The 72,089-nt window shown below is 38.9% G+C and overlaps 1 protein-coding gene across 1 annotated transcript; it reads right to left on the reverse strand.

Annotated features, from left to right (window-relative positions):
* Nucleotides 1-21,655: 21,655 nt before the first annotated feature.
* LOC145156280 (F-box protein CPR1-like) lies at nt 21,656-23,000 on the reverse strand. The gene has a single exon (XM_079075714.1). The coding sequence runs from the start codon at nt 22,998-23,000 to the stop codon at nt 21,849-21,851; it is 1,152 nt and encodes a 383-aa protein (XP_078931840.1). The 3' UTR covers nt 21,656-21,848.
* Nucleotides 23,001-72,089: the final 49,089 nt, after the last annotated feature.

Raw genomic sequence — 72,089 nt, forward strand, 5'->3', positions numbered from 1 at the left:
TCCTTCAATACTTTTAATTAATTACTAAAACTATCTATCTACTTACTGGAGGGGAGTCCAGCGATTAAATTCTTGGTTTTATTGGAATAATAAAACTACTTATCTACTGGTGGCAACCAGCGTTTTCGAACAAAACTTACTCTTATTCAACGAACATGTTAGAAAATATGGGATTTTCTTGGAAAGCATGCATATCTATTTCTAAAGTCAATAACGAATATTTTCGATACCAAACGATATTTACTTATAGTACAAAGAAATAATTTGTACAAATTCAGTGACTAGTTTCCAATACAATAACATGCTTATGAACTCACCAGCTTTATGCTGACCCGTTTTCAAAACCGCTTGTATTCTCAGGACATCGATAGACAGGTACCTCCGCTCATTTTTGGAGAAGACGGAGCATCTTGAAGTCCAGTCTTTATCTTTTGTTTCTTCTAAACATAACGATATGTACAAATTATGTTTCCAAACAGATGTGAATATTCTTAAATCAATGTAATGGTTGTGTTTACTTTGATTACTATGATACGATTGTTGTGATACTACACATGACGTCCTCCGCCCCGGAGCGTTTCCGCCTTCGGTTCCAGGGTGTGACCGATTGGTATCAGAGCTTTTGTTTATAGTGAACTAAGTATACCGAACCTTACATGGTATACAACTATAAACATTAAGGGGCCTAAGACATCTAAACTAAAAGTATACTTTTAAAATATAAGTATTTTTACAAAGAGTATACAAGTATACCCGAGTGCCAAAATCCGTGTCATGAGGAGAACAAAACAAAAGTATTTGGGTGTTGAACACTGCGGTCAAACCTGGGCAGTTATGTAGTCATGTCTAGGGTCAATATAGCCTGATCAACTATATTCATTCGAGACATGACCAACATGTGCTTGGGAGTGATTGTGATGTTGCAACAGGCCTAAAACTTACCAAGTATCCATATTCCAATACATCGAAAGAACGAAACAATCAAACTTAAAATACTATAGGAGTATTTTACTAAAGTCAAATTCATCGCAAAAATTCACTTCCGAGTGTTGCTACTCATTCCTTTTAGCAATAATTTATTTGCATTGGTAGTCTTTCCTTGCTTATTGCTTAGTAGAACACTCTAGCTATCATAGTGAGATATATTTGCTTCATATCTCTTGATTCAATTCAGAGGACTTACCATCCTCGTTTTCCTGTTCATTTTAGAACAAGATGCCTCCTCGAAAAAGACCCATCAGAAGAAATGACGATACTCCACCACCACCACCGCCCCCTCAGTTTGATCCCGTTATGTTCCAAGCGGTTGTTACTGCTGCGGTGGCTACCGCGATGTCACAAATGAACCCTGGCGGATCTGGTGGACAGGGAGGTGGTGCGCATCCCCAAAATCATGAAGGTGGTCAGGGACACCAGAAGGAGTGTTCCTATAAAGACTTCATGAACGCAAAACCCACATCCTTCGACGGCACTGGAGGTGTCATTGCCCTGACTCAATGGATAGAGAAAATTGAGTCCATCTTCGAAATCTGTTCCTGTTCGGAGGACAACAAGGTGAAATTCGTCGCTTGCACTTTCGCCAACAAAGCATTGACCTGGTGGAATGGCCGGGTCAAGTCCCTAACCCTGCCAATAGCAAATGCTATGCGTTGGGAGAGCTTGAAAGAGCTCATGCTTGCTGAGTACTGCCCACGGGGCGAAATCCAGAAACTGGAGCACGAACTCTGGAACCTAAAGATGAAAGGTTCCGACATTGCCGCCTACACATCTAGGTTTGAAGACCTAGCGCTTCTCTGCCCGGGAATGGTCACCCCGGAAAGCAAGAAGGTTGAAAGATACATTTGGGGGCTGACCCAACCGACCAAAGGAAATGTCCTGGCTGCTAGGCCAAACACCTTCGACAGCGCTAAGTGTCTGGCGCAGACCTTCATAGATCATGGAGTCGATCTCGATGAAGTGACGACCACTCCTGAAGCGGCTAAAAGTAGTGGTGAGAAGAGAAAATTCTGGAAACAGAAGAAGGGTCAGTCTTCGCAGGAGCCCTCAAAGAAGCAACATACGGTAGCAGTTCACGCTGCTACTACCCCTGTCGTTGCTCCAGCAACTCAAGCACCTACCAGTATATATACTGGTACCCTTCCTTGGTGCAATAAGTGTAATTATCATCACCGCATCCCTGGTCCATGTCGCGAGATGGTCTGCAACAACTGTGGTAAAAAGGGCCACCTGGCTAAAGGCTGTAGGAACCCAGTCCAACCAACCGATCAGGCCTCTGGAGCAGGTGTTGGTCAAGCCTGCTACGGCTGTGGGGAAGTCGGGCATTTCAAGAGGAACTGCCCCAAGGCAGCAACAACTAGCAACACCGGGAGAGTACTATCCATGGGGCAAGAGGAGGCTGTGGCTGACCCTACCGTTGTGTCGGGTACGTTCCTCCTCGATAACTCTTATGCATGCATTCTTTTCGATTCTGGTGCTGAAAGAAGTTTTGTTAGTCATGCATTCAAGCATTTTCTAAAACATAAACCTCAACCATTAACCGAAACATTTACCGTCGAAATGGCTAACGATGAGAAGGAGAGCGCTAATGAAATAATCCGCGGTTGTACTCTTACCCTGAACGGTCATTCGTTTCTCATCAATCGTATGCTAGTTCCCATAAAAAGCTTTGATGTCATCATCGGCATGGATTGATTGAGCCCCAATCGTGCTGATATCCTTTGTTTCGAAAAAGCCATCCGTCTCAACCTTCCCTCTGGTGAAGCTCTCATAATCTATGGCGATAAACTTAGTTCAAACCTCCGTATCATTTCGTGCATCAAAGCCCAGAAACTCCTACGGAAGGAGTGTTATGCATTCCTAGCCCATGTCATTAATGAGAAGCAGGAAGTTAAAGATCTCGAGAGCATCCCCGAAGTCTGCAACTTTCCCGATGTTTTTCCCGAAGATCTCCCGGGAATCCCTCCCGAACGCCAAGTTGAGTTTCGTATCGACTTAGTCCCCGGAGCTACCCCCGTAGCTAAATCTCCATATCGCCTAGCACCAGCATAAATACAGGAGCTATCTAGTCAGCTCAATAAGCTGCTCAACAAAGGATTCATCAGACCGAGTTCCTCACCCTGGGGAGCCCCTATCTTGTTCGTGAAAAAGAAGGATGGATCCTTTCGAATGTGTATCGATTATCGAGAGTTGAACAAGCTCACTGTCAAAAACCGTTACCCTCTTCCTCGAATCATTGATCTCTTCGACCAACTCCAAGGAGCCAACTATTTCTCAAAAATAGATCTAAGATCAGGGTACCATCAGCTACGAGTCCATGAGGGTGATGTTCCTAAAACAGCATTTCGGACTCGATTTGGTCACTACGAGTTCGTAGTTATGCCCTTCGGTCTAACCAACGCACCGGCAGTGTTCATAGACCTGATGAACCGGGTATGCCGTCCTTTCCTGGACAAGTTCGTCATCGTGTTCATCGACGATATACTTTTCTACTCCAGAAGCGAAGAAGATCACAAACAACACTTGAGATCGGTGCTGGAAACATTAAGGACGAAGAAGCTGTACGCAAAATTCTCCAAGTGCGAATTCTGGATTCGAAAAGTAACCTTCCTAGGTCACGTGGTAAGCGAGGAAGGCATACACGTGGACCCCTCCAAAATCAAAGCGATAGAGAACTGGTCAGCACCGAAGACGCCCACATAAATCCATCAATTCTTGGGTCTCGCTGGCTACTATCGCAGATTCATCCAGAATTTCTCCCGAATTGCCAAACCCTTAACCACTCTGACTCAGAAAGACGTACCCTTTTGTTGGTGTGAAAGGCAAGACACTGCATTCCAAACATTAAAGTAGGCCCTATGCAGCACACCTATCTTGTCTCTGCTCGAAGGGACGGAGGACTTCGTTGTTTACTATCATGCATCTAATCAGGGTCTGGGCTGTGTGCTCATGCAACGGGGAAAAGTCATTGCTTATGCCTCAAGACAGCTGAAAGCACACGAAGTCAACTACACGACGCACGACCTAGAATTGGGAGCAGTGGTCTTCGCATTGAAAATATGGAGACATTACCTCTACGGAACCAAGTGCATTATCTTCACTGACCATAAAAGCCTGCAACATATCTTCGACCAAAAGGAGTTGAACATGAGACAACGGCGATGGGTTGAACTACTCAGCGATTACGAGTGCGAAATCCGCTACCATCCCGGCAAGGCCAATGTGGTGGCAGATGCCCTGAGCCGAAAAGAGTACTCAGGTCACAGAGTGAAGGCACTAACTATGACTATCCATTCCCATTTATCCGCGCAAATCAAGGAGGCTCAGCTGGAAGCCTTAAAACCAGGGAACATATCGGGTGAAGCCTTGAAGGGAATGGAAAAGAACCTAGAAATCAAGGGAGACGGAGTCTATTATTTCGTGGACCGGATCTGGACCCCAAAGTTCGATGGTTACAGAGAGGTTGTAATGAACGAAGCTCACAAGACCAGATACTCCGTTCACCCAGGTTCGGACAAGATGTACCTCGATCTCAAGAAGTTATATTGGTGGCCAAACATGAAAGCGGAGATCGCTACATTCGTGGGCAGGTGTCTGACTTACGCCAAAGTGAAGATCGAATATCAGAAACCCTCAGGTCTGCTCCAACAGCCAGAAATTCCCGAATGGAAGTGGGAGAAGATTACTATGGATTTCATCACCAAATTACCCAAATCTTCGAGTGGGTACGATGCCATCTGGGTGATAGTCGATCGACTGACTAAATCCGCTCACTTCCTGCCTATCAAAGAAACCTTCAAGATGGAGAGACTTACACGATTCTACATCCAAGAGATAGTCTGACTGCACGGTGTACCTGTGTCCATTATCTCCGATCGAGATAGCAGGTTCACTTCGAGATTCTGGCAGTCCCTGCAGAAGGCCCTTGGAACTAAGTTGGACATGAGTACAGCTTATCATCCTCAAACTGATGGGCAGAGTGAGAGAACCATACAAACCTTGGAAGACATGTTGAGAGCATGTGTCATCGATTTCGGTAAGTCATGGGATATTCATTTACCCTTGGTCGAGTTCTCCTACAACAACAACTACCATATCAGCATCAAGGCTGCGCCTTTCGAAGCCCTCTATGGCCGCAAGTGCAGATCCCCTCTATGCTGGGCTGAGGTGGGCGACACGCAGTTAGCTAAGGGACAAGTCCCAGATAGCACTCTCACTGGTCCTAAAATCATTCGCGAAACCATAGAAAAGATTGTCCAAATCCGAGAACGATTGAAAGCCTCACGAGATAGACAAAAGAGCTACGCCGACATACGACGAAAACCCTTGGAATTCCAGGTTGGAGATCGCGTTCTGTTAAAGGTCTCGCCATGGAAAGGCATGATACGCTTTGGAAAGCGTGGAAAGCTAAACCCAAGATACGTAGGACCATTCGAGATCCTCGCTCGGATCGGTCCCGTAGCCTACAAACTCCGATTACCTCAAGAGCTTAGTAACATTCATCCCGTCTTCCACGTCTCAAACCTTAAGAAGTGCTTATCCGACGAGACTCTTACTATCCCTCTCGATGAGATTGAAATCAACGAGAATCTAAACTTTGTGGAAGAACCAATCGAAATCATGGATCGAGAGATCAAACGAACAAAACAAAGTCGCATCCCGATAGTGAAGGTTCGCTGGAATACCAAGCGGGGACCTGAATACACTTAGGAGCGCGAAGATCAGATGAAACAGAAGTATCTGCATCTCTTTTCTAATCCATGATTTTATTCTATATTCGAATTTCAGGACGAAATTCCCTCTAACGGGGGGATGATGTGACAACCCGAAACTTTTATCCGGTGCAATCGATCTTTATAGCAATATTAAACTCAATTTTATCATCTTTTAACGCCGTTTAAGAGTTAGTTTAAGTGTTCTAAGCTTGAGTACAGTTGGTAATGAGATTAGGAATGAGTCAACATGTCGTTTAGAAGCAAAATCTGGCCATACACCCTCATGAGAGCTGTGTACGGCCGCACACATGGGTGTGCGGCCGCACACCCATTCTCCAGCCGCACACACCCTTATATATATATATATATATATATATATATATATATATATATATATATATATATATATATATATATATATATATATAAGGGGACCCCTTCACTCATTCTTTTCCTTTGGCTGCACTCTGCTTTCTCTCACTACTTTCTCTCTCTAAAAACTTCATCCAAGAACACTCTAAAGGGCTCAAAAACATGAACTACTCCATCATTCAGCTTGTTATAGTGGTAAGACACCTGAATCTAAACCTAAAACTCATAGTGTTCTTTGTGTTCTTCATCCTTTGAAGGTGTACGGCCGCACACCTTCATAAGGTGGCCGCACACACACTAAACTCTCCAAAGTCAAGAGTTTTGGCCTTCATTTACTAATAGGACTTGGTATTAGCACAAGAACACCTCGAAAACACTTCAAAATTGACATTTCGGACACAAACGAGGAGTGTACGGCCGCACACTCCTGTGTACGGCCGCACACACCCTCTGTATGGCCGCACACTCCTATGTGGCCGCACACCCTGGTCGCACACACATATTGATGGCCGCAAACTTCCTTTATTCGATCAATTATGGCTCCGACACTTAGTTCCAAGCATTTCCAAGTCCCTAGGGTGGTTTCCCATCGTGTTTTATCAGGAAATGCCTTAATCTAATACGTATAATCATTATTATATGTTAATAGGATCCACTTGCATACGAAACATCGGTTGATACTCAACACTCGTAACCAATTGTGCTTTCGGATCCTATGATAAACTGTGAGTTCATACCCCTACGCTTTTAGAAGTTTTATAACGTTTTCAGGGGAAATACAAGCCAAACATAAAGGTTTTCACAACATAAAAACTAATGCAATTACGATGGTTTTACGTTAAACATTTAGTTACTTTATCCCTTTTGTAGTATGTGGAGCATAAGGGATGTTTTCTAAACATAATTTCATAGTTTTCCGAAACGTTCATAAACTTAACTTATCAATCAAACTATAATAGGTATAGTTTGGAGATTTCATTATCAGTTTTCAGAATCAAACTCCAAGCAAGTCAAACATATAAACTATGATCGATTTAGTTTATCCATACGAATAACGAGAGTATCTTACTAGATAATTATTTTGTATAATTATTATACTCCACATCGTTTATCAATGATTTCGAACTCAAGAACAATTGAATTACTCGTAAACTAGTTAATATAGGATTGTGAGATTAATCTTCGTTTTGCCCTTCGAGGTACCAATAAATCCTTTCCGGAAGTATAAGCAGAGTCTCCTGGAGGGAGAGCGTGAAATTTGTGAATAGATCTATTCGGGACTGACAATCCCACACCTGCACTGTTAGCTATAGTGGGACGGGTACGCCCGGGGTGACAAATTTTGTAATCGTACGACGTCTGAAGAAACGTCAAGAAGGTCTCGGGTCAAATTAGCATGGTTATCCGACTCACAATATGTATAACTAACCGTTGTTTACGCGATATTTCCTTCAATAGTTTTAATAAAACTACTTATCTACCGGTGGCAACTAGCGTTTTCGAACGAAACTTACTCTTATTCAACAAACATGTTAGAAAATATGGGATTTTCTTGGAAAGCATGCATATCTATTTCTAAAGTCAGTAACGAATGTTTTCGATACCAAACGATATTTACTTATAGTACAAAGAAATAATTTGTACAAATTCAGTGACTAGTTTCCAATACAATAACATGCTTATGAACTCACCAGCTTTATGCTGACCCGTTTTCAAAACCGCTTGTATTCTCAGGACATCGATAGACAGGTACCTCCGCTCATTTTTGGAGAAGACGGAGCATCCTGAAGTCCAATCTTTATCTTTTGTTTCTTCTAAACATAACGATATGTACAAATTATGTTTCCAAACAGATGTGAATATTTTTAAATCAATGTAATGGTTGTGTTTACTTTGATTACTATGATACGATTGTTGTAATACTACACATGACGTCCTCCGCCCCGGAGCGTTTCCGCCTTCGGTTCCGGGGTGCAACAAAAACCGACCATTTCAAGCTTCTAGATCGTAAGTACTCTTCCCTATACTTCATACCTAGTTAGGACTCATGCTTAGAGACTTGAAAACATCAAGAACACAAGGACAAAAGGAGTTTACGGCCAAGCCATCTCCCAAGGCCGTAAACCTGTAAGGGTCGAATTGTTGTAATTAGTCGAAAGGTATTTTGGACTCTTCGAATGTTTTGTAATGTATTTTACTAGGGCGCTTTTATTCGAAGCTTAAATGTCTATGCCTTAGTATATTTTTTGTACGCTTTCGGTTCCCTATAAATAGGGTTATTTACTAGAGTTAGATAAGAGTTTTTACAGACTTGTCTATTGTACTCTATAAACATTCGAAAGCGTAATAGAGCTGAAACAAGATCATACTTACATCCGGTGTTCAATCTCGCATTCTTACTTGAATTCATACTCTGTTTAATTCAATACTCGATTCTTTGATTCTTCAATTGGTATCAGAGCAGGAATCACATCTGTGATCTGATTTTCATTCATTCAAAAAGTGTTTGAATCAAATTTTTGGTTCGAAAGTTTCCGCACTTTTTGATCGTGAAAATTTGTCTAGATCTTAGTTTGTGATTTGATTCTGCATTTGAATTGTTGAATCGAGTGTTTTTCTTTCAATTCCGATTTGAATCAACAAGTTTGTTATCAAATTTCCAGTTCTTCTTAAAGAGTTTCAAATTCAGCTTCCGTACAACAATGGCGAGTTTCAATCTCAATTCGATGACCTCGTTTTCTCATCTGTTAGGATCATCAACCAAAATTTCAATGCTAATCCCTAAATATTATGATCAGTGGGCTGATCGTATGCAGGATTATCTGAATGGTCTTGATGAAGAATTATGGTCGTGTATCACTGGAAATGTCAATGTTCCAGTGAATGTTCAACCAATCGGATCTTCTTCCATAAGTTCTGATGTTGATAATCAATCTGGTCGTCTGAAGAAACTGGAGAAGAGGTGTATGAGGGAACTGTGAGGAGCTTTACCTCCAGTTGTGTACAACTATATAAGGAGTTGTACAACTATAAAGGAGATCTGGAACAGTCTGAAAGATAAGTTTCAAGAAAATGAGAAGACGAAAATCAATTCAGTCAAACAGTGTTTGGTTGAGCTGAAAGATTTCAGACAAAAAGAAGGTGAAACAATCGAAGTCTACTATGATCGACTGAATGAGTTAATCTATCGTTGTAATCGCTATGGAATTACTAGGATTTCAATGGAATTCAATCTCATCTTTGTGACGGGTCTTCGAAAAGAATGGAGAAGCGTTAGTATGATGGTGAAGAATCAGCAAAGTTTTGATACATCAACTCGCAATGATTTGTACAATCAGTTGAAAACACACGAAACTGAGGTAAATGAAATTGCTGAAGAGACGAAGCTAAATTTGGGAGGTCCATTGGCACTTGTATCAAAGATATCTGATAAAGAAGCAGAAAATGGTGATTCTGAGGAAGAAGAAGGATTCATCATGAATTCGGATGATGAGGCAATAGCTTTTTACTCGAATAATCGTGTTAAGAAGTTTTTCAAAAAGCCGTTCAATCCAAAAACTAAGCTTGCTGAGGTAAAAGGAAGTGTTGTGAGTAAAACTGATGATGAGGAGAAAAAGAAAGTCGAGAAGAAAGATTCGAAAATGTCTGAAGGAAAGATTGAGAAAAAGCTGGAAGGTGATGCTGGAATAGATTGTCATTATTGCAACAGTGCTAATCATCTTGCGAATGGTTGTATGCTTCGAAAGAAGGATGAGAGGAAGAATAAAGTCAAGGATGAGGCGTATTATGCAGAGAGGCTTGAGGAGGTTCGTGCGAAATCCAAGAATTTGTCATTGGTTACAATGGGTGAACATGAGGATGAAGATGGAACTTATCAAATATGGTCATCCGGATCAGACGATGAAGAAATGAGAAATCCAACACATGGAGCGTTGTATGCGAAAATGGAGGAGGACTCAAATGATGAGGAATTCGAAGTGAAAGGACGTTGCTTCGTATCCAAGACAGCAGACAAATCCCCAATGACAACAAAGGTACGTAAAATTTTCGAATCTTTTAATATTCCTACACATGCTTATGATTCTGAACTAATATCTTTTGATGAGACGATTACTTATTTTGATTCAATTGTTGTGTCTGCTAGCAATGAGGCCAACAAAATGTCCATGGAGTTATTAGAGACCAAAAAGAGATTAGACTTGAAAATAAGCAAAATCGAATGTTTGGAATTACAAATAACAAATATTATGTGTCATAGGGATACTTAACGAGTGAAGTCAAACTTTTGCTAGCACAAAGAAACATTTATTGTAATTCTGCTAAAAGACTGTATGGCAAATTCACTGATTTACATCATTCATGTGACATAAGTAAAGAGCAACATAGAAAATTACTACCTTTTCTAGCATTCGAAAGAGCTAAGGTAGATAATATTTCATATGATTGTGAGCAAATAATAGCTGATTTTGACAAAGTTCCTGATGATAGATATAAATATGGAATTGTCAAAATTGATGAATGTCTTGATGCGAATGAATTAGTTAACATCGTGAATGATACTTTGACTAAATCTGAACAAATTCAAATTTTGAAAAAGACTGAGAATTCAACATCTGATTCTCAATCTAATTTTGCTGATATTGAAGATAATTCTGACAATATTAGTGAAATTAGTGAACTTGAAGATGTTGATTGTTCTCAGTTGTCTATTGTTAATGTTGTATCAACATCTAAAGGGAAAGAAAAAGTTAAGGATTTGATGGTTGAAAATGAAACTGATATACCTTCAACTTCGAAAGTTTGTGATATGAACTTCGTGGATCTCAAAGACAGTCAAATTGATGATAGTGATGATGAAGATGAAGAGAAAATTTCGAAGGAAAAGAAATCTTCAAAGAAAGAAGAAACTCCTCGAATAGTGGTTGATCAAGTGTATGGTGATACACAAAAGTTCGAAAAAGTAATGAATGAAAAAGGTGAACACTATCTTGAAACGAATACAGTGGTTTATCCAAATTTCAAATGTACAGATGATGTCATTTTTCCAAATCAAGTTTTCGTAACTACTGGAAATGTTGAGAATATCAAACCAGAATTAAAGAAGTTAGTTGAGGAGGATAATTCAAAAACAAATGATAAAGGTTTTTTCGCAAATCAAAGCACAGTTGAAAACAACTTAACAAAGAATTCGTATGTGTTACAACGTGAAAAACCACAAAGAAAATGGGTTGAAAAATCAAAAATTGAAAAAGAGAATTCAAAACAAGTTGTAAAGGAAAATGAAAAAGTTGTCAAACTAAACTCTAAGGAATTTAAAGATCAAATTGACAAATTTTCGAAGGAAAACAACATTTCAAAAAGACAAGCAATAAAGAAAATATTTTGGCAAAATGTTGAGTCTCAAAAGATGTCTGAATCACAATCAACCAAAAATGTTTTCAAAGCTAAAAATTCCTCTTTTTCAACAAAACTTCAACGTTCATCACAATCAAATCATTCAAGGTCTGAAGTGAATAAACAACCAAGGTTTTCGAAAGTTTCAGAAACTAACAATTCAAGAGCATTTTCAAATAAATCAAATCAAAATCAAAAATTCTTTCAACGTCAACATTTTAAATCAACAGTTGATACATCATATGCTCAATCTTTTCTAACAAATCCAAAAGTTGATTTTGTTCCTCAAAAGCCAAATTTTCTTAATCATACGAAGAAAGAAACTATGAAAACTTCACGTGAAAAAGGAATGACTTCAAGGAAGAACATTAATCATTGGCTTGAAGGTAAAGGAAAGATGTATCAGTCGAATACCTTTTCAAAGGAGCAAATTCACGAATCATATGAGAAGTATGTGAATACTTCATCAAATAGCAATTCATCTTCTAAGGATTCGAACATTTCAGTCAAAGCTTGGAAACCAGTAATAAAACCAAAGAATGTTCATTCACAAACTCAGAATTCGAAGGGTAATGTCAGTGAACATTCGAAACCATCAAAAATTTATGTTTCGGTTCCTTTAAATGAAGATGTAAACTTAATCGATAGTCTCAAAACCAAAGTTTGTGATTGGGTTAAAAGTTCTTCATTACATTCGAAATTGAAATCTAATTTCAAAGGACCCAAAAAGCCTTGGGTACCTAAATTTTTCCACTGATTGTAGGTACTATGTGACGAGCAATATGATAACAAGTGGTACATTGATAGTGGTTGCTCTCGTCACATGACTGGGAAGAAGGAGAATTTACGTGATTTTCGAAGTCTCAAAAATGCTGGAGTAGTGAAGTTTGGGAACAATCAAAAATGTCAAGTCAAAGGATATGGGAAGATCACGAATGGACAATTCACAGTGAATCGTGTGGCATATGTTGAAGGTCTTGAACATAACTTGATAAGTGTTTCTCAACTTGTTGTGGGCACTGGCAATCAAGTTCTTTTTAATGAAGAAGGCAGTGTTATTTCGAATGACAACACAAAAGAAGTGTTACTGAAATCCAAAAGGAAAGGTGACATGTTCACTTTGGATATCAATCCGATAGTAGGGAAACCTGTTATATGTCTTCTTACAAAAGCAACAGCAGGCTTAAGTTGGCTATGGCATCGAAGACTTTCTCGTCTCAATTTTCGAAACATCAATAAACTTGTGGTACAAGATCTGGTAAGAGGTTTACCTGTACTTAAATTTGACAATGATTCTTTATGTGCAACTTGTGAAGTTGGCAAGAAACATAAACAAGGTCATCCAATTACGATTGATTCGAAAATTGTTGCACCTTTGGAGCTCTTACATATTGATTTGTGTGGTCCTTCAACTGTTTCAACTCTCAACAAGAAAAGGTACATTCTAGTTATTGTTGATGACTTTTCCAGATTTACGTGGGTTTATTTTCTCAGGCTTAAATCCGAAGTTGCACAAATCATGATTGACTTTATCAAAAAGATGGAAACAACATTGAAGAAGATTGTTCGAAAAATTAAGAGTGATCATGGAACTGAATTTAAGAACAATGTCCTTGATTCATTCTTGGTGGACAAAGGGATTTCTCATAACTTTTCATCTCCATATACACCACAATCGAAAACCTAACGTAAAATTTTTTCATGTTTTCGGATGCAGGTGCTTCATTATGAATCTCAAGGATAATCTTACGAAATTTCAAGCTAAAGCAGATGAAGGGATTTTCTTGGGATATTCGCATAATTCAGTCGCATATCGTGTGTTGAACAAATGAACACGAAAAGTTGAAGAAACTTTTAATCTTACATTTGATGATTACTACATTAAACAAACTACCTCACAGTTTGAAAATCATCCAATTCTGAAAAACATACAAGATGAATCTGAATCCTCACAAACCTTAGATATTGATTATGATTTAATTTTTGGAATTTCAGACCATGCTGTTAATGCTGAAATAAATGCAAATGATAATCATATTTCTAAACTAACGAAGATTACTGACGATTCAACATCAACTTCTCAAGAGAATGGCGAAAGTATGCAAAACAATCCACTGGAGGGGGAGCACTTGGATTCGAATACTTTAGATGAGGAAGAGCATTCTTTCGAGGGGGAGAAAGAAAGATTGAATGCTGATGTTGAGGGGGAGCATAATGTTGAGGGGGAGCATTTAGAAAACATTGAGAATAATATTGATTTTGATGATGTTTGTTCGATTGCAGGTTCAGAGAATGATGATATATACGAAGATGCACCTTTGGAATTTGATCCAGCATATCCGCCAATGGAAAAGTGGACAAGAGATCATCCGAAGGATCAAGTAATTGGGAATCCACAAGAGGGAGTTTTAACAAGAGCTCAAATTCGTGCAAATAATGAGGTATTGAATACTCATCAAGAATTTTGCATGTTCAATGTTTTCATTTCTAAAATTGAACCAAAAACAGTTAAGAATGCAATGGAACACTCAGATTGGGTTGTTGCAATGCAATCTGAATTGTCTGAATTTGAACGAAACAAGGTTTGGAGATTAATTCCTAAACCTGAAAATGTTTCGATTGTCGGGTTAAAATGGATTTTCAAAAATAAAACCGACAAAGATGGAAACATTGTTCGAAACAAAGCCAGACTTGTTGTTAAAGGATATTCACAACAAGAAGGAATCGACGATGAAGAAACTTTTGCCCCTGTCGCAAGACTCGAGGCTGTTCGTATATTTCTGGCTTATGCAGCTCACAAAGATTTTGATGTTTATCAAATGGACGTGAAGTGTGCATTTCTAAATGGAGAGCTTGAAGAAACAGTTTACGTGGAACATCCCCCAGGTTTTATTAACGAAGAATATCCAAATCATGTTTATATTCTAGATAAGGCAGTTTATGGTTTGAAACAAGCACCACGAGCATGGTATGCAACTCTTACCTCATTTTTCAAACAATCTAAATTTAAACAAGGATCTGTTGACCCCACATTGTTTCGAAGGAAAGTTGGGAATCATCTAATGCTTGTTCAAATTTATGTTGATGATATTATTTTTGGCTCAACTGACCCTGCTTTATCTAGAGAATTCGAAGATTTGATGAAAAGTAAGTTTGAAATGAGCATGATGGGAAAAATCAATAATTTTCTTGGACTGAATATTCGTCAAAGCAGAGAAGGGATTTTTATTAATAAAGAAAAATATACGAAGAATCTGCTAGAAAAGTTTAGATTGACGAATAGCACAAAGTTACACGTTCCAATGGCAACTGGCATAAAGCTGACACCTTCGTTAGATAAACCTGCAGTTGACCTAACTCTTTATAGAAGCATGATTGGTTCATTACTTTATCTTATAGCAAGTAGACCTGATATCATGTTTTTTGTGTGTAATTGTGCTAGGTATCAGTCAAATCCACGAGAACCACATCTCACTGCTGTGAAGAATATATTTCGTTATCCTAAAGGAACAATTTCGTTAGGATTGTGGTATCCTTCGAACACTGGGTTCTTTATACAAGCATATTCGGATGCAGACTTGGGTGGTTGTAATCTTGATAGGAAAAGCCCAAGTGGTGGATGTCAATTTCTCGATGGCAAATTGGTGAGCTGGCAGTCGAAAAAGCAAACATGTGTCTGAATCTCAACAGCTGAAGCATAATATGTGGCTGCTGATGCTTGCACTTCAGAAATTATATGGATTCAAAGTCAATTGCGTGATTATGTAATCAATATGAAAAAGATTCCATTATATTGTGATTCTCAAAGTGCAATAAGAATTTGTCATAATCCTGTGCAGCATTCGAAGACTAAACATATAGCACTTCGTTATCATTTCATCAAAGATCACGTGGAGGTGGAAATATTGAAGTGCATTTCGTGAAAACAACTGATCAGTTAGCTGATATTTTCACAAAACCTTTAGATGAAAAATCTCTTGTGAAAATTATAGAAGGGCTTGGAATGATCGATGGAAATTCTGTTCCATGCGAAAAAAGGAGAATGATGGTTGACAAGGAATGAATCAGAGGCACTGAATAAAAGACAATGCAAAGTCATTCAGCATTCAGAGGTTACTGTTCATAGTCAATGCTTCGACCCCTTCGAATTCGTAAATTTGTCACTTATTTTAAGGGTTGATTCAGAGGTTACTGTTCATAGTCAACGCTTCGACCCCTTCGAATTCGTACATTTGTTACTTTTCAGGGGATGATAAAATTTTGTGTTTTTCCAACAAGTACAGTATATTTTCATTTTCGAAAAATTAAAAATCCAAAAAGATTTTCTTTTGTTTTGTCATTTCATTTTCGAAAATTCAAAAATCCAAAAAGATTTTCTTTTGTTTTGTCATTTCATTTTCGAAAATTCAAAAATCCAAAAAAAGATTTTCTTTTATTTTGTCATTTCATTTTCGAAAATTCAAAAATCCAAAAAGATTTTCGTTTGTTTTGTCATTTAATTTTTGAAAATTCAAAAATCCAAAAAGATTTCCGTTTGTTCTGTCTTTACTTTCGAAAAATTAAAACAACAAAAATATTTTGATTCTTATTTCATTTTAGTATTTTGTTGCAGAAAATTATGAAGATACAGAGTGGATTATGCTAGCAGTTGTAACAACGTAAATTTTCAAAACAATTTTTCATTTTTAAATCATACTTTCAATCACATGATAATCACAAAACATAATGTATCACTGTGTCAATACAAAACATGTCCCCAGAATCTCAATAACGTAAACTCTATAAGTGTGTACGGATCATGCCGGCGCCTTCCCGCGATCCTCGCTAGTACCTGAAACACATAACACAACAACTGTAAGCATAAATGCTTAGTGAGTTCCCCAAAATACCACATACCACACATACGCCTTTCCAGGCCATAACTCTATAGGATCTTCTGATCCATGTGTCTAAGGGGACTTCCGTCCCGAATCCCGATAGACCTTCCGGTCCTACCCGTATCGACCTTCCGGTCCATAACCCCTTCACCTTCCGGTCCATATCATCGTGACCTTCGGGTCCATATCATCTTGACCTTCCAGTCCTTACCATACATAACATACATAACACATACATATCATGTAACCGCATATAACACATACATCCCATAGCATACAAGACCTTCCGGTCACACATATAACATAACCGCATATAGCACATACGTCATAGCATACAAGACCTTCCGGTCACACATAGGTACCCTTCTAGGTACAGTATAGTGAGAAGACTCACCTCAATGAAGTCGGATAAACTCTCGTGCTCAACGTCCCGACTTAGCCTCCTCCTATTATTCAGATAACATCCCCGATTAATATTCTCTCATGATCTCATCTCTACAGATTGGGTAGAAGGCCATTCTACCCTTCCCTGAACTCTCTTGGATCAGTCTTGACCAGAACCCTAAAGTCAACGAAAGTCAACGGTCAAACTTTGACCCGACTCGTCGACTGCACAAAGGCGACTCGGCGAGTCCATGCGGGTCCTCTGAATCCTTTCAGCCTCTCTTGGCTCGTCGAGTCATCCTTCCACTCGACGGGCTACACCTGTCACGAATCGCGGGGCAACCCCGACTCGAGTCGTCGAGTCCACTTATGGACTCGGCGAGTTGCCTCCATATTCATACTCAAATGACCTTCTAAGGTCAGATCTGCTTCCCTAACTATCAGATCTACCCTTCCAATGCTCAAATGTCACATAAAGGTGCAACCTTTACATGCATGCAACCCACAACAAGTCATAAATGGAGAAATGACTCTAAATATGGCAACCTAGTCTCCAATCCTCCATGAACAAACAAAAAGCAGAATGGGGAAGGTTCTCTGGACCTCTATGGGTCCAGATCTGAGGCCTAACCCAACAAGGGACCATAAACTCAACTCTTGAAGCCTTCAAAGGTCATAGAAAACCCTAAATCATAGATCATAACCCAAAACAGAAAGGAAGTTCGATTTGATACCTCAATAGTGTAGATCTGCACTTGAAAACCCTGGATCCACAGCTCCCTTGTCCTCCTCTTGTTGGAAACCACTTCTCTTTTGCTAAAACACTCAAGAAATGGTGAATTAGCCTTCCTCTAGCACCACAGACGCTCTCTCTCTCTCTCTCTAGGGTTTCTCAGGGGTGAAGTGGCCGCAATGGAGGCTATAAAGGCCTTTAAATAGGGCACAGGCCCCGAGAATTAGGGTTTCACTTAACAGCGCGGACTCGCCGCGTCCACGCATAGGCTCGTTGAGTCCTTCATTAAATCAGACCAGAAATGCGCGATCCCACTCGGCGATTCTGAGCGCATACTCGCCTAGTCTCTCTCTAAAATTCAATATAAATACTTAAAATAAGATATCTGGGAATCCGAATGTTACAATTCTCCCCCACTAGAATCAGGCTTCGCCCTCGAAGTCCTGCTCGGCAAACAACTCTGGATGCTGCTCCCGCATCTCCAACTCCGGCTCCCAGGTCAGCTCGGACACTTTCCGATGTTGCCACTGGACCTGCACCATGGACACTTCCTTGTTCCTCAGAACCTTGATCTTCCGATCCCGGATCGCGATTGGTCTCTCAGCATAATTCAGGCTCGCATCCACCTGAATATCCTCCAGCGGTACCACCGCTGATTCGTCGGCTATACACTTCCTCAACTGAGACACATGAAAGGTATCATGAATCTGCCTCAGCTCCTCAGGTAGCTCCAACCGATAAGCTACCCTGCCCACCCTCGCGGTCACCCTAAATGGCCCGATATATCGGGGCCCCAGCTTGCCCCTCTTCCTGAATCGGATCACTCCTTTCCATGGAGACACTTTCAGGAGTACGAAGTCTCCCACTTGGAACTCAAGCTCGGATCGTCGCCTATCCGCATAACTCTTCTGACAACTCTGAGTCATCAATAACCTCTGTCTAACCTGCTGTATCTGCTCTGTCGTCTGAAGCACTATCTCAGTGCTACCCATCACACGCTGTCCTACCTCTCTCCAGCAAATGGGAGTCCGACACCTCCTACCATACAACAACTCGAAGGGAGGCATACCAATACTCGAATGGTGGCTGTTGTTGTAGGAAAACTCAGCCAACGGGAAGTACGTGTCCCAACTTCCTCCGAAGTCCAACACACATGCTCGAAGCATGTCCTCGAGTGTCTGAATCGTCCGCTCACTCTGTCCGTCCGTCTGGGGGTGGTAGGCGGTACTGAAATGCAACCTCGTACCCAACTCCTCGTGGAACTTCTTCCAGAACCTGGAAGTGAAACGTACATCTCGATCTGACACAATCGAGATCGGTACTCCATGACGCGATACTACCTCCCTCACATACAACTCTGCCAACCTCTCAGCAGAAGAGCTCTCACTGATAGCAAGAAAATACGCGCTCTTCGTCAGCCGGTCGACGATCACCCAAATTGCATCGACACCCCTCGCGGTCCTCGACAATATGGTGATGAAAGCCATGGAAATATGTTCCCACTTCCACTGGGGAACCTCAAGCGGCTGCAACTTGCCATGCGGACGCTGGTGCTCGGCCTTAACCTTGCGACAGGTCAAGCACCTCTCGACAAACCATGCGACATCCCTTTTCATACAGGGCCACCAATAATCTTTCTTCAGGTCCAAATACATCTTAGTGGCCCCGGGATGGATCGAGAACCTCGATCTATGCGCCTCCTCCATCATAATGGTACGTGCCCCGCCTGCATACGGTACCCAAATTCGACCTTGAAAGGTCATCAGCCCTCGACTATCGGTAACGAACTCGGGCACCTGCCCGATCACCCGCTCCCTCTTGCGGTTCTCCAGTATCACGGCCTCTGCCTGGGCCTCCTGGATGGTGTCCAACACCGGAGTCATCACTGTCAATCTCATGCAAGTGCCTCGAATCGGGGCACTCTCCGCCCTACGACTCAGCGCATCAGCTACAACATTAGCTTTCCCCGGGTGGTACAGGATCTCACAATCGTAATCCTTTACCACATCCAACCATCTCCTCTGGCGCATATTCAGGTTGGTCTGATCCATCAGATACTTCAAACTCTTGTGGTCCGTGTATATGGTACACCGAACACCATACAAATAGTGACGCCAGATCTTGAGGGCGAACACCACTGCCCCCAACTCCAGATCGTGGGTGGGATACCTCGTCTCATGAGGCTTCAGCTGCCTCGATGCATACGCTATCACATGCACCCTCTGCATAAGCACTGCACCCAACCCCGATATCGATGCGTCACAATACACCACAAAATCCTCCATCCCTTCCGGGAGGGCTAACACAGGGGCTTCGCATAACTTCTGGCGAAGTGTCTCAAACGAGGTCCAAACCCTAAAATTTAGTGTTTGCACCCTGGCTATGTACAGCGTACGCGCAACGTACTAATGCGAACCCGAGTACAACCTGCGTACAAAGGTGTACGCCCAACATACTTCAGCTGCCTCTGAAATTACGAAATTGCCACCTGGGAATTAACTTGCAAATAAAGCATAACACAAAGGTTAAAACGAATACCTAAATAATATATGTTACAACCAAATACATATGATTTTCAACATTTTATTCTAAAGCATATGATATTAGCAAAGTTTCAGACTGATGTTCATTAACATCAATTACACATAATATTTTGGCCTCAATTTGTGAACATTTTATAACTGTTTGATGGTTTATTTTCACTTTTAATAATTATAAATATATATAAAATATACAATTTTAAGATCAATCCAAATATGTCAAAAAGTAAACATAAGCTATAATATTGACTCATAAATAGGATCAACCTACCACTCGGTCAACCATGTCAATGGTTCAACCATTTTTTTTGGTAAACTCGGTCGGTTGAATCAAGTTCGTCAATAGACAAAAACCTGCTCAATTGTCCCGTTCTTTTCAATCGTCACCTCAACCCGGGTTTTAAAACACTGATTTCAACTTGCTTTGATGACTTGTCACTCACATGACCAATGTTGTTGCTAGCTAGCTTGGACCAATGGAATGAAAACATATTCGAAATTTTTTCATTAAACAACAATTCACTTTTATTTAGTTATTAAACTTTGATCCATTCTACAAATTCATATATAAGTAAAGTAAATATTATCCTAGATTAAATTAGTGCACATCCCTGTTATAATAAAAGACTCCTTATTGCATGTGTCAATCCTGTCCTTTCACATTTCGTCCAAGGTAATTTTACCATGCTTCCATTCCTTTAATATGCCTTCCGTTTTAATAACCTTCATCCCGTCATTCCCCTTTGTGTGTGTAAATTACATTTCTATTCCTCTGAGGCTTTGAGCACTAAATCGCCAAATCGGTCTCCTATTCCATCGAATGCAGAACACTCATGTCGTGTTTCTTTGGCATTGCCTACACTATTGCGGCGGTGTTGCTTCTCGAATGATGAACGACCCTGCCGTCTTCATTCCCACCATATTGTAGTGGTGCTGCTTCTCCATCGCAACACGCTTGCGACTAACAGTTAATATATCATTGATTAGGGTTGCTTTATGCAACCTACTCTATTAAATTATAGTATTTTTTTTTCATTGAAACTTAAGAAAGTGTTGAATTCAAATTTAAAAATCAAATAAACAATATATAAAGGTCTTAACTATTTATTTATTATAAGTTTAATATACATTTATATATACATTATTATTGCAATGTTATTCGTTTGATTTGTATTTGATGTTAATATTATATTATATTTCTTAATTTAATACTATATTTCTTTATCATTATTGACAATTAAAAATTTAGGCAAAAAATTTATATCTTATTAATTTAGTAAAATTTTGTATATCTTTTGATTTTTCATTATCATTTTAAATTATCAAATTTTTTTTTCCTGACCTATGGTTTCTATAGGTTGTAACCTAGTATGGATATATAATCACCCCTACACACTACGGTTTCTATAGGTTGTAACCTATGGTTATAACCTAGTATCGATATATAATCACGCCTACACACTTACTTTTGATTTTGTGGTTAATGCACAAACTATATAGCTAAACCAAAAATTCTCATCCGAGTTGACTATTGAGAGTGTAGGGAATGATGCCATAAACCAAATTTCATACATCTTATAAAGCACCAATGGCAAGAACCAACTACCAAGGTCACAAGCCTCTCATTAGGCCAACGGCCCGAGGTTTACTAAACATATATAATCTGACTAACACCAAGATATTACTGCATAATCTTCATAAAAATGTGAGACTTAACAGCAGTAATGTTACAAACATTGAATAAACAGTTAAAGGGCACCGAATTATATGTGATGCATGCATCTAAGTTTTAAAAAACTTCAACTAATTTGTCCATATTTTCCTTGAAAGTCGTATGTCAGTAGCTAATACAATCAGAGCTTCCGAGTAAAACTAGTGTTTCAGTGTAGGAATTCACGATGAATGAAGATCCACTAATCAGATGATTGCTTAGTTCTGAGTTAGGCTCATAAACAACAAGCTCTTCAGGTGATTCAAAGGTATACTCTTGGAGTTCCATAATAGGTCCGCCCTTCCTGGTAAAACCCACTGCCGTCATCAAGTCACCTGGTGCCTTGATGGTGAAAAGGTTAGTAAACGATCTTTCTACACCACGCTCCACCATCCATACAGTACAACAAACTTGCTCCACATCGGTTGGATCGTATCCGCGTCTATTGTATTCAACCATGACAAGAGACTCCCTTAACTTAGAAACAGAAAACTGTGAGAGAGGGAGGATAGCTATCCTATCGGGGAGGTCTATCACTTCAAAACTCTCATTAGTTAGATCAAATGACATAATCAGATTACGAGTTTTTAGCACACTATCCGCAGTTGCACAATCTACAGCACACCAGTAGATAGACTTACCAATAACTACCTGGGGCCCCATAATATGTATTGATATGCTGGGGAGATTGCCAGAGAGACTTGTAAATTTCCCGGAACTTTGCTTATAAACCTTAACTTCCCAAAAGTTGCCAATTTCGCTTTTCAGTTCACTCCCCCAACCCCAACGCATTTGAGTGATCTGGATGATCTTGGTATCAATAGTAACAGGACAAACTCCAAAACCAAGAACGATTAAATGATTCGTATATATCATATCAGGCAGTGCAATAGCTATTGATTTTCTAATGGAAGGATTCAAAAGAACAGCAATCCTCTTTCTATAGATGGAAGCTGAATCACCTTTGAAACACAACAAGCCATAAGAACTACCGACTATTCGTGGATGTCTAATGGACAGGGGAAGAGACGGAACAAACCTATGTTGGGGGAAAGAGTCATCATCGATAAAAGAAACATATTTATCTTCTTTTGTGTCTGTGTACGATACAAACAGATGTTGGGGTTGAGTATGGCTGACGCTGTGAGCAGCAATAAACTCTGAGCTGTCGATCAAAGACTTCCATGTTCTTGAGACCGATCTAAACTGAATCAATGATTTGATAGGAAGCCTTTTCAGGATTGCCTCTTGGATATGGAAAGGCAGTTCGTCAGACATTTTGATTTTGGGTGTCGTTGGTAGCTGATTTTTAACGGTTTATATAGCGGGAGATTTTAAACTCTACCATACTAAAAGTACCTAAAAGCACATGGACCGGAATAATTGCATTTGTTGACTATGAATTAAGATATACTTAAATACAATGGGTAATTAAATAATTGTGCTTATAAAAAAAATATTATTTGTTCCAATAGCTGTAACTTGGTAATATTATTGGAGGCATTGCATGAATTGGCTCAATAATGCAAAATCAAATAATAACATAAAACTAAATTATTAATTTAATACAATTGTCATTTATGTTTTTAATATTAGATAATTTAAGTTTAAAGTTATTTTATATTTTGTAATTACTAGACGATATAGAGTAATAAAAGAAAGAAAAGTAGATGGGTATTTCGTTTAGCGGTATTAGAAGTTTTATGGATAGATTTTCGGTTATCAAATATTGATAGTTTAAGTCTTATTGGAGACAAAATATGTAGATTTGAGAATAGAGTCGTGGATGTGCGTTCATGTAATCTGTTTAAAAATAAAAAAGTCTTGTAAAAATTAAAAAACTCAAAATTTATATTTGTATTATTAAATTATGTATTTAAGCATTACATAACTAGTTTTAAATTAATATAAAAATTGATGTAAGTAATATTTTATTAATAATTAATTTTTGCTCAGACAAAATTACATAAATGATCTTTGTGGTTTATCAAATGTTACAAACTTAATCCCTGCTAATTTGTTTTGACATAAATGGTCCCTTTGGTTTGCAAAACTTGCATGGATGATACTGTTTACTGATGTCGTCCATTTTCAGCCAAAGGGAGTTAATTCTTGATATTTGGGACCTTCTCCCCTTCCCCTTATCAGCCAAAACCTTTATCCACAAAGCTAAAGGGACCATTTATGCAATTTTGTCTTCAGTTTATAATAAAGTGGTGTACTGTGTGGGCACATGATATGGTCAATAAGATCGTTTCGCATAGTAGAGATTCACCAACTTGTTATCTAGAACTTGACTTATTTTGTGTATCGAGTTGCACAACGAACCAACATAGTGAACTTATCGACTAAAACATAACGGGAATTGACAAACAATGTATCGGTGGTTAAATATGTTCAATCTTATGTATATGTGTAATTTTATATGGGTTACACTAGTATTTGTAATGTGAAATGTTATCTACTAATATAGTATCTACTGAAGACACATCCCACAAAAAATCACTAAAGAAAAACCAAAATCACAAACCATACTAATTTGGAGCCCTTGTTATAAAGAACATATTGGAAAAAATTCAACTCAAAAGCAGTTTGTATGCAGAATTTATGAAGGATCAAAGTTGTTTTTTTATTTTTTCATATTTCTTACTGATTACCCTGCCTTAGAGCTAAATAAGTATCACTTTTTGATATCAAATTTAGGAGTGTGGCTTTCCGTAAATAGCAATTGTTAGAAGAAACACAATGAAAACATATTCATTAGAAACAAACTTCAGATGACGAGTTATGAAAGTTTAAAGTTCGAAAAAATTGGCTATTCACATCCTAAATTTTCATAGGCCAGGAGGATTTTCGCAGGCAAGGTAAAGTTATGCAGATGGTGGCTAGCGAAATATATTGCTAATAAGGTTATTTTTCGAATATTTAACTATTTTGTAGAAAAACCATTTATGGAAAATGGATGATATATATTTGAGCTCAAAACTACCACAACAATCATCTAACTGTTAGAAATATAAATACCTTACTTCAAATATGAGCAATTGAGCAATAATGACAATACAAATACCCTGCATATTTTTACTCTAGAACGAGTGCGTATTTCAAACTATATTTCAGAATACACTTTTTAGTCCAAAATTTCGATGTCAATTTTTGGAGTATAATTACGTCATATCTAACCAACCCTCACCTACATTGGAGTGACATTTACTAGTCCGGAATGTTGCATTCCACAAATAATTATTATTTTTCAAAATCCATAAAATGGTTATAGTTATTAATATTGTCATTTATATTGGTTAGTTTAGTTAATTTCCCCAATAAAAAAGAAAACAAATGTTGCTAAATATCAATATAAATTATTTTACCAAAATATCTCGAAAGTTATTTTTGATAGATTTAACCATTATTCAAGTTTACTTGTGTAGAATCTAAACATTTGTAGACACATAATGTTTTAAAACCTATTTTTTTAGTTAACTCTCTGTCGTAAATGGTCATGGCTTGTTACCATACTTAAACATATGTTAGAATATCGTCAAATTGTTAAAATGATCGTCAAGTATTTGTTAATTGTTGATAAGACAAGTTTGTTATGAGTTAGTTCAAAGAAGAGATCTGTCACACCCCAAAACCAGAACGGCGGAAACGTTCTGGGGTCGAGGACGTCATGTGTAGTATCACAACAATCGTATCATAGCAATCATAGTAAACACAACCAAACATTGAATACATGTATGAAAAAGAAGTTTACATTTGTTTAAGTCTTGTTTAAATACATCATAACTGTAAGTAAATATAAAGAAATGACTTTGTTGCTTCGACTTCTCAGACTCTAGGAGTACCTGTCTACTGATTTCCTGAGAATACAAGCAGTTTTGAAAGAGTATCAGCATAAAGCTGGTGAGGTCATAAGCGATGTTTGTATATTGAAAACCAGTTGTCAATTCTGAAAATGTTTGCATGACTCCAACAAAATCCAATATTTTCTTTAGTAAAAGTGAGAAAATCTTATTAAAATGTTGTATGATTGGACTACCACTAGGTGTATTATAGGATGAACATTGTATGAAAAACCGTTGTATGAATTGTCCTGTTTGAAAAACCCTAGTTACTACCAGTACGTATAGTAGTATTAGTTTTCCTTGAGAAACCATATATTTGTCCGTACTTGTACTAAACAAGTATTGTTCGTATGTTATTATTACGTAAGTAAATCGTTGTTATCTACATTGTGAGTGTCATGACCATACTTTGACTTGATATGGTGCGAATTGGGCACCGATATCTTTTATCACTCTGTCACCCGTAGACCTGCCTGTTCTACTGTAGCTAGCAGCAAGGTGCGGGATAGTCAGTCCCGTATAGATCTATACACAACAGCCACGCTCTTCCTCGGGGAGATTCAGATCACAAGTGCTAGTCCTTCACTCAGTTAAGTTTGTAAGTGTTACCAAGGACGTGTCTCCAACTAGACTAACAAATTTACAAGTAATAATGTTGAAGACCCTTTTTGTAAGTAACTGAAAGGTTTATAAAGTATGAGTTTGTAAACTATGGTATGAATTCCCAAACTACACCTATTATAGTTTGTGTGTACGTATTTGTTTAACCTTGTATGAATTCCCAAACTATACCTATTATAGTTTGTATGTACGTATTTGTATAACCTAGTATGAATTCCCAAACTATACCTATTATAGTTTGTATGTATGTGTAAGGGTCGAATTGTTGTAATTAGTCGAAGTATGTTTTGTACTCTTCGAATATTTTGTAATGTATTTTACTAGGGCGCTTTTATTCGAAGCTTTAGAGTCTATGCCTTAGTATATATTTTTTGTACGCTTTCAGTTCCCTTTAAATAGGGTTATTTACTAGAGTTAGATAAGAACTTTTACAGACTTGTCTCTTGCACTCTGTAAAGAATTCGAAAGCGTAATAGAGCATAACAGATCATATTTACATTCCGTGTTCAAATCTCGCATTCTTACTTGAATTCATACTCTGATTAATTCGTTACTCGATTCTTTGGTTCATCAATTGGTATCAGAGCAGGAATCATACCTCTGATCTGATTTTCACGCTGTTCAAAAAGTTTTTGAATCAATTTTTTGATTCAAAAGTTTCCGCACTTTTTGAAAGTGAAAAATTGTCTAGATCTTAATCTGTGATTCGATTCTGCATTTGAATTGTTGAATCGAGTGTTATTCTCATCAATTCGATTTGATTCATCTAGTTTGTTTTCAAATTCTCAAATCTTTTCAAACTTCTCAAAATCTTCTTCCGTACAAGAATGGCGAGTTTCAGTCTCAACTCGATGACCTCGTTTTCTCATCTGCTAGGTTCATCAACCAAAATTCCAATGCTAATCCCTGAATACTATGATCAGTGGGCTGATAGGATGCAGGATTATCTGAATGGTCTTGATGAAGAATTATGGACATGTATCACTGGAAGTATCAATGTTCCAGTGAATGTTCAACCAATCGGATCTTCTTCCACAAATTCTGGTGTTGATAATCAAGGTGATCGTCTGAAGAAATTGGAGAAAAGGTGTATGAGGGAATTACGAGGTGCTTTACGTCCAGTTGTGTACAATTACATTAGGAGTTGTACAACTGCAAAGGAAATATGGAATAATCTGAAAGATAAATTTCAAGGAAGTGAGAAGACAAAAATCAATTCAGTTAAACAATGTTTGGTTGAGCTGAAAGACTTCAAACAAAAAGAAGGAGAAACAATTGAAGTTTACTATGATCGTCTGAATGAACTAATCTATCGATGCAATCGCTATGGAATTACCAGGACTTTAATGGAATTCAATCTCATCTTTGTAATGGGGCTTCGAAAACAATGGAGAAGTGTCAGTATGATGGTGAAGAATCAGCAAAGTTTTGATACATCAACTTTCAATGATTTGTACAATCAGTTGAAAACACACGAAGTTGAAGTAAATGCAATTGCTGAGGAATCGAAGTTGAATTTGGGAGGTCCATTAGCTCTTGTGTCAAAGATTTCGGAGAAAGAAGCTGAGAATGGTGATTCTGAGGAAGAAGAAGGATTCATCATGAATTCAGATGATGAAGCAATAGCATTTTACTCGAATAATCGTGTCAAGAAATTTTTCAAAAAGCCGTTCAATTCGAAGACTAAGCTTGCTGAGGTAAAAGGAAATTCTATGAGTAAAAATGTTGTTGAGGAGAAAAAGAAAGTTGAGAAGCAAGATTCGAAGATAGCTGAAGGAAAGGGTGAGAAGAAGTTGAAAGGTGATGCAGGAATAGATTGTCATTATTGCAACGGTGCGAATCATCTTGCAAATGACTGTATGCTTCGAAAGAAGGATGAGAGGAAGAACAAAGTCAAGGATGAGGCATACTATGCAGAGAAGCTTGAGGTGGTTTGTGCTAAAGCCAAGAATTTATCATTAGTTGCAAAGGGTGAGCATGAGGATGAAGAAGGAACTTATCAAATCTGGTCATCTGGATCAGATGATGAAGAAATGCGAAATCCAACGCATGGAGCATTGTATGCGAAAATGGAGGAAAACTCAGAGGATGAGGAATTCGAAGTAAGGGGACGATGCTTCGTATCCAAAGCTGCTGACAAATCTCCAATGACTACAAAGGTACGTAAAATTCTCGAATCTTTTAATATTCCTACTCACGCTTATGATTCTGAACTAATATCTTTTGATGAGACGGTTACTTATTTTGATTCAATTGTTGTGTCTGCTAGTAATGAGGCCAACAAATTGTCCATGGAGTTGTTAGAGACCAAAAAGAGATTAGACTCGAAAATAAGCAAAATTGAATGTATGGAATTACAAATAACAAACATTATGTGTGATAGAGATACTTTAACGAGTGAAGTTAAACTTTTACTAGCACAAAGAAACATATACTGTAATTCTGCGAAAAGACTATATGGCAAATTAACTGATTTACATCATTCAAGTGACATAAGTAAAGAGCAACATAGAAAGTTACTACCTTTTCTAACATTCGAAAGAGCTAAGGTAGATAATATTTCGTATGATTGTGAGCAGATAATAGCTGATTTTGACAAAGTTCCTGATGATTGATATAAATATGGAATTGTCAAAATTGATGAATGTCTTGATGCAAAAGAATTAGTTAACATCGTGAATGATACTTTGACTAAATCTGAATAAATTCAAATTTTGAAAAAGACTGAGAATTCAACATCTAATTCTCAATCTAATTTTGCTGATATTGAAGATAATTCTGACAATATTAGTGAAATTAGTGAACTAGAAGATGTTGATTGTTCTTAGTTGTCTGTTGTTAATGTTGCTACAACATCTAAAGGAAAAGAAAAAGTTAAGGATTTGATGGTTGAAAATGAAACTGATATATCCTCAACTTCGAAAGTTTGTGATATGAACTTCGTGGATCTCAAAGACAGACAAACTGATGATAGTGATGATGAAGATGAAGAGAAAATTTCGAAGGAAAAGAAATTTACAAAAGAAGAAGAAACTCCTCGAATAGTGGTTGATTAAGTGTATGGTGATACACAAAAGTTCGAAAAAGTTATGAATGAAAAAGGAGAACACTATCTTGAAACAAATACAGTGGTTTATCCGAATTTCAAATCTACAGATGATGTCATTTTTCCAAATCAAGTTTTCGTAATTACTGGAAATGTTGAGAATATAAAACCAGAATTAAAGAAGTTAGTTGAGGAGGATAATTCAAAAACAACTGAAGAATGTTTTTTCTCAAATCAAAGCACTGTTGAAAACAACTTAACTAAGAATTCGTATGAATTCCAACGTCAAAAACCAAAAAGGCAATGGGTTGAAAAATCAAAAATTGAAAAAGAATTTTCAAAACAAGTTGTAAAGGAAAATGAAAAGGTTGTCAAGTTAAACTCTAAGGAATTTAAAGATCAAATTGACAAATTTTCGAAGGAACACAACATTTCAAAAAGACAAGCAAGAAAGAAAATATTTTGGCAAAATGTTGAGTCTCAAAAGATGTCTGAATCACAATCAACCAAAAGTGTTTTCAAAGCTAAAAATTCCTCTTTTTCAACAAAACCTCAACAATCATCTCATACAAATCATTCAAGCTCTGAAGTGAATAAACACACAAGGTTTTCGAAAGTTCAAGCTACTAATAAATCAAGAGCATTTTCAAATAAATCTAAAACAAATCAACAATTCTTTCAATGTCAACATTTTAAATCAACTATTGATTCATCATACGCTCAATCATTTTTGTCAAGTCCAAAAGTTGATTTTGTTCCTCAAAAGCCAAATTTTCCTAATCATACGAAGAAAGAAACAACGAAAACTTCACGGGAAAAAGGAATGACTTCAAGAAAGAACATTGATCATTGGCTTGAAGGCAAAGGAAAGATGTATCAGTCAAATAAATATTCAAAGGAGCAAATTCACGATGCATATGAAAAATATGTGAATACTTCATCAAATGGTAGTTCATCTTCTAAGGATTCGAACATTTCGGTCAAAGCTTGGAAACTAGTGATAAAAGCAAAGAATGTTCATTCACAAACTCAGAATTCGAAGGGTAATGCCAGTGAACATTTGAAACCATCAAAAACTTATGTTTCGGTTCCTTTAAATGAAGAAGTAAACTTAATTAATAGTCTCAAAACCAAAGTTTGTGATTGGGTTAAAAGTTCTTCATTACATTCGAAATTGAAATCTAATTTCCAAGGACCCAAAAAGCCTTGGGTACCTAAATTTTTCAATTGATTGTAGGTACTATGTGACGAGCAATATGATAACAAATGGTACATCGATAGTGGTTGCTCTCGTCACATGACTGGGAAGAAGGAGAATTTACGAGATTTTCGAAGTCTCAAAAATGCTGGAGTAGTGAAGTTTGGGAACAATAAAAAATGCCAAGTCAAAGGATATGGGAAGATCACAAATGGACAATTCACCGTGAATCGTGTTGCATATGTTGAAGGTCTTCAACATAACTTGATAAGTGTTTCTCAACTTGTTGTGGGTACTGGCAATCAAGTTCATTTTAACGAAGAAGGTAGTGTAATTTCGAATGTCAACACAAAAGAGGTGTTACTGAAATCCAAAAGGAAGGGGACATGTTCACTTTCGAAAGCAATAGCAGACTTAAGTTGGTTATGGCATCGAAGACTTTCTCATCTCAATTTTCGAATCATCAATAAACTTGTGGTACAAGATCTGGTAAGAGGTTTACCTGTACTTAAATTTGACAATGATTCTTTATGTGCAGCTTGTGAAGTTGGCAAGCAACATAAACAAGGTCATCCAATTACGATTGATTCGAAAATAGTTGCACCTCTGGAGCTCTTACATATTGATTTGTGTGGTCCTTCGACTGTTTCAACTCTCAACAAGAAAAGGTACATTTTAGTGATTGTTGATGATTTTTCCAGATTTACGTGGGTTTATTTTCTCAGGCTTAAATCTGAAGTTGCACAAATCATGATTGACTTTATCAAAAAGATGGAAACAACATTGAAGAAGATTGTTCGAAAAATTAAGAGTGATCATGGAATTGAATTTAAGAACAATGTTCTTGATTCATTTTTGGTGGACAAAGGGATTTCGCATAATTTTTCATCTCCAAACACACCACAACAAAACGGTGTTGTTGAACGAAGAAATAGGTCTCTATGCGAAGCGGCAAGGACTATGTTGGCATATGCGAATCTTCCATAATATCTTTGGGCTGAAGCCGTATCAACCGCATGTTTCACTCAAAACAGATCGTTTATTCATCGTCGTTTCAACATTACTCCGTATGAAATTCTCAACAATCGAAAACCTAATGTAAAATTTTTTCATGTTTTCGGATGTAGGTGCTTTATTATGAATCTCAAGGATAATCTTACGAAATTTCAAGCAAAAGCAGATGAAGGGATTTTCTTGGGATATTCGCATAATTCAGTTGCATATCGTGTGTTGAATAAAAGAACACGAAAAGTTGAAGAAACTTTTAATCTTACATTTGATGATTACTACATTAAACAAACAACAACTCAGTTTGCAAATCATCCAATTCTGAAAAACATACAAGATGACTCTGAATCCTCACAAACATTAGATATTGATTATGATTTAATTTTTGGAATTTCAGATCATGCTGTTGATGCTGAATTCAATGCAAGTGATAATCATATCTCTGAACTAACAAAGCTTAATGATACTTCAACATCAAATTCTCAAGAAAATAGCGAACGTATGCAAAACAATCCAGTGGAGAGGGAGCATTTGGATTCGAATACATTAGATAACGAAGAACATTCTTTCGAGGGGGAGAAAGAAAGATTGAATGATAATATTGAGGGGGAGCATAATGTTGAGGGGGAGCATTCAGAAAATATTGAAATTAATAATGATTTTGATGATGCATGTTCGATTGTAGGCTCAGAAAACGATGATATATACGAAGATGCACCTTTGGAATTTGATCCAGCATATCCGCCAATGGAAAAGTGGACAAAAGATCATCCGAAGGTCAAGTAATTGGGAATCTACAAGAGGGAGTCTTAACAAGAGCTCAAATTCGTGCAAAGAATGAGGTATTGAATACTCATCAAGAATTTTGAATGTTCAATGTTTTCATCTCTAAAATTGAACCAAAAACAGTTAAGATTGCAATGGAACACTCAGATTGGGTTGTTGCAATGCAATCTGAATTATCTGAATTCGAACGAAACAAGGTTTGGAGATTAATTCCTAAACCTGAAAATGTTTCGATTGTCAGGTTAAAATGGATTTACAAAAATAAAACCGACAAAGATGGAAATATTGTTCGAAACAAAGCCAGACTTGTTGTCAAAGGATATTCACAACAAGAAGGAATCGACTATGAAGAAACTTTTGCCTCTGTCGCAAGACTCGAGGCGGTTCGTATATTTCTGGCTTATGCAGCTCACAAGGACTTTGATGTTTATCAAATGGATGTGAAGTGTGCATTTCTAAATGGAGAGCTTGAAGAAACAGTATACGTGGAACAACCCCCAGGTTTCATTAACGAAGAATTTCCAAATCATGTTTATATTTTAGATAAGGCAGTTTATGGTTTGAAACAAGCACCACGAGCATGATATGCAACTCTAACCTCATTTTTGAAACAATCTAAATTTAAACAAGGATCTGTTGATCCCACACTATTTCGAAAGAAAGTGGGGAATCATCTCATGCTTGTTCAAATTTATGTTGATGATATTATTTTTGGCTCAACTGACCCTGCTTTGTCTAGAGAATTCGAAGATTTGATGAAAAGTAAGTTCGAAATGAGCATGATGGGAAAAATCAATAATTTTCTTGGTTTGAATATTCGTCAAAACAGAGAAGGAGTTTTTATCAATCAAGAAAAATATACGAAGAATCTGCTGGAAAAGTTTGGATTGACGAATAGCACGAAGTTACGAGTTCCAATGGCAACTGGCATAAAATTAACACCTTCGTTAGATAAACCTGCAGTTGACCTAACTCTTTACAGAAGCATGATTGGTTCATTACTTTATCTTACTACAAGTAGACCTGATATCATGTTTTCTGTGTGTAATTGTGCAAGGTATCAGTCAAATCCACGAGAAGCACATCTCACTGCTGTGAAGAATATATTTCGTTATCTCAAAGGAACAATTTCGTTAGGATTGTGGTATCCTTCGAACACTGGGTTCTTTGTCCAAGCATATTCGGATGCAGACTTGGGTGGTTGTAATCTTGATCGAAAAAGCACAAGTGGTGGATGTCAATTTCTCGATGGCAAATTGGTAAGCTGGCAGTCGAAAAAGCAAACATGCGTATCAATCTCAACAGCTGAAGCAGAATATGTGGCTGCTGTTGCTTGCACTTCACAAATAATATGGATCCAAAGTCAATTGCGTGATTATGCAATAAATATGAAAAAGATTCCATTATATTGTGATTCTCAAAGTGCGATAAGAATTTGTCATAATCCTGTGCAGCATTCGAAGAGTAAACATATAGCTCTTCGTTATCATTTTATCAAGGATCACGTGGCGGATGGGAATATTGAAGTACATTTCGTGAAAACAACTGATCAGTTAGCTGATATTTTTACGAAACCTTTAGATGAAAAATCCTTTGTAAGAATTATAGAGGGACTTGGAATGATCGATGGAAATTCTGTTCCATGCGAAAAAGAAGAATGATGCACGATAAGGAATGAATCAGAGGCGCTTAATAAAAGACAAGGCAAAGTCATTCAACATTCAGCTGTTACTGTTCATAGTTAACGCTTCGACCCCTTCGAATTCGCACATTTGTTACTTATTTTAAGGGTTGATTCAGCTGTTACTATTCATAGTCAACGCTTCGACCTCTTCGAATTCGTACATTTGTTACTTATAAGGGGATGATAAAATTTTGCATCTTTACAACAAGTACTGTTTATTTTCGAAAAACTTAAAAATCCGAAAAGATTTTATTTTAAATTTGTCATTTAATTTTCGAAAATTCAAAAATACAAAAAGATTTTCTTTTATTTTTGTCATTTTATTTTCGAAAATTCAAAAATACAAAATTTTTTTTTTTTATTTTTGTCATTTTATTTTCGAAAATTCAAAAATACAAAAAGATTTTCGTTTGTTTTGTCTTTATTTTCGAAAAATCAAAACAACAAAAATATTTTGATTCTTATTTCTTTTTAGTATGTTGTTGCAGATTATCATGCAGATTCAGAGGCAATTACGATTACAGTACTAGGGTAAGTTACATTTTTCGTATGAATTGATAATTTTTTAATCATTCGCACTAGTTAGGTTGTCCCTAGAAGCATACTGCTGCATGTTGACCAAAGCCTCCATGACTCAATGTGTGTGTACGAAAGCCTTAATGAAATTATTCATACGAAGATTTCTTCCCAATCAGGCTTATATTCACATTAGTCTCTGAGCTACCTTACTCTTCTCAAAATGAGTTAAGAGTTTACTGTTTGGTCCAAACATAACAGGGGTACTTTTCGTGTCTTCAATCAATATTTTTCATCCATAAAGTTCTTACACGATCACACACGAAGACATATGTCCGAGAGGTCTCTGATAAAACCCATTGAGACTTAGATATATCAAAACTCTGTGTTTATGATCTGACATCATGAGACCGTGATGAAAGTGAAACCCAATTTTCATTATCTTTTTTAAGGAATTGACGGGGAACTAAGTTCCAGATTTTCACGAAACTTTTGTTTCTGTACCAAAATTCGAAACTTCAAATCATATTCATTTCGAATGCGTGGTCTTGATCAAACATTCGAAACCAACGATGTTTGTTAACCAAGAAGATCCAGAACACAAATTTTTTTCTTGAATATGATTTCCGTGTGAGTTTCATTCGAATGTGCTAGTTATTTCAAAAATTTTCAACGCCAACTTGTCACTGACTACACTGGTCAAACAAGTAATTTCGGTTACAATTTCTCACCTTATGTTTAGGTTGACATGTAACGAAATTTTTTGAACTACCCACGAAGCATTATAAAAGAAGCCCTTCGATACTTATCAACAAGTATTCGATTGTAATTCACGGGAACCCACACAAGCTGTTGATCATTTCTCTTAATGATTAATGAAGTAATCTTTGCCCGGGATTTCATCTGTTTTTGTGTCAATGGTTTGACATCACAATATCCCATATTTTTATTATATTTGTTTCTTGTCTCTATTCTTTGGAACACAACACTCACGAAATCCTTGAGGTTCTGAGTAATACCAACTCAGGCTGATGATTTCGAACTTCTGGCGTATGACTTCGCTTTTCATCCCAAAAGTGAAAGAGCCTTGCTTCCATTCGAAGGGTTCTGACGGTTACAATACTCTTGGTGACCACAAGACAGGCTGTTTATAAATGACGTATGGTATTCTGTCCGGTTTTCAAGGTGATGTGACAACTACTTTTTGACGCATGGCTACTTTTCAGAAGTATTGGTCCGACTTTCAAGGTGCCACGTCGGATTTCATTAAATACACATCCCGCTTCAAATTCAAACTTCAGGGTTACATATAAAAGGGGATTCAAGAGTTCATTGTCCGTTTACACGATCAAAAAGCAAATTTCCCAAAATTCTCTATTCATCATCTTCTTCAAACCCTAACAATGGCGACATCTGCGCATGTTGATTCTCATACAACTGAAGATGCCTCTTCGTTACCAATAATGAAGATTCAAGCAACAAACTACTACTTGGAGGGTGAAGTTTCTCAGTATCCGGAAGAATTAAAGATGCTCACTGTTGCTTTGAAGAACTCGGTTTTGGCTAAAGCGATGTTCAACTCTTTCTCTGTTCCATTGTCCTGGCTTTCTCAAGCAGGATCGACTGCAACATACAACAAAGCATCTGATACGATTACATTTCATCTGGTGAACGACAAAAAGGTCAGACTAACCAAGAAACTATTTTGCCAAATTCTTGATATTCCGAATTCGCCTCCATATGTTTCATTTACTTTTCCACAAATCGTTCACATGTTCAATGAGATAGGATATCAGCCACCATTGTCCAAGATTAGTGATTTTAAGAAATCTGGACTTCCAGGAATCTGGAATTTCTTATTTGGAATTTTTCTAAGATGTTTGACTGGGCGATCCGCTGGTCTTGATAAAGGAAGGATGGAAGTTTATGCCATGGTTACTGGCATATATTATGATATTCAAGTGGACTATTCTACTCAATTATGGAAGGAATTTCAAAAAGGTGTAGAACATACGAATTCTATTCATGGCATTTCATGTGCAAGATACTGGAGCTTGATCTTGCAACATTTCTACAATAAGAAATAGCAGTTTTTTAACCATACCACTATCCGAAGGATGTCACCGACAGTACTGAAAATTTTCCATCAGTGGCTCGTATTCCAGATGCTATGCTTAAAAGAGTTGATCCGTCGAACTCTGTCTTGGTGGCATATTTACAGACTACCGATACTACAATTGAAACTGGCGTACTATTGGATAAAGAAGATACGAAATCCAAGAAGATGAAGAAGAATGAAACTGAGTCAAAATCTTCGAAATCTCCCAAGAAGAAGCCTGAAACTGTTGAAGTATCTGTTGCTGAGACTCAAGTGGTTGAGTCCATTCTCGAGGAAACACAAGAAAATGATTCGAAAGCCTCAAATCACTCATCAAGGCGTTTTAATTAGGGAAGTGCCAGCACCTGTTTCTCCTGTGTCAAAGAAACGAAGGGCTGAAGATATGGCAAAACGTTTGTCGAAGAAGAAGAAGAAGAAGACTCGCAAACTTGTGATTTCTAATGAGTCAACAGATGATGATAGTGAAAGAATTCCTGAAACTCCAGAGTTTACTCTTATCACCGAAAGTTTCACTCCTGAGAAGACAGTTGTCATACCACCCGAAGTTTCGATTGCCAAATCAGTTACTGAGGAGGTTCGAACTTCAGGCATCCCTGCACACGAATCTGATACGGATGCAAATGTCAATATGGGTGAAGGAGGTTCGAAGAATGACGCTACAGGTCCATCTACTTCTGCTCCTTTTGCAAGTATTGTTTCCTTACCATTATCATCTACTCCTCTTACTTTAACAACAGATTCCCCAACATTTGAACACATTCTTGATCAACCCTTTACTTCTATTTTTTCTTCTCAATCTACTGAGCCACCCAAACCAAATTCACCTGTTGAAGAAACTGTTTGTATGGAGACAGAGACTGATAATGAGGGGTTTGGCGGAATGTTTGAAGATTTGGAGTTTCATGAAGAAGAAGACCAGTTTCCAGATCACATGCTGATGACCATGAAGCATTTTAAGATTTTAAATCAAAACTTGAATTCTGTCATTCAATCCCAAGCAGATCTATGGGTTGGTTCGTCTGTTTCAAGTGTTGAAGTTGATTCATTGCTGAAGGTGTCACACCCCAAAACCGAGAACGGCGGAATACGTTCTGGGGTGGAGGACGTCATGTACAGTATCATAACAAAGCATAATAGTAAAGACAAGCAACAACATCCATTGCATTAAGATAATAATTGTAATACAAACGTGTTCAGTACAAATGTTAGACACCAAAAATATAATCAAAATAAAGTGGAGTCTTATGTGTGCTCCGTCTTCTCAAAAGCTGCATCCGTACCTGTCTACTGATGACCTGAGAATACAAGTTATTTTGAAAACGTTTATCAGCATAAAGCTGGTGAGTTCATAAGTATTTAGTGTCATTTCCTATATAAAAATATTCACATTTATACATTGTAAAAGAAAATTTCGGTGTTTGAAAATAGTATGAGCCCTAGAAAACCCTATGTTTTCCAGAAAAGTAGTCTTTTCCAAGACCCGATGGTTTGTTTGTTCCTTCGAAAATGTACAAGTTTTCCTAATAGTTATTAGTATGAAAATATAGTTTTCAACTTTATTCATGTATAGTAATGAGAAAAATGTTTTACCCCAACAGTATCACTGTCGGCCATATGTAATGAAATGCAGGCTCCAGGTAGTATTAAATGTACAATACTCCTCAGGGAGTCTGTTGCCTTTAATTTTTAAAGTATTAATTAAAGGTTTGAATGTGAACTCGTACGTAACCATGCTGATTGACGATCGAATCCCTTTGACCCTCCGAGTCATATGTAGATGTGACATTTTGTCACCCCTGGGCCTAGACGGCTCGGACTGTAGCTAGCAGTCGGGATGTGGGAGTGTCTGTCCCGTATAGATCTATACACATAATGCCCGCTCTCCCTCCAGGAGACTCTGGTTACGCGGTGATAGCACAAAGATGTGTCGTATCGAGAAATAGTATGTCACATTCTATTTTAGTAAGTTCTCTTGTATAGTATGTAGTGTTCTCTTTGTATAGTATGTAATGTTCTTCTTGTATAGTATATAGTGTTCTCTTGTATAGTACATAGCATATATTGACTCACAACTGAACTGACTCTGATAGTTGTCATGGCAATAGTAGCATTGAGTAGTATCCCTTAACTATACCTATTATAGTTAAATAATATTGTTGGTTGCATGTCTTTGATATCCAAAGGCATTGAACTGATATGAAAACTTTTATATCTGACACAAATATATAAGATATATAACTAAGAATTCAACGAGAGTCGGACTAATAACAAAATACCCTAAGCCCACAATCAAACAAGAACAGGGAATAAGGTGAGCTATTAGTCCTAAGTCCTTCAAGTCTTACTTATATAAATATATTGGTGTAGATACCTATTATAGTTAAATAGTATTGTTGGTTGCATGTCTTTGATATCCAAAGGCATTGAACTGATATGAAAACTTTTATATCTGACACAAATATATAAGATATATAACTAAGAATTCAACGAGAGTCAGACTAATAACAAAATACCCTAAGCCCACAATCAAACAAGAACAGGGAATAAGGTGAGCTATTAGTCCTAAGTCCTTCAAGTCTTACTTATATAAATATATTGGTGTAGATACCTATTATAGTTAAATAGTATTGTTGGTTGCATGTCTTTGATATCCAAAGGCATTGAACTAATATGAAAACTTTTATATCTGACACAAATATATAAGATATATAACTAAGAATTCAACGAGAGTCGGACTAATAACAAAATACCCTAAGCCCACAATCAAACAAGAACAGGAAATAAGGTGAGCTATTAGTCCTACGTCCTTCAAGTCTTACTTATATAAATATATTGGTGTAGATATGGTTTGAGACTAAAAATTTGTTTAAACGAATTTTGGAAAAATTGTTTTATAGTGATTTAACACGAAAATGAATTTAGTACGCATTTGAAAACAGTTTAATTGGCAATATAGTTAAAAATATAGAAAATCCCTTTTTGATGGTAAAAAGCAGTTAATAGTGTAGAAAATCCTTTTGGTTGCAAGTTATACTTCACATGCGATTGTGTACTATAACTTAGTTGGTTCAACTTGTATTCCCCCCCATAAAACAGTTAAAAACATTTAAAAAGGTTCATTTAGGGGTATGAACTCACCTGTAGTGAGTGAAGTGGATAGAAACGCCGGGTAGGATGCTAGGTGTCAAGTGAGGACTTGAACGCACACACGGATCCTATGTAACATGTAGTGATGTATAAAGTATCTAATTAGTTGTGTAATCACTAATTAAGTGAGTAAAGGCACTTTAATGTATGAAAACACTTTGTTTCAAGTGTTAGGAGTGCTAAAGGTTGCATCTAAGGAGTGTATGGCCTCACTATGGAGTTTACACTTCACTTGGCCACACTTAAGTGTGTTTACGGTTGGGAGACCATTTCCTCCATGAGTTTACGGCCGTAAACTCATGGAAATGGTGAGTTTGTGTGTCTAAAGGTCTCATGCATCACAAGGAAGGCTCCTACGATCAATTCGAGGGCTAGGGAAGTGATTAGGGTTCATTTGGGTACTCCCTTGGAGTTTACGGTCCTTGGACCACTCCTTGGGAGTTTACGGTCGTAAACTCTAGGGTTTACGGCCGTAAACCCTTGACCACTTCAACCATTTCACGTTTTAGGGTCCTAAGCTCATCTACACTAATTTCACGTTCATCAAACAAGCTAAGGAAGGGTTTATGAGCATCAAAACACCATTTAAGGTGTTTACAGTTTTTGGGTTTACGGTTTTTGAATGTTCAAGAACCGTAAACTCAAGTTTATGGCCAAAAAGTCACGATCTTGGGTTCCTTAGTCCATGCATGCAAGTTTCTAAGCTCTAGAGAAGGTTTGGAAGTGTTTTTGGGGCTTCTAAACCCCTTTTTGGGAGTTCACGGTTTTTGGGAGGCTCCCCAAACCGTAAACACATGCATGTTGAGGCATTTGGATGATCCAACTCGAAATGGCATGAATACTAAGCTAGAAATTCAAGTTAGGAAGATTACCTTCGATTTTTGAGGCTTGAAAATGGTGTTCTTGAGCCAAACCCGTTTTTAGAGAGAGAAAGTAGAGAGAGAAAGCTCCAAGGTGGGAAAAAGGCTCTAAAGGTGGACACTCCTCCCTTATATATGGCTGCCTAGTGGGAACCCACCATACACTGTCGTTTAAACGGAGCTAAATGTTTTTACCCGGTAAACTAACCGTAACCCGACTTAGTTGTTTTTATCCCGTCAATAAATATATTATAATAATAATTCAAAAATGAATTATTTTAATAAATAAAAGTAAACGGAAAATTTTAATAGAACTAACTTTTATTAACGGAAACGGGTTACAGTGACGGAGTAAATTTCGGGTTGTCACATCATCCCCCCGTTAGAGGGAATTTCGTCCCGAAATTCAGAATTCAAGTAGTTACGTTACTACAACACAACTAAGCAAAGAGATGGGGATAGTTAAGTTTCATTTGATCCTCGCGCTCCCAAGTGAACTCTGGTCCTCGTTTGGCGTTCCAACGAACCTTCACAATCGGGATGCGGCTTTGCTTCGTTCGTTTGACCTCTCGGTCCATGATCTCCACAGGTTCTTCCACGAAGTTGAGGCTCTCATTGATCTCGATTTCATCGAGTGGAATTATGAGAGTCTCATCGGATAGGCACTTTTTCAAGTTCGAGACGTGGAATGTGGGATGCACATTGCTAAGTTCGCGGGGTAGATTGAGTTTGTAAGCTACGGGGCCGATTCTAGCGAGAATCTCGAAAGGCCCTATGTATCTTGGATTCAGCTTTCCGCGCTTTCCGAAGCGTATCAAGCCTTTCCAGGGTGAGACTTTCAAAAGGACTCGGTCTCCCACCTGGAATTCCAAGGGTTTCCTCCGTTTGTCTGCGTAGCTTTTCTGTCGGTCTCTTGAGGCTTTAAGTCGTGCTCGGATTTGTACGATCCTTTCGGTGGTTTCGCGGATGATTTCTGGACCGGTGAGAGTGCTGTCAGGAACTCTTCCCTTAGCCAATTGAGTGTCGCCTACCTCGGCCCAGCACAGAGGGGATCTGCACTTCCGGCCGTATAGGGCTTCGAATGGGGCAGCTTTGATGCTTGTGTGATAATTGTTGTTGTAGGAAAACTCGACTAGGGGTAAGTGGGTATCCCACGCCTTACCAAAGTCAATCACACAGGCTCGTAGCATATCCTCCAAGGTTTGAATAGTTCTCTCACTCTGTCCATCGGTTTGAGGATGGTATGCTGTGCTCATATTCAGCTTAGTTCCAAGAGCCTTCTGTAGTGACTGCCAGAACCTCGAGGTGAACCTGCTATCCCGATCGGAAATAATGGACACAGGTACACCGTGCAGTCGGACTACCTCTTGGATGTAAATTCGTGTAAGTCTCTCCATTTTGAAATTTTCCTTGATAGGAAGGAAGTGGGCGGATTTGGTTAGCCGGTCGACAATTACCCAAATGGTGTCGTACCCACTCGGAGATTTGGGCAATTTGGTAATGAAATCCATAGTAATTCTCTCCCACTTCCATTCAGGTATCTCTGGCTGTTGGAGAAGACCCGAGGGTTTCTGGTATTCGACCTTGACCTTAGCGCAAGTAAGGCACTTATTCACGAAGGTAGCGATTTCCGCTTTCATGTTAGGCCACCCGTACGATTTCTTGAGATCCAGGTACATCTTATCCGAACCTGGGTGAATGGAATATCGAGTGTTGTGCGCTTCTTTCATGACCAAGTCTCAGAAGCCACCGTGTCGCGGTGTCCAGATCCGGTCCATGAGGTAGTAAGCTCCATCATCCTTGACTACCAGATTCTTATCCATTCCTTGCAGGGACTCTCCCGCCACATTTTCCGGTTTCAAAGCTTCAAGCTGTGCTCCCTTAATTTGTGTGGGTAGATGCGAATGGATAGTCATGGTTAGGGACTTGACTCTTCGCCCAGAATATTCCTTCCGACTTAGGGCGTCTGCTACTACATTGGCTTTACCCGGGTGGTAACGAATTTCACATTCATAGTCATTGAGTAGCTCGACCCACCGTCGTTGTCTCATGTTGAGCTCCTTCTGGTTGAAGATGTGCTGGAGGCTTTTGTGGTCGGTATAGATGGTGCTCTTTGTACCATACAGATAGTGTCTCCATATCTTTAGGGCGAACACGACCGCTCCTAGCTCGAGGTCGTGCGTGGTGTAGTTGACTTCGTGTGTCTTCAGCTGTCTTGAGGCGTAGGCGATGACCTTACCTCGTTGCATCAGAACACAGCCGAGCCCCTGATTGGATGCATCGCAATATACTACGAAGTCTTCTGTCCCTTCGGGGAGGGACAGTATCGGAGCGGTGCACAAGGCTCGCTTCAGGGTTCGGAATGCCTTCTCTTGTTTTTCTTCCCAGTTAAAGGCCACGCCTTTCTGGGTCAATTCCGTAAGAGGCTTCGCAATCCGAGAGAAATTCTGAATGAATCTTCGGTAGTAGCCAGCGAGGCCTAGAAATTGGCGAATTTCTGTAGGCGTCTTTGGTGCTGACCAGTTCTCAATAGCTTTAATCTTGGATGGGTCCACGTGGATTCCTTCTTTGCTAACCACGTGTCCTAAGAATTCGACTCTTCGGATCCAAAATTCGCACTTTGAGAACTTTGCGTAAAGCTTCTCCGATCGTAGAGTTTCCAGGACCTGTCGCAGATGATCGCCATGCTCTTCCTCACTTCGCGAGTAGATAAGTATGTCATCGATAAAGACGATGACGAACTGATCCAAGTAAGGACGGCATACTCTATTCATCAAGTCCATGAACACTGCGGGCGCATTGGTCAGTCCGAACGGCATCACTACGAACTCGTAGTGACCGTAACGAGTCTGGAAGGCTGTTTTCGGAACATCTTCCTCGAGCACTTGCAATTGGTGATACCCGGACCTTAGATCAATTTTGGAAAAGTAACTCGCCCCTTGTAGTTGGTCAAATAAATCGTCTATCCGAGGAAGAGGATAACGGTTCTTGATTGTCAGCTTGTTGAGTTCTCTGTAGTCGAAGCACATGCGGAACGATCCGTCTTTTTTTTTTACGAACAAGACTGGTGCTCCCCAGGGTGAGAAGCTTGGTCTTATAAAGCCCTTGCTGAGCAGTTCGTTAAGTTGGCCGGATAGTTCTTGCATCTCAGCAGGCGCTAGACGATAGGGCGATTTAGCTACGGGGGTAGCTCCTGGAATTAAATCGATTCTGAACTCGATTTGACGTTTGGGAGGTAGGCCTGGCAGTTCTTCTGGAAAGATGTCAGGGAAGTCGCACACGACGGGGAAATCTTTGAGTTCTTTCGTTTTCCGGCTCGTGTCGACAACGTGTGCAAGGAATGCGCGATATTCCTTGCGCAAGTATTTCTGAGCTTGAATGCTCGAGATGACGCGAAGGCTCGTACTGGGTTTGCCTCCGTAGATCATCAATGTTTCGTTGTTGGGCAAGTTCAAACGGATGGCTTTGTCGAAACACAGGATGTCGGTACGGTGGAGACTCAACCAGTCCATGCCTATGATGACATCAAAGCTCTTGATCGCTACCGGTATGAGATCGATAGGAAACGAATGATTATCTAGTGTGAGGGTACAACCTATGTAGATTTCGTTAGAACTTTCCGTCTTGCCGTTAGCCATTTCTACGACGAAGGTTTCTTTCAGTGATTGCGGTGATTGTTTGAGTAAGTGTTTAAAGTTTTGATTTACGAAACTTCTTTCTGCCCCACTGTCGAATAGAATACAAGCATAATAGTTATCGAGAAGGAACGTACCCGTGACTACGGTGGGGTCTGCTACAGCCTCATTATGGCCAATATCAAGTAGTCTACCTGCTCCTCCCGCGTTGCCAGTCTTTGGACAATTTCTTTTGAAATGTCCGACTTCGCCACAGCCATAGCAGGCCTGGCTCGCTCCCGAACTGGGAATTTGGGAAATGGGTTTGGGAGGTGCTCTGCAGAACCGGATGGTGTGGCCCTTCCGGTCGCAATTCGCGCAGTGCATTTCACGGCATGGGCCGTTATGATGGAAGGCGCACTTATCGCACTTGGGTAGATTCCCCGCATATGTTTTGGCGGGTACAGGGGCAGTAGGAGTAGTGGCAGCATGGACAGCCACTATTTGCTGGTTACTGGAAGAGGATTTGACTGATTTACCCTTCTTTCGATCTCCCCGCTTTCTCTTGTTGTCGGAGGCGTGAGTTGGAGCAGTAGTGATGGTTGTAGTTGTTGATGGAGCACGGGGAACTTCATGATCGATAAGCATTTGGGCCAACTCCTTGGCACTTTCAAAGGTCGTTGGTCTTGATGATAGAACGTTCCCACGATACGGAGGCACTAGGCCCCCGATGTATCGTTCAGTCTTCTTGGCTTCCGAGGGGATCATGTTAGGGCATAGGGCTACCAGCTCGCAGTACCGAGTTGTGTAAGCTACTATATCGGAACCCTGCATTTTGAGACTCCAGAGTTCCTCCTCCAATTTCTGAATTTCTCCCTTTGGGCAGTACTCTGTCATCATTAGGTCTTTCAGTGTATCCCAACCCATGGCGTTAGCTGCTACCAGGGAGAGGGCTTTGACATGGCCATTCCACCATGTTAGGGCCCTTTGGGTAAGGGTACAAGTAGCAAACTTTATCTTGCTCCCTTCGGGGCAGGAGCACATTTCGAATACTGCTTCGGTTCTTTCGAACCATTGGGTTAGGGCAAGGATTCCCCCGGTCCCGTTGAAGTAGGTAGGCTTGCAACTGATGAAATCTTTGTGTGTGCATTCCCGAGCACGGGGGTGGGTTTCACCTTGGATAGAGTTAGTGCCCAGTCCACCTCCACTGGCACCACCAGAATTGACTTGCGCCAGAGCGGCGGTCACGGCTGCAGTCACGGCTGTTTGGAACAACACCGGGTCGAACTGTAGAGGAACCGGCGGTGTAGGTGGTGGTGGTGGAGCTTGGGTTGCAGGAGTTCTCCTGGTTGGACGCTTGCGAGGCGACATCCTGTACTAAAAGATTACGAAAACGATGACAATAGTAAGAATCGATTTGTAAACATGATAAGAGTGTTTCTTGGACTAACTCTCTATAGTCTAACAAGCAAAGGGAAATGTACTGCTAGGTTAGGGGCACCCAAAAGTACAACTTTCCCATCGATTAGACACTGCCAATAGTACTGGTATTACTGATGTGTAATGAGTTCGAGAAATATAATGACCTAGCAGTAGGTCTTACATCAAACCATCAGGGAAAATGTTGGCAGTTTAGTAGTCTAGCTCGAGTACTTCCAAATTTAGGAATGTTTACAGGCATGTACTCTATTGACTATAGAAAGAAAGCTATTCCTTAATCAAAAGAGAGGGATGAGTTGGCATCTTTTACTGGCGACGGGGATCCTTTGGGGCAAACCCTAAGATCAGCCAGTTGGCGCACAACTCCCTGAAGATGTCGCTCGTGCGTCCTCTGACGTGCTCGGAGTTCCATGACTTCCGCTCGGGATGCGGTTATGCCATTTACGCGAGAATGGGGAAAGAAAATTGATAGGCGCGCTAATCTATGATACTTATAAGATGATCGTTATTAGTCGACCCAATATTTGCATAGTGCATACCAATTACATGTAATCGAAGCAGAATAGACCTTCGAATAAGTGACCCTAACTCCAAGCCCACAATCAAACAAGAACAGGAAATGAAGCAAAGGTCACAGATTCTAAGTCTATAACGCCTTAGTCACATGTAACCGTGGTGTATCCACTTAGCAACTATTGCCCTACTAGTAACGACCCTTTTAGTTCTCACATATGTTGTAACTAGAATGCAGAATACTCCTATAGTATTCTTGTTCTGATGTTCTTGTAGCAGTATTGGTAAGTTTTAGACTTGTTGCAACACCACAACCATTCTTAGGCACATGCTAGCCACTCCTAGGAAAATGTAGTTGATCAGGCTACATCCGCCTAGTTTTGGCCATATGTCTCTAAGCCTAACTGTGCTGTTCAACAATCTTAATACTTTTGTTATGTTCTAGTATGATACTGACCCTTTGTATGAATGAATGTATATATATACTTAGTTAAATATTTTATTATTTAAAAGTATATATTCTTGTTCAGAGTGTTTTAGTCCCGATGTGTTTATAGTTTGTATATCTTTTGTGGGTTGATATACTTGATTCACTATAAACAGTGCTCTGATACCAATCTGTCACACCCCAAAACCGAGAACGGCGGAATACGTTCTGGGGTGGAGGACGTCATGTACAGTATCATAACAAAGCGTAATAGTAAAGACAAGCAACAACATCTATTGCATTAAGATAATAATTGTAATACAAACGTGTTCAGTACAAATGTTAGACACCAAAAATACAATCAAAATAAAGTGGAGTCTTATGTGTGCTCCGTCTTCTCAAAAGCTGCATCCGTACCTGTCTACTGATGACCTGAGAATACAAGTTATTTTGAAAACGTTTATCAGCATAAAGCTGGTGAGTTCATAAGTATTTAGTGTCATTTCCTGTATAAAAATATTCACATTTATACATTGTAAAAGAAAATTTCGGTGTTTGAAAATAGTATGAGCCCTAGAAAACCCTATGTTTTCCAGAAAAGTAGTCTTTTCCAAGACCCGATGGTTTGTTTGTTCCTTCGAAAATGTACAAGTTTTCCTAGTAGTTATTAGTATGAAAATATAGTTTTCAACTTTATTCATGTATAGTAATGAGAAAAATGTTTTACCCCAACAGTATCACTGTCGGCCATATGTAATGAAATGCAGGCTCCAGGTAGTATTAAATGTACAATACTCCTCAGGGAGTCTGTTGCCTTTAATTTTTAAAGTATTAATTAAAGGTTTGAATGTGAACTCGTACGTAACCATGTTGATTGACGATCGAATCCCTTTGACCCTCCGAGTCATATGTAGATGTGACATTTTGTCACCCCTGGGCCTAGACGGCTCGGACTGTAGCTAGCAGTCGGGATGTGGGAGTGTCTGTCCCGTATAGATCTATACACATAATGCCCGCTCTCCCTCCAGGAGACTCTGGTTACGCGGTGATAGCACAAAGATGTGTCGTATCGAGAAATAGTATGTCACATTCTATTTTAGTAAGTTCTCTTGTATAGTATGTAGTGTTCTCTTTGTATAGTATGTAATGTTCTTCTTGTATAGTATATAGTGTTCTCTTGTATAGTACATAGCATATATTGACTCACAACTGAACTGACTCTGATAGTTGTCATGGCAATAGTAGCATTGAGTAGTATCCCTTAACTATACCTATTATAGTTAAATAGTATTGTTGGTTGCATGTCTTTGATATCCAAAGGCATTGAACTGATATGAAAACTTTTATATCTGACACAAATATATAAGATATATAACTAAGAATTCAACGAGAGTCGGACTAATAACAAAATACCCTAAGCCCACAATCAAACAAGAACAGGGAATAAGGTGAGCTATTAGTCCTAAGTCCTTCAAGTCTTACTTATATAAATATATTGGTGTAGATACCTATTATAGTTAAATAGTATTGTTGGTTGCATGTCTTTGATATCCAAAGGCATTGAACTGATATGAAAACTTTTATATCTGACACAAATATATAAGATATATAACTAAGAATTCAACGAGAGTCAGACTAATAACAAAATACCCTAATCCCACAATTTAACAAGAACAGGGAATAAGGTGAGCTATTAGTCCTAAGTCCTTCAAGTCTTACTTATATAAATATCTTGGTGTAGATACCTATTATAGTTAAATAGTATTGTTGGTTGCATGTCTTTGATATCCAAAGGCATTGAACTGATATGAAAACTTTTATATCTGACACAAATATATAAGATATATAACTAAGAATTCAACGAGAGTCGGACTAATAACAAAATACCCTAAGCCCACAATCAAACAAGAACAGGAAATAAGGTGAGCTATTAGTCCTAAGTCCTTCAAGTCTTACTTATATAAATATATTGGTGTAGATATGGTTTGAGACTAAAAATTTGTTTAAACGAATTTTGGAAAAATAGTTTTATAGTGATTTAACACGAAAATGAATTTAGTACGCATTTGAAAACAGTTTAATTGGCAATATAGTTAAAAATATAGAAAATCCCTTTTTGATGGTAAAAAGCAGTTAATAGTGTAGAAAATCCTTTTGGTTGCAAGTTATACTTCACATGCGATTGTGTACTATAACTTAGTTGGTTCAACTTGTATTCCCCCCCATAAAACAGTTAAAAACATTTAAAAAGGTTCATTTAGGGGTATGAACTCACCTGTAGTGAGTGAAGTGGATGGAAACGCCGGGTAGGATGCTAGGTGTCAAGTGAGGACTTGAACACACACACGGATCCTATGTAACATGTAGTGATGTATAAAGTATCTAATTAGTTGTGTAATCACTAATTAAGTGAGTAAAGGCACTTTAATGTATGAAAACACTTTGTTTCAAGTGTTTGGAGTGCTAAAGGTTGCATTTAAGGAGTGTATGGCCTCACTATGGAGTTTACACTTCACTTGGCCACACTTAAGTGTGTTTACGGTTGGGAGACCATTTCCCCCATGAGTTTACGGCCGTAAACTCATGGAAATGGTGAGTTTGTGTGTCTAAAGGTCTCATGCATCACAAGGAAGGCTCCTACGATCAATTCGAGGGCTAGGGAAGTGATTAGGGTTCATTTGGGTACTCCCTTGGAGTTTACGGTCCTTGGACCACTCCTTGGGAGTTTACGGTCGTAAACTCTAGGGTTAACGGCCGTAAACCCTTGACCACTTCAACCATTTCACGTTTTAGGGTCCTAAGCTCATCTACACTAATTTCACGTTCATCAAACAAGCTAAGGAAGGGTTTATGGGCATCAAAACACCATTTAAGGTGTTTACGGTTTTTGGGTTTACGGTTTTTGAATGTTCAAGAACCGTAAACTCAAGTTTATGGCCAAAAAGTCACGATATTGGGTTCCTTAGTCCATGCATGCAAGTTTCTAAGCTCTAGAGAAGGTTTGGAAGTGTTTTTGGGGCTTCTAAACCCCTTTTTGGGAGTTCACGGTTTTTGGGAGGCTCCCCAAACCGTAAACACATGCATGTTGAGGCATTTGGATGATCCAACTCGAAATGGCATGAATACTAAGCTAGAAATTCAAGTTAGGAAGATTACCTTCGATTTTTGAGGCTTGAAAATGGTGTTCTTGAGCCAAACCCGTTTTTAGAGAGAGAAAGTAGAGAGAGAAAGCTCCAAGGTGGGAAAAAGGCTCTAAAGGTGGACACTCCTCCCTTATATATGGCTGCCTAGTGGGAACCCACCATACATTGTCGTTTAAACGGAGCTAAATGTTTTTACCCGGTAAACTAACCGTAACCCGACTTAGTTGTTTTTATCCCGTCAATAAATATATTATAATAATAATTCAAAAATGAATTATTTTAATAAATAAAATTTAACGGAAAATTTTAATAGAACTAACTTTTATTAACGGAAACGGGTTACAGTGACGGAGTAAATTTCGGGTTGTCACAGAAGGTGTTTGAATCCAGAATCATAAGTAAAGTATCGGGGATGCTTAAAGATTCTGAATCTCGACTCTTGGAGAAGATTGATCATAATGATCAAAACAATGAACTTCGGATCAATTCTCAAAATTCGAAATTTACTGGTGATCTGAGAGAGTTGAAGAATGTTGCAAAGGAAAGACACGTTCTTTTTATTCAAGATGTGAAGAAAGTTCGAGAGGATGTAAACTTGCAAATTCACGAACTTCGTGAAGATATGAAAAGAGAAATATCAACTGTTCAACATGACTATGCATCATTGCATCAAAAGGTTGATATCATTTGTGACGCAGTCACTCGCTTTGTTAAGTTGTATGAAAATTTGAGTCCTCAAATTACTTAAATTTCAACATTCGAAAGTGCAAGCTTTGAGGAGGTGCTTAAGTTGCTCAAGGAGTTAAAGGAGATTTCTGATAGGCCAATTTCTTCTCCATTGATTACTTCTGAATTTTTATCTCAGAAGTTTATTCAATTCGAAGCCATTCTCAACAAGCAACTTGCTCCTCTCTTTCGCATATCAAGTCTTCTTCCAACCACAAATGCCCCACCTGTTTTCACAGGGGTGCAAGGGGGAGAAAGAAAAACTAGTGAGTCGAAGACTAGTGGAGAAGATGCGAAAGTTGTGGGAAAAGTCTTTTCTTTGAAAATCCCTACAACAAAACCAATAACTGTTTTTGCTGAACAGGTGATGTCAATAGTCATAACAACAATACCAATTGCAAGACCAATTTCGAAAGGAATTGTGATTGGTAAATCTTCGGAGACTGGTGGGAGTGGTTCGAATCCAAAAGAATCAATTGATAATCCAGCCTTGAAAGATAAAGGGAAATCAATTCTTGTGGAAAAATCGAAAGAAGAGAAGAAGGCTGAAGCAGAAGCTGAAATTGAAAAACTGAGGATTATCCAAAGCATTATGACTCAACGAGCTAGTGATCCGAAGGGAATGGATAAAGGTGATCCATCCAAACAGTATAATTACGAATCCATCTAGACCAAGGTTGCGTTCAATCACATGTATACATTCGAAAAGAAACCAAAGCAGAGCTATTTGGTCACAAACACTGATGCAAGCCAGCTGGATTTTCCCATAAACGAAATGATGTTTATCATGCCTCAGTTCAAAGCAGAAGGGAATTTTAAAAATAAAGATGAAGCTACACACATGAAAATTCGTTTTCATGCTGTTCTTGGAAAATCCCCTGAGGAAGTATGGTCATTGATTAAAATCAAGAAAGTAATCTATATGAAGAAGGATGTGATTTTCGAAAACACAGTCCAGAATGTTAAGTATGTGGTTGCCAGGGCAAATGGAAAGATTTGCGAATTTACGATTGCTGATTTTCCTTTAATGAACTTGTATGATCTCATACAAGTTGCTTTGCTCTTAAAAGATAAATCATTTTCATTCCTTCAAAACACTGAACCGGATGAATTCAAGCTTGGAGTTGATCACATCAAGATTTTTATCGAAAATTATGATGAGTGCTTGGCACTAACAGATGTGGAGTTAGCTACTGCCAAGGGAATGGAAATAAAAGCTCTGATGGCTCCTACGAAGACTCAGGCGGATTTGAAGAAGTATGTGTTGGGTTTTGAGCATTCTAACACTCCTATGGTGTACATGCAACCCTAGAAACCTTGGATCTATGTTTGACTAAGATACATGCAAAATGATTTTCCAAGGTCCATAATCCTATCTAGCATACATGGGGATCTTTTATTCTAATAGTTAGTAAGAATTACATACCTCTTTGTAGCTTAGATTCCTTTGAAACCTTGTGAGCCTAGCACCTCAAGTGTTATGCCTCAAATGCTTCACACAACACCAAGTACACTTGGAATAAACTCTAAGAGAATAAGAACACTTGGATTTTCGGCTAGCCTTCTTTGATTCACTCTAGTGGCCGAAAATGGTGAATAATAGCTTCTTTATATAGTATGTTACAATTAGGGTTACACCATGTAAACCCTAATTGTCATGACCTTTCATTTCCATGACCCATGGGTTATGTAACCCCCATGGAGCATCCATGGAGCATCTTATGGGTTTAACCGAACTTGATAATCCATGGAGCCTTGGCCCACTATATAAGTTATGGATGATTGACACAATCAACCCATATATTTGATTAGTCTTCTTTTGATCACATAATTAATTCTAAATTAATTATTGATCAATACTAACTAAATATTATTATTCTTATTATTAATATATTAGAACTTATAATATATTAATAAACCATAAGTGTCTTATTTCTCTCATTTAGTCCATCCAAGTGCATGATGCCATGGAACCCAAATGGACCATGTCGGGTCGGGTCAAGTACATATCAAATATAGTTATCGACTTAGACACTATATCCAACAGTCTCCCACTTCGATAAGTCTAATAACTATAGTTGCAAGTATGACTTCAGGAACCGATCAGCAATCGTAGCTCTTTCAAGGTCTCTCGGAACTGATAAGATGATGGTGTGCCATTTTAGATAAGTGATCATATAATCCTCTGTTCTAGATATCAGCCGGACAAACACATGGAACAATGTCTTTCTATTGTCTAGCAGTTGTTTCCCGATTTCCGATTTGTTTGACATAGAACTTAATTGAACACACCAATTTAGTTCTGACCGGGCCCGGTACATGGGTCAAAACAAAATGATCGAGGGCCCCAGATATCGCTTCTAATCCAAGAAGGAACAGATAAACTTCGACTCATATGTTTGCTCTACTACTTGTTGAATTACACATAAAGGTACGTTTTATAACATCGAGTTACCAATGCATTTTCGTACAATCAATGCATAACCAACTCATAGGTAACAAATCATATGTCTAGGTTTGAAGACTTATATGATATTACCGTCTCACGATCACTCGAGATAAATTCCATGAAGTGATACCAGTGAGCGTGGGTTGAATCCAATACTCAGAACTTATGAGCACTCATGAGTGTTGTAGCCCCCTTTGTCCAACATCTTGGACCTCTACAAACCAACCCATGACAGTCTTGATTCATATGTACTTCCAACATATGATTGACTGTGGCGAATTTGAATAATATGATATATACTATAACATAATTATTCTGGAAGTCAAAACATGCAAAAAGAAATACTAGTAAATGATTGACAAGAGATAGCAACACTTTACTCATAAATAACAACTTTTATTTATCATCAAATGCCAATTACATTTTACATATTTCAAAATTATCTAACTTCTAAAAACTAATACCATCTCTTAGCCCTATGCACCTAGCATGCTGAAGATGCTTAACCCTACTCAGTCCCTTCGTGAGGGGATCTGCCGGGTTCTCATCTGATGATACCCTCTTTGCCACGAGGATTCCTTCTTCTATTCGATGTCTGATGAAATGATATTTTCTGTCGATGTGCCTGGATCTCCCGTGATCCCTTGGTTCCTTTGCTAAGGCAACTGCACTTTCACTATCAAAGAAAATTTCCATGGGCTCCTTAATAGTTGGTACAACTCCAAGGTCTCCGATGAAGTTCCTTAGCCCTATAGCCTCCTTTGCTTCTTCACTTGTTGCTATATACTCTGATTCACAAGTGGAATCAGCCACTGTATCTTGCTTGGAACTTTTCCAAGTAATTGCCCCTCCATTTAGGGTAAAGACCCAGCCCGAATGAGAGCGGAAGTTATCCCTATTAGTCTGAAAGCTAGCATCACTATACCCTGCTACTTTCAAGTCATCACTCCCACCAAGGGTAAGGACCCAGTCCTTAGTCCTTCGCAGGTACTTGAGAATATTCTTTACTGCAGTCCAGTGAGCCTTGCCAGGATTACTCTGATATATGCTAACCATGCTTAAAGCAAAAGCAACATCAGGACGAGTACAAGTCATAGCATACATGATCGAGCCTACAGCGGAAGCATATGGGACTCGACTCATCTCAGCTATCTCTTCATCTAAACTCGGGCTCTGAGTTTTACTCAGTCTGGCATTCCACTGAATAGGTAAATCTCCTTTCTTGGAATTTTCCATACTGAACCTCTTCAGCACTTTGTCCAAGTAGGTACTCTGACTAAGTCCAATTAGTCTTTTACTCTTGTTTCTCAAAATCTTTATCCCGAGGATATAGGCAGCTTCTCCTAGGTCTTTCATAGCGAAACACTTCCCAAGCCAGGATTTCACTTCCTGCAAGGTTGGGATGTCATTTCCTATGAGCAGTATGTCATCCACATACAATACCAAAAAGCTAACTATACTCCCACTAGCCTTGACATATATACACGATTCATCTTCACATCTCGAGAAGCCAAACTCTTTGACTTTCTCATCGAAGCAAAGATTTCATCTGCGAGGTGCTTGTTCAATCCATATATCGATTTTTCAAGCTTACACACTCTATTAGGGTATTCTGTACTTACAAAGCCCTCTGGCTGAACCATGTAAACATCCTCAGCCAACTTTCCATTAAGGAAAGCGGTTTTGACATCCATTTGCCATATTTCATAATCATGAAATGCAGCAATGGCTAACAGAACCCTAATAGACTTAATCTTGGCCACTGGTGCAAAGGTCTCATCATAATCAACTCCCGGAGTTTGAGAATAACCCTTTGCAACCACTCGTGCCTTATAAGTGTGTACATTACCATCCATGTTGGTCTTCTTATTGAAGATCCATTTGCACCCTACTGTCTTACGACCTGGTACATTGTCAAGCAAGTTCCAAACTTGATTGTCATGCATGGATTGTATCTCGCTATCCATAGCCTCTTTCCATTTAGCAGACTCAGGGCCTGCCATGGCTTCCGTGTAGCTATTAGGCTCTTCCAGATTTATCAGTGTATTATCACTGATAAGGGTATCACCTTCTGTAGTAATATGGAAACCATAATAATGTTCAGGTGCATTCCTAACTCTGGTGGAACGCCTCAGAGGTATGGACTCTTCAGTCGGCTCAACAGGAGTTTCCTCCTCAGGTTGAGGGCTAGGGTTTGAGGTTCCTTCACCGCTTGACTCTTGAATTTCTTCAAGGTCAACTTGCCTCCCACTGTCTCCTTGGCTTATGAGTTCTCTTTCTCAAAAGACTCCTCTTCTTGCTACAAAGAACACATTGTCACTGGGTCTATAGAAGATATAACCAAAAGATTTATGTGGGTAGCCGATGAAAATACACCTCTCACTTCGAGGTTCGACCTTGTCATGAGTCTCGCGTCTCACGAAAGCCTCACAACCCCAAACCTTGATGTGGTCTAGATTTGGAACTTTTCCAGTCCACATCTCGTGAGGTGTTTTGGCAACCTTTTTTTGTAGGGACTAGATTAAGGATATGGGCGGCAGTCTCTAAGACATACCCCCAAAATGAGATTGGTAGCGAAACTCGACTCATCATGGAACGAACCATGTCCAACAAGGTTCGATTGCGCCTCTCAGCTACACCATTCAACTGTGGTGTTCTGGGAGGTGTCAATTGTGAGACTATCCCACATTCCTTAAGATAGTCAAGGAACTCGATACTAAGATACTCACCACCTCGATCGGATCGAAGCATCTTAATGTTCCTGCCCAACTGATTTTCACTTCTTGCTTAAACTCTTTGAATTTATCAAAGGTTTCCGACTTATGTTTGATTAAGTAGATATATCAATATCTACTAAAATCATCAATAAAAGTCACATAAAAGCGATTAGCATCTCTAGTGGCGGTTCTGAAGGGTCCACACACATCTGTGTGTATGAGATCCAACAAACCTTCACCCCTAGCACAAGTCCCAGTAAAAGGTGAATTTGTTATTTTTCCAAGTAGACAAGATTCACAACTATCATCCGACTTTAGGTCAAATGATTCCAAGACTCCATCCTTTTGGAGTTGGCCTATGCGTTTCTTGCTTACATGTCCAAGACGACAATGCCATAAGGATGCTTTATCTAAGCTAGTGGAAGAATCGATACACAATACATTATTTCCTAAGTTATCTACAACAGATACAGTTTCATACACACCATCACAAGGTAATGCTTTAAAATAAAGAACACTATTATAGAAAGGAAATAACATTTCTTGCCATTTCTGGCGAATAACAACATTTATTCAAGTCTAATGTAAACCCACTATCTAGTAACAAGGAATAAACTCCAATCTTGGTGACAGGTGAAACTTTCCTATTCGCCATGATGAGGTTTATCTTTCCATGCTCCAAATCCTCACTTCTTCTTAGTCCCTGCAGATCAGAACATATGTGAATTCCACAACCTGTATCAAGGACCCAAGACTTAGAATGAGGTGAGTTATTAGACAATATAGTGTATATACCTGCATGGTTGGGTTTTACTTTCCCATCCTTAAGATCTTGCTGGTATTTAGGGCAGTTTCGCTTCCAGTGCGACTTTTCATGGCAAAAGAAGCATTCAGCCTCATTAGGGTTCTTTCTCTTCTTACCTTTGCCATGCCCGATTGCCAAGACATTAGCCGCAGTAGGAGTAGGAGGAGTAGTAAGACCCGACTTACCCTTAAGACTACTTTTTGCAGTCTTTAAGAGTCCTTGAAGTTTACTAAGTGTAACTTCTTCCTTATTCATGTGGTATGTCATTCTAAATTGATCATAACATGAAGGTAAGGAGTGCAAAATGATATCTATTGCTAACTCCTCAGGAAAGTCAACATTTAGTTTTTCAAGCGATCCACAAATCTTTGCATTTTCTGCATGTGGGTCGTGAGGGACTCATTGTCCTTCATTTGGGTGGTTATCATGGAGGAGATTATTTCATACCTCTCTTGACGAGCACTTTGATGGTATCGATCCATCAAGTCCATGTGCATCTCAAAAGGGTAATAGTCCTCATAGGACTTTTGGAGGTCAGCTGTCATTGTGGCAGTCATGATACATGCTACTTTGGTAGCATCCCTTTCATGTGCCTGAAATTCAGCAATCTCCTCTGGGGTAGCAGTTGACTCATCAATCTCCTTCACCTCCCTATCAAGGACATATTCTTTGTCCTCATAGCGAGTGACCATCCTGATGTTTCTGATCCAATCCATAAAATTGGATCCATCAAAGATGACTCTCCCACAAAGGTTCATGAGAGAGAAGGAGCCAGTAGGGTTTGAGCCAGAAGCATTGTTTTTGGAAGACATCTGAAATGAAAGAATAAGTTTAGATTAGATTTCAGGATAGTCCTTAATAAAGCACCCAAATGCTATATTAAGGCTAGGACCCAACACAATATTTTATAACTTAGAAGAGGGATGCCGTAATCCAAGCTATAAAATATTTGAAGGTAGGTGAATGACGATTCACCAATTTCCACCATAAAACGGAATAAATCTTATTAGGTTTTAATTTGTTTAGAAATTCCTAGGTTCTTTGAGATTCATTGAGCTTTTCAATGGCATGTTTCAATCTCGAGTGTGCCCTTCAAGTTTTGTGACTGGGATGCCGAGGATCACAAAACAAGGTGTGAAGTAACCATGCAAATTACTTGGTACACTTAATGTATTACCCCTCAATTGAAGTGCCGGTTAACCACACACGCTCCAACGATACTATGATAAACATTAAGTCACCCTTTGCCTACCTTGATAAGTCCAAGTTAGTGTGCCGGTTAACCACACACGCTCCACTAACGACTTAATCAAAGTGCAAAGTGTAATTTCATGGATTAGCACCTTATTCACATTTTCCTAAAGTAACTAAGATTGGGAATTTATAAATGTTTAGTTACTTTAGTATATTCATAATAATTATTATGAGAATTATAGTCATTGTTCTACTTTTTCGGCTAACGACCCTACACCGATCAAGGAAGCGGTGGGTGAGAATGAACACCCATTAAGTTGCCATTTTATAGGCAACAACCTTATACCCCCCTTATAGACCGGCTTCGTGAATGACGCCTACTAATTGTAAAACGACTTTTATCTTATACATATATAATTATTATTCACTTATAATATTATAAAGTATAAGGGTTGAATTTTAATATTTAAAATTCTAAGGGTTGGAACTAAAGTTTTAATTATGACTTTACTTGTTCCAAAACTTGAGGGAAAGTTTTGTAAACTTTCAAAACTTTTCATTTCTCATAACTTATGATTTTATTAGAGTATTAAAATGAAGACTCTTCATTTTCATAACTCTTGTGTTCTTTTAATGGTTTTAATTCAAGTGTGACTCTTGGTTTTCCATAACTTGAGGACAAGTTATGGACTCCATTAAAACACATAATGATCAAGAATTAACTAACATGCAGGTTACAAATAATTCCTATGATCATCTAAATTCATAAGTTCAAGAACATGATTATCAAGAATTTCAAGAATCATAACAAACTTATATAAAACTTGTAATTTTTGATAATAGCCATTGAAAATGGATTAGCATAAACATTACACCAACTAAAACACGTTTTAAAACACCAAAACAGTTTAGGGTAATGTTTCTAGTCCATTTCCAACAGCAAAACTCAGAAAACTGCTCACTGGATGACAAACTCATCGAGTTCATCAAGGAACTCGTCGAGTTCATGCAATAACACATAAACTTGGCGAGTTTTTGGCCAGAACTCGTCGAGTTTTCTTGTATGGACAGTTTTTGGCTTTTGAAAAACAAGTTTGCATCAAGTATTTAACAAACAAGCCTAGGCTCTGATACCACTGTTGGGTTTTGAGCATTCTAACACTCCTATGGTGTACATGCAACCCTAGAAACCTTGGATCTATGTTTGACTAAGATACATGCAAAATGATTTTCCAAGGTTCATAATCCTATCTAGCATACATGGGGATCTTTTATTCTAATAGTTAGTAAGAATTACATACCTCTTTGTAGCTTGGATTCCTTTGACACCTTGTGAGCCTAGCACCTCAAGTGTGATGCCTCAAATACTTAACACAACACCAAGTACACTTGGAATAAACTCTAAGTGAATAAGAACACTTGGATTTTCGGCTAGCCCTCTTTGATCCACTCTAGTGGCCGAAAATGGTGAATAATAGCTTCTTTATATAGTATGTTACAATTAGGGTTACACCATGTAAACCCTAATTGTCATGACCTTTCATTTCCATGACCCATGGGTTATGTAACCCCCATGGAGCATCCATGGAGCATCTTATGGGTTTAAGCCAACTTGATAATCCATGGAGCCTTTGCCCACTATATAAGTTATGGATGATTGACACAATCAACCCATATATTTAATTAGTCTTCTTTTGATCACATAATTAATTCTAAATTAATTATTGATCAATACTAACTAAATATTATTATTCTTATTATTAATATATTAGAGCTTATAATATATTAATAAACCATAAGTGTCTTATTTCTCTCATTTAGTCTATCCAAGTGCATGATGCCATGCAACCCAAATGGACCATGCCGGGTCGGGTCAAGTACATACCAAATATAGTTATGGACTTAGACACTATATCCAACAGTATGTTGATGGTGAAATTTGCCTGAAGCCTTTTGGTTTTGTCTTCGCAGGAAAAGACAAAGCTGGAAAGTCTAAACGGTTCTTATTTCAAGCAAGTGAAGTCGAAAGATATTCTACATCTCAATATATGAACTTGATTGTTCATATGAATCATTGCCAGAAGAATAATGAAGGTGATAAGAAAGAGCTGAAGAAGATTATCTCCTGGTACACAGAGATTCGAAGAGTGTTGTTGTATTCCATCACGCTTCTTACAAATTGAAGACTTCGACTATGATTACAAAGGGGGAGATTGTAAGGGTGGAATTGTTGTAATTAGTCGAAGTATGTTTTGTACTCTTCGAATATTTTGTAATGTATTTTACTAGGGAGCTTTTATTCGAAGCTTTAGAGTCTATGCCTTAGTATATTTTTTGTACGCTTTCAGTTCCCTTTAAATAGGGTTATTTACTAGAGTTAGATAAGAACTTTTACAAACTTGTATCTTGCACTCTGTAAAGAATTTGAAAGTGTAATAGAGCATAACAGATCATATTTACATTCCGTGTTCAAATCTCGCACTCTTACTTGAATTCATACTTTGATCAATTCGTTACTCGATTCTTTGGTTCATCAGTATGTAAGTGTAAATCATGTATTGTTCTGAAAACTATGTGGTTAAGTTTGTACGTTGAAGACGTCCCTTATGCTCAACATAATACAGAAGGGATAAAATATCTAAAATATTTTGTAAAAGTGTAGAAACTGTGTGTTTGTACTGATTTCGTCCGTTTTAAGTTTACTGAAATCCGTTTGTGTAACTTTCATAAAATCAGTTATGTTTGGCTTGTATTCCCCCCTGAAAACATTAAAAACTCGGAAAATGTAGGGGTATGAACTCACCTTGAGCGAGTGGTTTGTATGAAAGATCGGTATGCGATGTTGAGTGTCAAGTGAAGCCTCGAACACAATTTGATCCTCATTAAAATGTAATGACACATATAGGAGTCAAATAAAGGTATTTCACTACTAGATATGATAGAGAACTACTCTAGGGACTTGGAACCACTTGCACTAAGTGTTAGAACCTTATAGGATTGAGTGAGGGAGGTGTACGACCACCTTATAGGTGTGTGCGGCCATGGGTGTGCGGCCCATGAGGTGTGCGGCTGTACACTCGTGATAGAAGGTGTCTTCGAGGTTTTTTCAAGGTTCATACTTGCATCCATGAAGTGGTCTAGGTCCATGCTTAGTTGTAGTGCAAGTTTGAGGTCAATAAAGGTCATAGAAATGGGTTTGCGGCCCTAAGGTGCGTGTGCGTGATCGCACAAAGGAGTGTGTTGCCGAACATAGGTGTGTGCGGTCGTACATAGGGGTGTGCGGCCGTACACCCTTCATGTTTAAGCCCAAAATGCCTACTTTAAGGTGCAACAAGGCTAGGCTCATGTCCAACTCTAAGATGGGGGTCAAACTCTCACTTTGGAGGGTCTTTTAGGAGTGTGCGGCCATCTTATGGGGTTGTACGACCACACTCTCTTCTAGACATGAAGAACATGACCAATATTGCAATCCCAAGGCTTAGATAGAGTGGTCTTTCATGGTTAGCAAGTTAGAGGATGAATTACTCACGTTCCTTGAAGCTTTGGAGGGTTCACGGCTGAAGAAGCTTGAGAGAATGGTGTAGTGTGCGGCCAAGAAGTGAAAGGAATGAATGGAAAGGGGTCTACCCTTTATATAAGAGTGGGTGTGCTGCCATGAGGTGGGTGTACGGCCGCACACCCATGTGTACGGCCGTACACTCCTCCTAAAGGAGTGTATGGCCCGGTTTTGTTACTATACGCCTTGCTGACTCATTCCTAACCTCAACCTTGACTGTACCCAAGCTTAGAACACTTAAATGAACCCTTAAACAGTGCTAGAAGTTAACAGAACAAGTTTAACATTGATTGAATCGACTAGATGTACAAGGCAGAAGTTCCGGGTTGTCACATCATCCCCCCGTTAGAGGGAATTTCGTCCCGAAATTCAAGAATAGAGTACAAATCATGAACTTGGAAAGAGATGGGTGTACTTCTGCTTCATTGAATCCTCGGGCTCCAAAGTGAATTCAGGTCCCTGCTTGGCATTCCAGCGGACCTTCATTATCGGGATGCGACTCTGCTTCGTACGTTTGATTTCCCGGTCCATGATTTCGACAGGTTCTTCAACAAAGTGTAGGCCTTCGTTTAGTGCGATCTCATCGAGAGGAATCACAAGTGTTTCGTTGGACAGACACTTCTTTAGGTTCGACACATGGAAGACGGGATGGATGTTGCCGAGTTCTCGTGGTAACTGGAGTTTGTATGCTACGGAACCGATCCTAGCAAGGATCTTGAATTGTCCAATGTACCTTGGGTTTAGCTTTCCATGCTTTCCGAAACGTATCATGCCTTTCCAGGGTGAGACCTTCAGAAGGACACGGTCACCAACCTGGAATTCCAAGGGTTTTCGTCTCTTATCGGCGTAGCTCTTTTGTCTATCTCGCGAGGCTTTCAGTCGCTCCCGGATTTGTACGATCTTTTCAGTTGTCTCTCGGATGATTTCAGGACCAGTGAGAGTGCTGTCGGGGGCTTGACCCTTGTCTAACTGCGTGTCACCCACTTCATCCCAGCACAGAGGGGATCTGCACTTACGCACATAGAGGGCTTCAAATGGCGTAACCTTGATGCTGGTATGGTAGTTGTTGTTGTAGGAAAATTCGACCAAGGGAAGATGAGTGTCCCACGACGTGCCGAAGTCGATGACACAGGCTCTCAACATATCCTTCAATGTCTGAATTGTTCTCTCACTCCGTCCATCTGTCTGTGAATGATAAGCCGTGCTCATATCCAACTTAGTTCCAAGAGCCTTCTGTAGTGATTGCCAAAATCTCAAGGTAAACCTGCTATCTCGATCGAAGATAATGGATACAGGTACCCCATGAAGGCGAACTATTTCTCGAATGTAGATCCGTGTGAGTCTCTCCATCTTGAAGTTTTCTTTGATTGGCAGGAAGTGGGCGGACTTGGTCAACCGATCGACAATTACCCAGATAACGTCGTGCCCACTTGCAGATCTGGGTAACATGGTGACAAAATCCATGGTAATCATTTTCCACTTCCACTCAGGTATTTCCGGCTGCTGAAGCAAACCTGAGGGCTTTTGATATTCTACTTTCACCTTGACACAAAGTCAAACACTTGCCTACGAAGGTAGAAATTTCTGCTTTCATGTTCGACCACCAATAGAGTTGTTTCATATCCAAATACATTTTATCTGAACCTGGGTGAACGGAGTATCTCGTCTTTTGGGCTTCATTCATGACAACTTCTCTGTAACCACCATACTTCGGGGTCCAGATACGGTCCATGAAATAGTAAACTTCGTCTCCCTTGACCTCTAAGTTCTTTTCCATTCCCCGCAACGCTTCATCCGACATGTTCTCTGGTTTCAAGGCTTCCAGCTGAGCCTCTCTGATTTTCGTGGATAAATGGGAATGAATGGCCATTATTACTGCTTTCACCTTACGCCCTGAATACTCCTTGCGGCTGAGGGCATCTGCTACCACATTGGCCTTGTCGGGATGGTAATGTATTTCTCACTCGTAACACTGAGTAGTTCTACCCATCGCCGCTGTCTTATGTTTAACTCCTTCTGATCAAAGATATGCTGCAAGCTCTTATGGTCGGTGAAGATAGTGCACTTGATCCCGTAGAGATAGTGTCTCCAGATATTTAATGCAAAGACCACTGCTCCCAACTCTAGATCGTGAGTTGTGTATTTGATTCCGTAGATATAGTGTCTCCAGATCAGCTGCCTCGGGGCTTAGGCGATAACCTTTCCTCGATGCATGAGCACACAGCCTAGGCCCTGACTGGATGAATCATAGTAGAAAACGAAGACTTTCGTCCCTTCAGGCAGGGACAAGATAGGTGTGTTGCATAGGGCCTGCTTCAATGTTTGAAACGCAGTGTCTTGCTTGACTCCCCAACTAAAGGTTACACCTTTCTGAGTAAGGGAAGTTAAAGGCTTAGTGATTTTGCAAAAATTCTGGATAAACCTGCGATAATAGCCCGCAAGGCCCAAGAATTGTCGGATATCTGTGGGTGTCTTCGGTGCTGACCAATTCTCGATCGCTTTAATTTTGGAAGGATCCACGTGTATGCCTTCCTTGCTAACCACGTGTCCGAGGAAAGTTACCTTCCTGATCCAGAACTCACACTTTGAGAATTTTGCATATAGCTTCTCCGCCCTTAATGTTTCCAGCACCTGCCTCAAGTGTTGTTTATGATCGTTCTCACTCTGCGAATAGACAAGTATATCGTCGATGAACACGATCACGAACTTGTCCAGGAAAGGGCGGCACACCCGATTCATCAGATCCATGAATATTGCCGGTGCGTTGGTCAGACCAAAGGTCATCACTACAAACTCGTAGTGTCCGTAGCGAGTTCGAAATGTTGTCTTGGGCACATCATTCTCGTGAACCCGGAACTGATGGTACCATGATCTTTGATCTATCTTTGAAAAGTAACTGGCTCCCTGAAGTTGGTCGAAGAGATCGTCGATTCTGGGTAAGGGTAACGATTCTTGATGATCAGCTTGTTCAGTTCTCGGTAGTCAATCCACATCCGAAAGGTTCCATCTTTCTTCTTCACGAATAAGATCGGAGCTCCCCAGGGTGAGGAACTCGACCTTATGAATCCTTTGCTGATCAGCTCATTGAGCTGGCTGGATAATTCTTGCATTTCTGCTGGCGCTAAACGATATGGAGATTTAGCTATAGGAGTAGCTTCGGGGATTAAGTCGATACGAAACTCGACTTGACGCTCGGGAGGATTTCCTGGAAGGTCTTCTGGGAAGACATCAGGAAAGTTGTAGACATCGGGGATGCTCTCGAGGTCTTTAACTCTTTGCGTTTCATCAACAACATGAGCTAGGAATGCATGGCATTCCTTCCGCAGGTATATATGGGCTTTGATGCATGAAATGATACGAAGGTTCGAACTGACTTTATCCCCGTAAACCATGAGCGCTTCACCAGAGGGAAGGTTGAGACGGATAGCTTTCTCGTAGCAAAGGATATCAGCACGATTGGGGCTCAACCAATCCATGACGATTATGACATCAAAGTTTTTTATGGAGACTGGCATAAGATCGATGGGAAAGGAATGATTGTCTAGGGTAAGAGTACAGCCTATGAATATGTTGTTAGTGCTCTCTTTCTTTCCATTAGCCATCTCGACGGTGAATGTTTCGGTTAAAGTTTGGGATTTACATTTGCTTAGATGTTTAAATGCATGACTAACAAAACTTCTCTCCGCACCAAAATCGAAAAGAATGCATGCATAAGAGTTGTCAAGGAGGAACGTACCCGTAACAACGGTAGGATCATCCACTGCTTCCTCCTGGACCATAGCTAGCACCCTTCATGTGTTGCCAGGTGTTGTTGCCTTGGGGCAATTCCTTTTGAAGTTCCCAACCTCTCCGCAACCATAACAGGCTTGACCAACACCCGCTCCAGGAGCCTGTTTGGTAGGTTGGACTGGTGCCTTGCAGACTCGAGCTGTGTGTCCCTTTTTACCACAGCTGGTGCACAACAATTCCTGGCACTGCCCATGATGATGGTAGTTACACTTGTTGCATAGTGGTAGGTTTCCAGCATAGCGACTGGGGGTTGTTGGAGTAATGGGGACTGCAGCAGGAGTAGTGGCAGCGTGGACTGCCACTGTTTGTTGTTTCTTGGAGGGCTCCTGCGAAGACTGGCCCTTCCATTTGTTCCCAAACTTCTTCTTCTTCCCACCAGTCTCCTTTTGTGGCTCGGGGACGGCTGTCACCTCATCAAGATCGACTCCATGATCGATCAGAGTCTGCGCCAGACACTTGGTGCTATCAAATGTAGTCGGCCTAGCAGCCAAGACATTTCCTTTAGTTGGGGGCGATAGTCCCCAGATGTACCTCTCAATTTTCTTACTTTCTGAGGTGACCATTCCTGGGCAGAGGAGAGCCAGATCACAGAATATAGCAGTGTAGGTTGCAATGTCGGAACCCTTCATCTTCAAATTCCAAAGTTCGTGCTCCAACTTTTGCACTTCGCCCCTCGGGCAGTATTCCGCAAGCATGAGTTCCTTTAGTCTTTCCCAACCCATGGAATTAGCCACTGGCAGAGTTAGGGATTTGACTTGACCATTCCACCAGGTCAAAGCTCTGTCGGTGAAAGTGCAGGCAGCGAACTTCACCTTGTTTGCTTCAGAACAGGCGCAAATTTCGAAGATGGATTCGATCTTCTCGAAACATCGAGTCAGACCGATAACACCTCCATTTCCGTCGAAGGACTTGGGTTTTGCGGTCATGAAGTCCTTGTAGGAACACTCCTTTTGTTGTCCTGACTTCCGGCTTGTCTTTGAGGGTCGGTTCCACTTCCAGCCCCACCATAGTTCACTTGTGCCATTGCTGCAGTCACGGCAGCTGTAACAGCTGCCTGGAACATGACGGGGTTGAACTGAGGGGGTGGTGGTGGGGTGTCGTCGTTCCTTCTGTCAGATATTGTTTGGGGAGGCATCTTGTTCTAGAAACAATCAGGAAAAAGAGGATGGTAAGTCCTCGAGATATATGAAACAAGATATATCTCTTCCTGATAAATAAAGGTACCCTACCAGCGATAATCAAAGAAAGGTTACTAATGCAAGCAAGTTATCGCTTAAGAAGGAAGAGGTAGCAACACTTGAAATGAATCTATATACTGAATTTGGCTCTAGCTAAAATACTCCTATAGTATTTTATGTTGAGTGTTTTTGGTTCTTGGTAAACTTTAGGCTTGTCATAACACCACAGTCACTCCCAAGCACATGTTGGTCATGTCTCGAATGAATATAGTTGATCAGGCTATATTTATCCTAGACATGATTACATAACTGCCCAGGTTTAACCGCGATGTCCAACATCCAAATAATTTTTGTTTTGTTCTACTTATGGCACGGATTTTGGTACTCAGGTATACTTATGTACTTTGTTATAAAAATACTTATATTTTCAAAAAGTATACTTTTAGTTTAGAGCACTTGGGACCCTTAGTGTTTATAGTTGTATACCATGTATGGTTCGGTATACTTAGTTCACTATAAACAATAGCTCTGATACCAATTTGTCACACTCCAAAACTGGAACGGCGGAAACGTTCTAGTGTGGAGGACGTCATGCGTAGTATCACAACAATCGTATCATAGCAATCATAGTAAACACAACCAAACATTGAATACATGTATGAAAAAGAAGTTTACATTTTTTTAAGTCTTGTTCAAATACATCATAACTTTAAGTAAATATAAACACATAACTTTGTTGCTCCGACTTCTCAGACTCCAGGAGTACCTGTCTACTGATTTCCTGAGAATACAAGCAGTTTTGAAAGAATATCAGCATAAAGCTGGTGAGTTCATAAGCGATGTTTGTATATTGAAAACCGGTTGTTAATTCTGAAAATGTTTGCATGACTCCAAGAAAATCCAATATTTTCTTTAGTAAAGGTGAGAAAATCTTAGTAAAATGTGGTATGATTTGACTACCACTAGGTGTATTATAGGATGAACATTGTATGAAAAACCGTTGTATGAATTGTCCTATTTGAAAAACCCTGGTTACTACCGGTACGTATAGTAGTATTAGTTTTCCTTGAGAAACCATGTATTTGTCCGTACTTGTACTAAACAAGTATTGTTCGTGTGTTATTATTACATAAGTAAATCGTTGTTATCTACATTGTGAGTGTCATGACCATACTTTAACTTGATATGGCGCGAATCGGGCACCAGTATCTTTTATTACTTTGTCACCCGTAGACCTGTCGGTTCTACTGTAACTAGCAGCAAGGTGCGGGATAGTCAGTCCCGTATAGATCTATGCACAACAGCCACGCTCTCCCCCAGGGAGATTCTGATCACAAGTGCTAGTCCTTCACTCAGTTAAGTTTGTGAGTGTTACCAAGGACGTGTCTCCAACTAGACTAACAAATTTACAAGTAATAATGTTGAAGATCCTTTTTGTAAATAACTGAAAGGTTTATAAATTATGAGTTTGTAAACTATGGTATGAATTCCCAAACTACACCTATTATAGTTTGTGTGTACGTATTTGTTTAACCTTGCATGAATTCCCAAACTATACCTATTATAGTTTGTATGTATGTAAGTGTAAATCATGTATTGTTCTGAAAACCATGTGGTTAAGTTTGTACGTTAAAAACGTCCCTTATGCTCAGCATAATACAGAAGGGATAAAATATCTAAAATATTTTGTAAAACTTTAGAAAGTGTGTGTTTGTACTGATTTCGTCCGTTTTAAGTTTACTAAAATCCGTTTGTGTAACTTTCATAAAATCAGTTATATTTGGCTTGTATTCCCCCCCCCCCCCTGAAAACATTAAAAACTCGGAAAATGTAGGGGTATGAACTCACCTTGAGCGAGTGGTTTGTATGAAACATCGGTATGAGATGTTGAGTGTCAAGTGAAGCCTCGAACACAATTTGATCTTAATTAAAATGTAATGTCACATATAGGAGTCAAATGAAGGTATTTCACTACTAGATATGATAGAGAACCACTCTAGGGACTTGGAACCACTTGCACTAAATGTTAGAACCTTATAGGATTGAGTGAGGGAGGTGTACGGCTACCTTATAGGTGTGTGCGGCCATGGGTGTGCGGCCCATGAGGTGTGCGGCCGTACACTCATGATAGAAGGTGTCTTTGAGGTTTTTTCAAGGTTCACACTTGCATCCATGGAGTGTTCTAGGTCCATGCTTAGTTTTAGTGCAAGTTTGAGATCAATAAAGGTCATAGAAATGGGTTTGCGGCCCTAAGGTGTGTTTGTGTGGTCGCACAAAGGAGTGTGCTGCCGAACATAGGTGTGTACGGCCGTATATAGGGGTGTGCAGCCGTACACCCTTCATGTTTAACCCCCAAAATGCCTACTTTAAGGTGCAACAAGGCTAGGGTCATGTCCAACTCTAAGATGGGGGTCAAACTCTCACTTTGGAGGGTCTTTTAGGAGTGTACGGCCATCTTATGGGGGTGTGCGGCCGCACTCTCTTCTAGAAATGAAGAACAAGACCAATATTGCAATCCCAAGGCTTAGATAGAGTGGTCTTTCATGGTTAGCAAGTTAGAGGATGAATTCCTCACGTTTCTTGAAGCGTTGGTGGGTTCACAGTTGAAGAAGCTTGAGAGAATGGTGTAGTGTGCGGCCAAGAAGTGAAAGGAATGAAAGGAAAGGGGTCTACCCTTTATATAAGAGTAGGTGTGCTGCCATGATGTTGGTGTACGGCCGTACACCCATGTGTACGGCTGTACACTCCTCCGAAAGGAGTGTATGGCCCGATTTTGTTACTATACGCCTTGTTGACTCATTCCTAACCTCAACCTTGACTGTACCTAAGCTTAGAACACTTAAATGAACCCTTAAACAGTGCTAGAAGTTAACAGAAAAAGTTTAACATTGATTGAATCGACTAGATTTACAAGGTAGAAGTTCCGGGTTGTCACAAGATTTTTAAGTCATTTGTATTAATTAATCAGTTAGATAGTTGATTAATGTGTATATGCTAGCTTGTAATATGTGATTCAGTAACCAATCAATGGAGAATTTCATTTTCTCTTAATCATTTCACTCATATTTACATTAGCAGGGTATCAGATTTTCGATTCGATCCATTTTTTTTCGCAAATTGATAACTATCTGTTTCACGGCCGGCTGTATGATTTTAAGGGCTCTGTGCTAAGAAGAAAAATGGGGCCCTAAATATATTTTTTTAATATATAAGAAAAACAAATTTAAGATGGTGAATTATCGTTACCGAAAACTTAAAAGCAAATAAATTATTTAAAAGGAACATATGGTATTTTATAAAAAGTTCAAGGGCTAATTATGTAACTTCTGAAAACTGATTTGTTAAAAATATTGGAAGGAGGGATTGATTATGAAATATATAGCATTAAGAAATGGTCAAATGTGTAACTTGAATTTAAAACATAAAATGCTGTGAAAGAGCATGGAACAACCTTTACTATTGAATAAAAGACACGCCATTGCCAATTGGGCTACCCAAACTCTATGAAATATTTTGAATAAATTCATATATATTTAGTTTTTAAAAATATAATTTAATTAAAACTCGGGCCCTATTTTTTCCGGGGCCCTGTGCGGATGCCCCTCTTGCCCCCCTTAAAACCGGGTCTGATATGTTCATCCTATGTTCATCATCATCTTCTTCATTCTCTTTCAATTTCTTCCAATCATGTCTGGAACATCTGATAATTTGATTCCATCTACTCAATCAACTGTCATTGATATCTCTAATCCACATTATATCGGATCATTTGACAATCCAAATACTTCTTTTGTTTCGAACATCTTCACAGATTTTCCGCATGGAAGCGATCCATGATCATCACACTCTCTATAAAGAATAAACTCAGTTTTTGTTGATGGAAGTTCTCCAAAGCATCTGATGATTCTCCAATTCTTTTTAATTAGTCAAGGGTTAACTCAATAGTTATAAGCTAGTTATTAAACTCCTTACATCGCAACATTGCTAAGAGTTTAATCTTTTTAGCAACTGATCATGACATCTAGAAAGAACTAAATAGTCGATAAAAACAAGTTGATGGTGCACTCGTTCATCATATGCAACAACAATTGTACTCTCTCTCTCTCTCTCTCTCTCTCTCTTTCTCTCTCTCTCTCTTTCTCTCTCGCTCTGCGTTGATAACTTCTCGACTTATTTCACCAAATTTAGGAAATGTTGGGATAAACTTCACATTGTTCAGAGTATTCCTGCTTGTTCTTGCGTTGTTGCATCCGGTATTATTAAGTACCTTGCCAATCTAAGCTTAATTAAATTGCTTATGGGTTTGAATGATACCTATAGGATCCTTCAATGTTAAATCTTTTTGTTGAAGTCGTTGCCAAACATTTTGACTGTTTATTCCATGATTATTCAAGAGGAGAGGAAAAAAGAAATTACTACTCCTTCTATTATCAATCCTGATACAATTGCAATGAATGTTTCCACCAATCCTTCACCAAACCACTAGAAGAAATCCTTAGTTTGTGCTCATTGCAAAAAGACAGGCTATTCTAAGTCACAAGATCAATACAATCAACTGCTTCAACTTTTATCGCAACACGATACACCATCCCCATGTCAAGCTAATTCATCCATTCTTGAAGGCTCTATGTAGAATGATGACAATAAAATTTCCTTTTCTCATTTTGTTGCCAATGTTTACAAATCCGTTGCATCCCTCACACCACATCTTTTATTCATTATAGACACAGATGCTACTGACCATATGTGTTCTTATCCTAATTTGTTCTTGTTTTTGAATAAATTTACTCAGCCACATTCCATAGGTCTTCATAATGATCATACTATCGTTATCACTCACTATGGTGATATTCAAATTCATTCATCCATAATCTTATAAAATGTTTTGTGGCTTCCATCATTTCAATACAATCTAGTATCTGTATCTAATCTTACTTATCAGCTACAAAAGTTTTTCATTTTTCACTGATGAGACATGTCTCATGCAGGACCCTTTGTTGAAGAATCAGTTTTCTCCTTGAGCCACTAGGAAAATTGTCAATAATATGTATGTCTTTGAGTATCATGAGTTCTAACAGCTAATCTATTTTTGACTATGTATTTTATGCTCATGTAAAACATTCTGATTCTATTCCAGATTCCAATGTAATGTTGTGGCATAATCTTTTGGGACACATTCCTTCAGCTAAATTCAGAATTTTTTTACATGTTCCCACTCAATCTAGTAATCATGTTGTTGAATCTTGTCTAATTTGTGTTCAACCTAAATAGACATGTTTACCTTTTCCTACTAGTGTTTCCAAATTTAAAGCTCATGTTGATTTAATCCATGTAGATATATGGGGTCCTCACAAACATCCAAATCATGATGGTTATAAATATTTTATAACTATTGTGGATGATTTTACTAGATACACTTCGAGATATTTTTTATCTCATAAAAGTGATGATTTTCCCACAATTTAATCTTTTATTTTTCTTCTTAAAACTCAATTTCATGTGACTGTTAAGTGTGTGAGATGTGTGTGAGAAGTGACAATGCAAAGAAACTTGGTTCTAGTAATTAAAGAATTCCTTATTTTAAAGCACAAGGGTTTATTCATCAAAAGTCTACTTCACATACACCTTAACAAAATGGCCTAGTTGAGCGAAAACACGGGCACGTTTTGGAAGTTTCAAGGTAATTATACTTTCAGTCTGGTATAGGGAATTATTTTTCGGGAGAATGTGCTAGGACTGTTGTCCTTATCATCAATATAACACCCTATGAATTCCTTTATAATAAAACTCCTTTTGAACATATATACAAAACCCGAGCTGATATGAACTTCTCAAAGCTTTTGGTTGCTTGTGTTACATTTCTTCTTCTCCTGTTTCTAGAGACAAATTTATGGCTCGCACACTCCGTTTTGTTTTCATTGGTTATCCCTTTGCTCACAAAATCAAGTATAGATCATATGGATCTATTGAGAGGTTAAAAACC

This window comes from Lactuca virosa, chromosome 2 (assembly GCF_052849685.1).
Source record: "Lactuca virosa cultivar CGN04683 chromosome 2, Lactuca_virosa_CGN04683_v6, whole genome shotgun sequence".
NCBI classification, from domain to species: Eukaryota; Viridiplantae; Streptophyta; class Magnoliopsida; order Asterales; family Asteraceae; genus Lactuca; species Lactuca virosa.

Coding starts and splice junctions, on each gene's coding strand:
- LOC145156280 (XM_079075714.1), bottom strand. CDS start 23,000: ATGTCTGACGAACTGCCTTTCCATATCCAAGAGGCAATCCTGAAAAGG.